At 44.0% G+C, this 64,179-nt stretch overlaps 3 protein-coding genes across 3 annotated transcripts; 2 read left to right on the top strand and 1 right to left on the bottom strand.

The window, feature by feature from the left end:
• The first annotated feature begins 14,444 nt into the window (after positions 1-14,444).
• Positions 14,445-24,294, top strand: LOC306994287 (uncharacterized protein). Its single transcript, XM_079639897.1, has 10 exons — positions 14,445-14,710; positions 19,444-19,634; positions 19,952-20,072; positions 20,195-20,301; positions 20,415-20,477; positions 20,769-20,852; positions 20,984-21,121; positions 21,328-21,548; positions 22,313-22,472; positions 24,130-24,294. The coding sequence occupies exons 2-10, from the start codon at positions 19,445-19,447 to the stop codon at positions 24,264-24,266; spliced, it is 1,221 nt and encodes a 406-aa protein (XP_079496023.1). The 5' UTR covers positions 14,445-14,710; position 19,444; the 3' UTR covers positions 24,267-24,294.
• A 14,430-nt stretch (positions 24,295-38,724) lies between these two features.
• LOC306994284 (uncharacterized protein) lies at positions 38,725-43,374 on the top strand (the record flags this gene model as incomplete). The annotated part of the gene is made up of 4 exons (XM_079639891.1): positions 38,725-38,734; positions 39,916-39,951; positions 40,029-40,367; positions 40,449-43,374. The coding sequence occupies 4 exons, from the start codon at positions 38,725-38,727 to the stop codon at positions 41,135-41,137; spliced, it is 1,074 nt and encodes a 357-aa protein (XP_079496017.1). The 3' UTR covers positions 41,138-43,374.
• A 4,391-nt stretch (positions 43,375-47,765) lies between these two features.
• On the bottom strand, positions 47,766-49,073 carry LOC306994283 (uncharacterized protein F54H12.2-like; the record flags this gene model as incomplete). The annotated part of the gene is made up of 1 exon (XM_079639890.1): positions 47,766-49,073. The coding sequence occupies one exon, from the start codon at positions 49,071-49,073 to the stop codon at positions 47,766-47,768; it is 1,308 nt and encodes a 435-aa protein (XP_079496016.1).
• Between the last annotated feature and the right edge of the window lie 15,106 nt (positions 49,074-64,179).

Here is a 64,179-nt window from a genome sequence, read left to right as displayed (position 1 = left end):
GAAACGCCTATTGTGTCCACTTCCAACCTATTTAATGCTTTTGTGTCCACGAAACGCCTATGGTGTCCACTTCCAACCTATTTAATGCTTTTGTGTCCACGAAACGCCTATTGTGTCCACTTCCAACCTATTTAATGCTTTTGTGTCCACGAAACGCCTATTGTGTCCACTTCCAACCTATTTAATGCTTTTGTGTCCACGAAACGCCTATTGTGTCCACTTCCAACCTATTTAATGCTTTTGTGTCCACGAAACGCCTATTGTGTCCACTTCCAACCTATTTAATGCTTTTGTGTCCACGAAACGCCTATTGTGTCCACTTCCAACCTATTTAATGCTTTTGTGTCACGAAACGCCTATTGTGTCCACTTCCAACCTATTTAATGCTTTTGTCCACGAAACGCCTATTGTGTCCACTTCCAACCTATTTAATGCTTTTGTGTCCACGAAACGCCTATTGTGTCCACTTCCAACCTATTTAATGCTTTGTGTCCACGAAACGCCTATTGTGTCCACTTCCAACCTATTTAATGCTTTTGTGTCCACGAAACGCCTATGTGTCCACTTCCAACCTATTTAATGCTTTTGTGTCCACGAAACGCCTATTGTGTCCACTTCCAACCTATTTAATGCTTTTGTGTCCACGAAACGCCTATGGTGTCCACTTCAAACCTATTTAATGCTTTTGTGTCCACGAAACGCCTATGGTGTCCACTTCCAACCTATTTAATGCTTTTGTCCACGAAACGCCTATTGTGTCCACTTCCAACCTATTTAATGCTTTTGTCCACGAAACGCCTATTGTGTCCACTTCCAACCTATTTAATGCTTATGTCCACGAAACGCCTATTGTGTCCACTTCCAACCTATTTAATGCTTTTGTCCACGAAACGCCTATTGTGTCCACTTCCAACCTATTTAATGCTTTTGTCCACGAAACGCCTATTGTGTCCACTTCCAACCTATTTAATGCTTATGTCCACGAAACGCCTATTGTGTCCACTTCCAACCTATTTAATGCTTTTGTCCACGAAACGCCTATTGTGTCCACTTCCAACCTATTTAATGCTTTTGTCCACTAAACGCCTATTGTGTCCACTTCCAACCTATTTAATGCTTTTGTCCACGAAACGCCTATTGTGTCCACTTCCAACCTATTTAATGCTTTTGTGTCAACGAAACGCCTATGGTGTCCACTTCCAACCTATTTAATGCTTTTGTGTCCACGAAACGCCTATTGTGTCCACTTCCAACCTATTTAATGCTTTTGTGTCCACGAAACGCCTATTGTGTCCACTTCCAACCTATTTAATGCTTTTGTGTCCACGAAACGCCTATTGTGTCCACTTCCAACCTATTTAATGCTTTTGTCCACGAAACGCCTATTGTGTCCACTTCCAACCTATTTAATGCTTTTGTGTCCACGAAACGCCTATGGTGTCCACTTCCAACCTATTTAATGCTTTTGTGTCCACGAAACGCCTATTGTGTCCACTTCCAACCTATTTAATGCTTTTGTGTCCACCAAACGCCTATTGTGTCCACTTCCAACCTATTTAATGCTTTTGTCCACGAAACGCCTATTGTGTCCACTTCCAACCTATTTAATGCTTTTGTCCACGAAACGCCTATGGTGTCCACTTCCAACCTATTTAATGCTTTTGTGTCCACGAAACGCCTATGGTGTCCACTTCCAACCTATTTAATGCTTTTGTCCACGAAACGCCTATGGTGTCCACTTCCAACCTATTTAATGCTTTTGTGTCCACGAAACGCCTATTGTGTCCACTTCCAACCTATTTAATGCTTTTGTCCACGAAACGCCTATTGTGTCCACTTCCAACCTATTTAATGCTTTTGTGTCCACGAAACGCCTATTGTGTCCACTTCCAACCTATTTAATGCTTTTGTCCACGAAACGCCTATTGTGTCCACTTCCAACCTATTTAATGCTTTTGTGTCCACGAAACGCCTATGGTGTCCACTTCCAACCTATTTAATGCTTTTGTGTCCACCAAACGCCTATGGTGTCCACTTCCAACCTATTTAATGCTTTTGTGTCCACGAAACGCCTATTGTGTCCACTTCCAACCTATTTAATGCTTTTGTCCACGAAACGCCTATGGTGTCCACTTCCAACCTATTTAATGCTTTTGTGTCAACGAAACGCCTATTGTGTCCACTTCCAACCTATTTAATGCTTTTGTGTGAACGAAACGCCTATTGTGTCCACTTCCAACCTATTTAATGCTTTTGTGTCCACGAAACGCCTATTGTGTCTACTTCCAACCTATTTAATGCTTTTGTCCACGAAACGCCTATTGTGTCTACTTCCAACCTATTTAATGCTTTTGTGTCCACGAAACGCCTATTGTGTCCACTTCCAATCTATTTAATGCTTTTGTGTCCACGAAACGCCTATTGTGTCCACTTCCAACCTATTTAATGCTTTTGTCCACGAAACGCCTATTGTGTCCACTTCCAACCTATTTAATGCTTTTGTGTCCACGAAACGCCTATTGTGTCCACTTCCAACCTATTTAATGCTTTTGTGTAAACGAAACGCCTATTGTGTCCACTTCCAACCTATTTAATGCTTTTGTGTCCACGAAACGCCTATTGTGTCCACTTCCAACCTATTTAATGCTTTTGTGTGAACGAAACGCCTATTGTGTCCACTTCCAACCTATTTAATGCTTTTGTCCACGAAACGCCTATTGTGTCCACTTCCAACCTATTTAATGCTTTTGTGTCCACGAAACGCCTATTGTGTCCACTTCCAACCTATTTAATGCTTTTGTGTCCACGAAACGCATATTGTGTCCACTTCCAACCTATTTAATGCTTTTGTGTCCACGAAACGCATATTGTGTCCACTTCCAACCTATTTAATGCTTTTGTGTCCACGAAACGCCTATTGTGTCCACTTCCAACCTATTTAATGCTTTTGTGTCCACGAAACGCCTATTGTGTCCACTTCCAACCTATTTAATGCTTTTGTGTCCACGAAACGCCTATTGTGTCCACTTCCAACCTATTTAATGCTTTTGTGTCCACGAAACGCCTATTGTGTCCACTTCCAACCTATTTAATGCTTTTGTGTCCACGAAACGCCTATTGTGTCCACTTCCAACCTATTTATTGCTTTTGTGTCCACGAAACGCCTATTGTGTCCACTTCCAACCTATTTAATGCTTTTGTGTCCACGAAACGCCTATTGTGTCCACTTCCAACCTATTTAATGCTTTTGTGTCCACGAAACGCCTATGGTGTCCACTTCCAACCTATTTAATGCTTTTGTGTCCACGAAACGCCTATTGTGTCCACTTCCAACCTATTTAATGCTTTTGTGTAAACGAAACGCCTATTGTGTCCACTTCCAACCTATTTAATGCATTTGTGTCCACGAAACGCATATTGTGTCCACTTCCAACCTATTTAATGCTTTTGTGTCCACGAAACGCCTATTGTGTCCACTTCCAACCTATTTAATGCTTTTGTCCACGAAACGCCTATGGTGTCCACTTCCAACCTATTTAATGCTTTTGTGTCCACGAAACGCCTATGGTGTCCACTTCCAACCTATTTAATGCTTTTGTGTCCACGAAACGCCTATTGTGTCCACTTCCAACCTATTTAATGCTTTTGTGTCCACGAAACGCCTATTGTGTCCACTTCCAACCTATTTATTGCTTTTGTGTCCACGAAACGCCTATTGTGTCCACTTCCAACCTATTTAATGCTTTTGTGTCCACGAAACGCCTATTGTGTCCACTTCCAACCTATTTAATGCTTTTGTGTCCACGAAACGCCTATGGTGTCCACTTCCAACCTATTTAATGCTTTTGTGTCCACGAAACGCCTATGGTGTCCACTTACAACCTATTTAATGCTTTTGTGTAAACGAAACGCCTATTGTGTCCACTTCCAACCTAGGCTATTTAATGCTTTTGTGTCCACGAAACGCCTATTGTGTCCACTTCCAACCTATTTAATGCTTTTGTGTAAACGAAACGCCTATTGTGTCCACTTCCAACCTAGGCTATTTAATGCATTTGTGTCCACGAAACGCATATTGTGTCCACTTCCAACCTATTTAATGCTTTTGTGTCCACGAAACGCCTATTGTGTCCACTTCCACCCTATTTAATGCTTTTGTGTCCACGAAACGCCTATGGTGTCCACTTCCAACCTATTTAATGCTTTTGTGTCCACGAAACGCCTATGGTGTCCACTTCCAACCTATTTAATGCTTTTGTGTCCACGAAACGCCTATTGTGTCCACTTCCAACCTATTTAATGCTTTTGTGTCCACGAAACGCCTATTGTGTCCACTTCCAACCTATTTATTGCTTTTGTGTCCACGAAACGCCTATTGTGTCCACTTCCAACCTATTTAATGCTTTTGTGTCCACGAAACGCCTATTGTGTCCACTTCCAACCTATTTAATGCTTTTGTGTCCACGAAACGCCTATGGTGTCCACTTCCAACCTATTTAATGCTTTTGTGTCCACGAAACGCCTATTGTGTCCACTTACAACCTATTTAATGCTTTTGTGTCCACGAAACGCCTATGGTGTCCACTTACAACCTATTTAATGCTTTTGTGTCAACGAAACGCATATTGTGTCCACTTCCAACCTATTTATTGCTTTTGTGTCCACGAAACGCCTATGGTGTCCACTTCCAACCTATTTAATGCTTTTGTGTCCACGAAACGCCTATTGTGTCCACTTCCAACCTATTTAATGCTTTTGTGTCCACGAAACGCCTATGGTGTCCACTTCCAACCTATTTAATGCTTTTGTGTCCACCAAACGCCTATTGTGTCCACTTCCACCCTATTTAATGCTTTTGTGTCCACGAAACGCCTATTGTGTCCACTTCCAACCTATTTAATGCTTTTGTGTCCACGAAACGCCTATGGTGTCCACTTACAACCTATTTAATGCTTTTGTGTCCACGAAACGCCTATGGTGTCCACTTACAACCTATTTAATGCTTTTGTGTCAACGAAACGCATATTGTGTCCACTTCCAACCTATTTATTGCTTTTGTGTCCACGAAACGCCTATTGTGTCCACTTCCAACCTATTTAATGCTTTTGTGTCAACGAAACGCCTATGGTGTCCACTTCCAACCTATTTAATGCTTTTGTGTCAACGAAACGCCTATGGTGTCCACTTCCAACCTATTTAATGCTTTTGTGTCCACGAAACGCCTATTGTGTCCACTTCCAACCTATTTAATGCTTTTGTGTCCACGAAACGCCTATGGTGTCCACTTCCAACCTATTTAATGCTTTTGTCCACGAAACGCCTATTGTGTCCACTTCCACCCTATTTAATGCTTTTGTGTCCACGAAACGCCTATTGTGTCCACTTCCAACCTATTTAATGCTTTTGTGTCCACGAAACGCCTATGGTGTCCACTTCCAACCTATTTAATGCTTTTGTCCACGAAACGCCTATTGTGTCCACTTCCACCCTATTTAATGCTTTTGTCCACGAAACGCCTATTGTGTCCACTTCCAACCTATTTAATGCTTTTGTGTCCACGAAACGCCTATTGTGTCCACTTCCAACCTATTTAATGCTTTTGTGTCCACGAAACGCCTATTGTGTCCACTTCCAACCTATTTAATGCTTTTGTGTCCACGAAACGCCTATGGTGTCCACTTCCAACCTATTTAATGCTTTTGTGTCAACGAAACGCCTATTGTGTCCACTTCCAACCTATTTAATGCTTTTGTGTCCACGAAACGCCTATGGTGTCCACTTACAACCTATTTAATGCTTTTGTGTCCACGAAACGCCTATTGTGTCCACTTCCACCCTATTTAATGCTTTTGTGTCCACGAAACGCCTATTGTGTCCACTTCCACCCTATTTAATGCTTTTGTGTCCACGAAACGCCTATTGTGTCCACTTCCAACCTATTTAATGCTTTTGTGTCAACGAAACGCCTATGGTGTCCACTTCCAACCTATTTAATGCTTTTGTGTCCACGAAACGCCTATTGTGTCCACTTCCAACCTATTTAATGCTTTTGTGTCAACGAAACGCCTATGGTGTCCACTTCCAACCTATTTAATGCTTTTGTGTCCACGAAACGCCTATTGTGTCCACTTCCAACCTATTTAATGCTTTTGTGTCCACGAAACGCCTATTGTGTCCACTTCCAACCTATTTAATGCTTTTGTGTCCACGAAACGCCTATTGTGTCCACTTCCAACCTATTTAATGCTTTTGTCCACGAAACGCCTATGGTGTCCACTTCCAACCTATTTAATGCTTTTGTGTCCACGAAACGCCTATTGTGTCCACTTCCAACCTATTTAATGCTTTTGTGTCAACGAAACGCCTATTGTGTCCACTTGCAACCTATTTAATGCTTTTGTGTCCACGAAACGCCTATTGTGTCCACTTCCAACCTATTTAATGCTTTTGTGTCCACGAAACGCCTATTGTGTCCACTTCCAACCTATTTAATGCTTTTGTGTCCACGAAACGCCTATTGTGTTCACTTACAACCTATTTAATGCTTTTGTCCACGAAACGCCTATTACCCCTTTTCCACCAAGGCAGAGCTGGTGCTGGTTCGGAGCCAGAGCCTAGTTTCAAATCGGTTCTTTGTTCACCGCCAAAGCACCAGCTCCGAACCAGTAAAACTGGTTCTTAAGTAGCTCCAAATCATTGCAGGGTCTAGAACGGAGCCAAGTAAGAACCGCTTGCGTCAGGGGCTGGGGGCGGGGTTACCGTGACCAACAAGACGAATAGAAACTTGTGACCGCCATTTTTAAATAGCAGCTAGTTGAGCTAATAGCAGCTCGATTATAATATCCGTCTATGTAAGTTACGGCGAGCTGCACGAACGCGTTGGATTCCGATGTATTTTTGCAATCCCATGAGCATCCATAGTATTGCAACGTCCGTTATTGTTGATGGCTTGTTCGAGATGCATCGGAGCGCGAGGACCGATCGGAGCTGCGGTAGTGTTTGGAGAGCATACGACTCCTTGTGCTTTTAGATCGCTATCGCAGTGCTTTGATGTCATCTGCAAGAACCCGATGCATCTCGAACAAGCCTGGCGTGTTTGTGTTTGGCGCTACCGCACTAGCGTTGCTGGGCAACATGAGACGTATACAGTGACGTAAGATCTGGCTCTGTTGTGGCTCTCTAGCCGGTGGAAAGGCAAACCGGTTCTTAGTAAGCTCGTCAGTCGAACCAGCTCTGAACCAGCTCTGGCTCTGGCTCTGAACCAGCACCCGGTTCTTGTTGGTGGAAAAGGGGTATATGGTGTCCACTTCCAACCTATTTAATGCTTTTGTGTCCACGAAACGCCTATTGTGTCCACTTCCAACCTATTTAACGCTTTTGTGTCCACCAAACGCCTATGGTGTCCACTTCCAACCTATTTAACGCTTTTGTGTCCACCAAACGCCTATGGTGTCCACTTCCAACCCAGTGTTTCCTCTAGGATTTTTTCCAGCTGTGGTGGCAGGCCCATTTCCCCAGAGGGAGGGGGCGTCGCCCATGCGTGATATTCCCATGGGCCACGCCCCCTTGCCCCAGGTGTTTAAACCTCCCCTAAGTATTATAATTAGGGATGGGTATCGATTCAGATGTTCCGATTCGATTTCAATTCGCAAGCTCTCAATTCGATTCAATTTCGATTCTCGATTCCACTCAATGAATATACTGTAGATTTAACACAAAACCTATATTTATAAAAAAGAACAGTGAACATAAGTTTACGAGTGGTTAATTAATAAAAAGAAATTAAGAGCCAGTATATTAAACTCTTATTATTTTAGGTACACTTGGGTACATTAAAACAGCATATATCAAATGCATACAATGAATAGACAGGATTTTGATGCAAGATGAAAAATTGATTATTGAAAAAGTCAGAACAGTCTCATGCCTTGATCAAACAGGATCAGGTTATTTTATGTTTAAGATAAAACAAACATAAAATCTCACTGCATTATAATAACATGGAGGCTGCAAGCCTATGAAGTGTAGGAAAACTAATACTGGCTTTTGGGTGATATATAAATAAATATAGGGGGGAAAAAATCGATTCATAGCCTTTGAGAATCGATATTGAATTAACCACAATTTAAAAAACGATTAATCGAAAAATAGTTTTTCTAGTTATAATATGAAAGGTTCCAATTTACAGCGGCAAAGCGATTATGCGCATCCCGTGCGCCGAATGATGCACTTGAAGCAACTCGAAGTCACAGCGTGCAGCGCTTCGCATTGAAAAGTGTTAGCAGAGTACACAGACAACACACGAAATACTGTTTCACAACTACCAGTCTCTCTGACTGGCACACTTTATTTAAAAGCACAAAGCGAAGAGATATTTGATGCTTACTGTATTATATCTATGCAACAGTTTATTTAGCCTTTTCTTTTAACAGTTTTACATTTCAGTTACAGTGCGCATGAAGAACAATTCGAATTCAGAGTGCTCAGTGCTGTAATCTAACAGAACTAACGCAATAAACTCCAGTAACAGTAAGATAAAGTAATTTTATGCAAACCATAGACCAGACCTTTATCTACAAATAAAGTATAATAATGTGAACATTGATCTTGGAGAGTGTCATCGTGTTACTCGTAACCGAACGCGACGCGCTGTTTGAGTTCTGAATGGAGAATGACTGAGGAGAGATGAGTTTTCATTAACTTTAACTTAACGACTTCAATATTATTTTTTACCTCACATTATGCTATCGAATGACTTTAGAAGTCTTGGAATATAGTGCACGAAAACTTTATGGTGCTTTACAATGTTTTTTATGCCTTTAGTGGGGCTTAACAATAACACAATAGTAGGCTATGCACAATATCGGACGGACCTCACTGAGAAGCTGCAGCCGTGGCGGGAGGATTTTTGGTGTGGCGGCCCACCACGGCTGAATGAATGTAGCGGAAACACTGCAACCTATTTACTCACTGACTGGTCAGCATGAAGTGCTCTTCAGCGTGGGCTAGTGCAGCGGACTGGTTCTGTCGTGATGGTGCTTGGACCCGTCAGCATGAAGTGCTCTTCAGAGTGGGCTAGTGCAGTGGACTGGTTCTGTCGTGATGGTGCTGGGACCCGTCACCATGAAGTGCTCTTCAGCGTGGGCTGGTGCAGTGGACTGGTTCTGTCGTGATGGTGCTGGGACCCGTCAGCATGAAGTGCTCTTCAGCATGGGCTAGTGCAGTGGACTGGTTCTGTGGTGATGGTGCTGGGACCCGTCAGCATGAAGTGCTCTTCAGCATGGGCTAGTGCAGTGGACTGGTTCTGTCGTGATGGTGCCGGGACCCGTCAGCATGAAGTGCTCTTCAGCGTGGGCTAGTGCAGTGGACTGGTTCTGTGGTGATGGTGCTGGGACCCGTCAGCATGAAGTGCTCTTCAGCGTGGGCTAGTGCAGCGGACTGGTTCTGTCGTGATGGTGCTGGGACCCGTCAGCATGAAGTGCTCTTCAGCGTGGGCTAGTGCAGTGGACTGGTTCTGTTGTGATGGTGCTGGGACCCGTCAGCATGAAGTGCTCTTCAGCGTGGGCTAGTGCAGCGGACTGGTTCTGTGGTGATGGTGCTGGTACCCGTCAGCATGAAGTGCTCTTCAGCGTGGGCTAGTGCAGTGGACTGGTTCTGTCGTGATGGTGCTGGGACCCGTCAGCATGAAGTGCTCTTCAGCGTGGGCTAGTGCAGTGGACTGGTTCTGTCGTGATGGTGCTGGGACCCGTCAGCATGAAGTGCTCTTCAGCGTGGGCTAGTGCAGCGGACTGGTTCTGTCGTGATGGTGCTGGGACCCGTCAGCATGAAGTGCTCTTCAGCGTGGGCTAGTGCAGTGGACTGGTTCTGTTGTGATGGTGCTGGGACCCGTCAGCATGAAGTGCTCTTCAGCGTGGGCTAGTGCAGCGGACTGGTTCTGTCGTGATGGTGCTGGGACCCGTCAGCATGAAGTGCTCTTCAGCGTGGGCTAGTGCAGCGGACTGGTTCTGTCGTGATGGTGCTGGGACCCGTCAGCATGAAGTGCTCTTCAGCGTGGGCTAGTGCAGTGGACTGGTTCTGTTGTGATGGTGCTGGGACCCGTCAGCATGAAGTGCTCTTCAGCGTGGGCTAGTGCAGCGGACTGGTTCTGTCGTGATGGTGCTGGGACCCGTCAGCATGAAGTGCTCTTCAGCGTGGGCTAGTGCAGTGGACTGGTTCTGTCGTGATGGTGCTGGGACCCGTCAGCATGAAGTGCTCTTCAGCGTGGGCTGGTGCAGCGGACTGGTTCTGTCGTGATGGTGCTGGTACCCGTCAGCATGAAGTGCTCTTCAGCGTGGGCTAGTGCAGTGGACTGGTTCTGTCGTGATGGTGCTGGGACCCGTCAGCATGAAGTGCTCTTCAGCGTGGGCTAGTGCAGTGGACTGGTTCTGTCGTGATGGTGCTGGGACCCGTCAGCATGAAGTGCTCTTCAGCGTGGGCTAGTGCAGTGGACTGGTTCTGTGGTGATGGTGCCGGGACCCGTCAGCATGAAGTGCTCTTCAGCGTGGGCTAGTGCAGTGGACTGGTTCTGTCGTGATGGTGCTGGGACTCGTCAGCATGAAGTGCTCTTCAGCGTGGGCTAGTGCAGTGGACTGGTTCTGTCGTGATGGTGCCGGGACCCGTCAGCATGAAGTGCTCTTCAGCGTGGGCTGGTGCAGCGGACTGGTTCTGTCGTGATGGTGCTGGGACCCGTCAGCATGAAGTGCTCTTCAGCGTGGGCTAGTGCAGCGGACTGGTTCTGTTGTGATGGTGCTGGGACCCGTCAGCATGAAGTGCTCTTCAGCGTGGGCTAGTGCAGTGGACTGGTTCTGTCGTGATGGTGCTGGGACCCGTCAGCATGAAGTGCTCTTCAGCGTGGGCTAGTGCAGCGGACTGGTTCTGTTGTGATGGTGCTGGGACCCGTCAGCATGATGTGCTCTTCAGCGTGGGCTAGTGCAGTGGACTGGTTCTGTCGTGATGGTGCTGGGACCCGTCAGCATGAAGTGCTCTTCAGCGTGGGCTAGTGCAGTGGACTGGTTCTGTCGTGATGGTGCTTGGACCCGTCAGCATGAAGTGCTCTTCAGAGTGGGCTAGTGCAGTGGACTGGTTCTGTCGTGATGGTGCTGGGACCCGTCAGCATGAAGTGCTCTTCAGCGTGGGCTAGTGCAGCGGACTGGTTCTGTCGTGATGGTGCTGGGACCCGTCAGCATGAAGTGCTCTTCAGCGTGGGCTAGTGCAGTGGACTGGTTCTGTCGTGATGGTGCTGGGACCCGTCAGCATGAAGTGCTCTTCAGCGTGGGCTAGTGCAGTGGACTGGTTCTGTCGTGATGGTGCTGGGACCCGTCAGTATGAAGTGCTCTTCAGCGTGGGCTAGTGCAGTGGACTGGTTCTGTCGTGATGGTGCTGGGACCCGTCAGCATGAAGTGCTCTTCAGCGTGGGCTAGTGCAGTGGACTGGTTCTGTCGTGATGGTGCTGGGACCCGTCAGCATGAAGTGCTCTTCAGCGTGGGCTAGTGCAGCGGACTGGTTCTGTCGTGATGGTGCTGGGACCCGTCAGCATGATGTGCTCTTCAGCGTGGGCTAGTGCAGTGGACTGGTTCTGTCGTGATGGTGCTTGGACCCGTCAGCATGAAGTGCTCTTCAGCGTGGGCTAGTGCAGTGGACTGGTTCTGTCGTGATGGTGCTGGGACCCGTCAGAGGAAATCATCACCAATGCGGACTGCTGATCGGTGTCGACATATCAAAGTACACGGAAATAAAAACACCACATTAAAGTCGACATGAAATCAAAAATGACCCTATTTACTTTGTTAGCTCATACTAGTCTTGTGGTGAACAATTAATCCTTGCAAGTTAATAAACAGATTTTTTTTTTTTTTGCTGTGGTAATCTTTAATCAAAGTCTGCAAAGTTACTTCCGGTCTGGAATGGCGTTCCTTCTCTGCTGACGTAGGTTTGACGGCTTGGGTTGGAAACGCGTAACCACTCACACCGTCAGTGTGCTGAGCAGAGATGGAGAGCAGGAGCGCTAAACTGAGCCTGCCCTCTGTCCAATATTCACTTTCACTCGGAAATACGTCACAACACTAGAGAAAGGTCATTTGCATCTTCCGGTTCACGCGGACTTTAAAATTACTATGGTACTCATGATAGGAAGATTTCTATATTCACCAGCTAATAAATAAACATTACAAACATCAATATTACTAATAAATGACAGGTATTTAATGTGCAGGTCATGAAAGCATGAAATCTTTATATTTAAATATTCCTAAACTACTGAAGTGTGCTTTATTAAACATGTAATAGTTGGCAATAGTTTAACTTCACATGTCAGAGAAGGTGTATAATGTTAAATCAAGTATATTTTGTTTTTGAATTCTGTAATATGAATTCAGCTTATGTACACTGTCCTATTGTAGTATTGTCGTTACAGTAAAAACCTAAACTTTGACTGTGTCCTTAAATCTTTATTTAGAAGCACAATATAATAGCATTAGTAGTACTATCACAGTACTAATATTAATAGTACACGATGTGATATTATTTCAAATATCTCCCCTTTTTCATTTCACATTAAACATGGACAGCAAACCTAGCATGCACTGTAACTGTCACCGTCAGCACTTTACTAGCCAGAAGTGATGTGGACATTTAACAGAAGTTGCCTTACCTTTTTCTCACTTTAGAGTTGAATGTCTTTTCACAATAGATTTTCCCGACTGTAGAGGCAGAAACAAAGAATTACGACCCAACTTTAACTTGTTTTGATATGCTTGCGCTAGTGACTGATAGATGCCAATCACATCAGAATTAGCAGTTGCAGCGGTTGTGGCCTGTGATTGGTAGACTCTCGGCCAATCAGAAGGCCAAACTGACTACATTAGACAGCCCAGAGCCATCTGAGACAGCCCAGAATCTCTGGTCTCTGATTGGTAGTGTACAGTCAACATCGACCGTGTGATTGGTTGTCTCCAGTCGGAGTCTACGGTGACTGTATACTCTTGGCCAATCAGAAGGCGTGAAAGTCGACGGTCACTGTAGACTTTGCAGGACCGTAGAAACAACACATGATGTGCTAGCAGCATACAGTCTTTTAATTATGTAATTACCATGATTTGTTTAAAGTAAATAGCAGTAATAGAATGTGCTTATATTTGTTCAGTATATTGCAGCATTGACCATGTATGTCTAATACATATAACATATTTAAATGAAGACAAAAATACCATTACATGTATTATTCACAAAGGTTTATCCTTTATTGTGTAAAGATATTGCACATGTTCCCATATGAATGCGAAAATTTAGTGACACACACACACACACATTCACGGAATTAGTTACAACCGATTTCTAGTTCCCAGCATGCTTTGCTTCTGACTGTTAAATGAGAGCAAATGTTAAAATGAAGTGTTATTCAATGTGTTTTCCTCGATATTAATATAGGGAGAGATCTGTTAGTGTTTAATGTTCTATTATTTTGGAATTTAAAAGGTTTTCTGGTATGTGTGAGTTTTGGGGTTACCATTGTGCTGAAGAGTAGAGCCTGTGGTTGGGTTGACGATTGGCCAAAAGTTCTGTGAACAATATTAATATATTTAGGGCCCGAGCACCGATGGTGCGAGCACACTATTGGAATTGCTCTGTTTATTATTATTATTATTATTATTTTCCACATTTAATCGCATTTTTGAGGGCCTAAACATGCACGAAAACTCACGAAATTTGCACACGCGTCATAACTGGCGAAAATTGACATCTGATATGCGTTTCACGGGCGGGTAAAATGGTTAGATAGCGCCACCTATAAAGGTTCAACGGAGTGCGCCTCCCGCTACGTTTCACGTACGTGTACGAAATTCGGTACATACATGTAATGACCCAATACCTACAAAAAAGTCTCTTGGCGCATAGCCTTAAACACAACAGGAAGTCAGCCATTTTGAACTTCCTCTCTGATTTTTGTGCAGTTTTTGCCATTTTCAGGCCTCGTACTTTAACGAACTCCTCCTACAGTTTTAATCTGATCATCTTCAAATTTAGTGAGTGTAATCTTAAGGCCTTTGCGACGTTAAATTGCGAAGATCTAGAGTTTTCGTCGAAGGGCGTGTCCTCGGCGGCCTGACAAATTTTGATGTTTCGCCATGAAACAGGAAGTTGCTGTAACTCAGGCAAACAATGTCCAATCTGCCCCAAACTTCACACGTTTGATAAGAGTCCTGTCCTGAACACATGACCATGCTCAAATTCAGTTACAGTCATAGCGCCACCTGCTGGCAACAGGAAGTGACATGTTTAACACCGTTTTGGACTCCTAACAACATAAAAAATTGCCAGCAAGTGCTTAACATGTTAACAACATACTAGAAACATGCTAAAACATGCTAGCAAACATTAGCTAAGTGCTAAAGCATCCCACACAGCAGGAGACTCCTATGCGGATCCGCGTTCAAGTCGCCAAACCCGCGCGACTGTCAAATTCGTTTTGGCGCCGCCCAGAGGATCAGCTCCGCCTCCGGGAGGCTCCGTAAATTCTACTGTCAAACAGCGGGTCCTGAGCGGACCCATATCGGATGCTCGGACGCGGACGCGCCTTTTACTGCAACGGTTGGACTACAGTACGTCACCAAGAGCCGATATATCAGTCGAGAATATTTTTGCTGTGACAAGGTTGTGTTGAACCCTCTTTTGAGTAAGTATATTGATTTATTGATATATTGCGACATTCACAGTTAAACATTGGTTTTTAAATCACATAGCCTACTAATGATTGTAATGACGTTGTTTGATATTGGGACAACTTAATGTTCAGCTAGCTGTGCATTATTAAGTTTGCATTTTGCCAATTTTGGTCTCATGTGTGTGTCTGCCATCCTCTTATATAGGCTAATGAAAATTAAGTTACAGCATTTTAATCACTTGAGTCGGTTCAGACAACTATGCCGCCTATTGAACGTCAAACTCAAAAGTGCGGGCTTCTGCTAATGTTAGTTATACCGTCTAAGTTACATTGAAACCATACCTTGTGAACATTTAAACATTTCTTGTGTCGCCTGGGGTCTGATAAACAGTAACGTTAAGTTAAATTAATCAAATTCAGTGTCCACACGGGACCCGTGAGTGGGGATTTCATGTCACGGCTTTCGTCGCTGTTTGTCACTTTCCCTATAGGCAAATGTTTATATTATAATATATTATATACAATATACTGTTGTTATTTGGTTGCCATAACTTCGCGAGTGACGACGTCTTGTCACTGTTCTAGTTGCTCGAGGGAGCGGATGACATTTCGCTTGAGTTCAGTAACGTTAGAGCAGACAGCTCTGCAGAGTCGTGTAATTACGACTTTATGACTTTTCATAAACAGCGGAAGGACACCTAATGAGTTTTATATTAATTACATTTATTCATATAGCGCTTTTATTCAAAGCTACTTACAAATGAGAACAATAAAATCAGTTAAACTAACAGTAACAATATACAAGTGTTATGACCTTTCTCAATTAAATTTGTGTTCCGAGAGGTCTCGTATTACGGGAAAACTCCTTTTCTCGAGAATATTGAAGCCAATTTTTTTGTGACGCAGTAAAGTTGCATAGCAGACACACGAGCGTCTAGAGCGGTCACTGGCTGTGCTGCAGCAAATGCTGCACGAACCTATGGCGAGGCGGCTCAGACGCTTGAGCCAATCAGGGCACTTCCCGCCCTGGCACGTCAGAGACCGCCTAAATAGAGAGCCTAAGTTCCTCCCCTTCCGGTCAACAGCCATGGGAACTCAATGGCGAGTGACAACAAATATTTTAATCTTGTTTGAATTGTGCCCTAAATTACACATATGATGTTTTTCAATTTAAAAGATACATTTTAAAGTCAAGAAAGTCGCAGTAATAGAACGTAACAGCACCGCTGCTGGAAAAATTTCTAGGGGAAACACTGTATGTATATATATATAATTATTTAACAAACATTTACACTCATTCATAAATTATATCTGGGTACAAATTTATAATTTCAAATGTAGCTTAATGTTTGCTTTTTTGTATCATGTCTATGATCTTCGTTACTTGATTTATATTTGATAAACCTTTTTTAATAAAATAATTACTGATAGAAGTAGGCCTTGTTTATTTAAATAAGTAAAAGAAAATTATATAAATTGATATAATAACTTATTTGCCTGGCTAAAAGCGGTATCCACCTCCGACTTCTGGTTATTAACAGGTTTTATTGGTAGGTATGGTCAGCTCAGCTGCTGATTTTTCGCAGAACCCCCTCTCATGACATAATATTGTTACAAATCAAATCCAACGTTTCAAATCACAAGGCCTGTTATACATCAAACAAATATTAGGTCTTCCTATGAAATTAATACCTATTTTTTAATTGTTAAATAAATACCAACTTAATATAATTATTTTTAAACAAACAAAGGAAATGTCAAAGCCAAGCAGATAGTCCACGAAGGACACGAATAAAACGTCCCACCTGGATTGAGATTTTTTTAAACATTAATTTTCAATGTAAATCTAGACCTATTCATGGGGCCGAATCAAGAAGTGCATCCCAAATTTTAATGTTGCTCTATTTCTCTGTTCTTGTCTAGTTTGTAGCAATGAAACAGAAAACACTGCAATTCAACAATGTATTTATTTAAATACAACATTAGAAACAATGATCAATTTTGCACACCTGATTGCAACCTGTCTTTCTTGAAAAAAAAAACCTGCAACCTGTCTTTCTTGAAATTTCTCTTTTAGAACAAAAATGAATAGAAAGACTGTACCTGTCTCCTTATCAACCGTAAGGCGAAGAACACGTGTAGACGTTCGAAAAAGGCTTAATCAAATTAGGACAGGCATGACTGACATGACTGATATGGACATGACAGGAATAGTGGCAGATGACAGAGTTCTTTCTGAGAACACTGCCCCACCCTCTTCAGCTGCACATGCAATGCCAGAGGTGCAAGTGTTAACTGAAGAGGACATGGAATTGGAGGCAGATTTTGATGATGTGTATTGTGATGGGGATGGGACATCAGGTTCGAATTCTGAAAATGATGATGACCTAACATCACTTTCCGATAAAATTGCCAACTGGGCAGTGAGTTTTGGCATTTCCCTTGTTGCGCTGACTGCACTGTTGAGTATACTCCATATAACCCATCCCAATCTGCCAAAGGATGGTAGGACCCTTCTCAAGACAAAAACACATTATGCTATTCAGGAGAAGGCTGGGGGGAACTACCATCACTTTGGCATCCTTCCCTCTTTGAAGGCCACTATAAGCAAATATGCCAAAACACTGACAGAGGGCATGACATTGGGGCTGCAGATTAATATAGATGGTCTACCTTTATTTAAAAGTTCCACTGTACAGCTGTGGCCCATCCTTGGCTTACTGGTTACCGTCCCCATGAAGGAACCTGTTGTCATTGGGGCCTACTGTGGACCGAAAAAACCTAGTTCGGCCACAGAGTTCCTATCTGATTTTGTCAATGAACTACAGGAGCTAGAGGCTGGGTTTTGCATTGGAGATAAGAACCTGAAAATGAAGCTTCACACGGTAATCTGTGATGCCCCTGCACGGTCCTTTGTAAAAAAAACAAAGGCCCATAATGCTTACCATGGGTGCGATAAGTGCCTACACCCAGGGCAATACCAGAACCGGCGTATGACGTTCCCTGGATCAGAGCACCCCCAGAGAACTGACATCTCATTCAATATGAAGGTTGATGAACTACACCACCACGAGGGGCCACATCCATTTAAAAATGTGAAGGTTGGCATGGTATCGCAGTTTCCCTTGGATTATATGCATCTAGTGTGTTTGGGCATTGTAAGGAAACTGCTCCAGACCTGGCTCCGGGGTCCGTTAACAGTAAGACTGCCGGCATTAATAGTAGACAGGATGTCAGACAAACTCCAGTCAATGAGGCCCTACGTGCCAATTGAGTTTGCCAGGAGACCACGGTCGCTTAGGGAGTTGGACCGTTGGAAGGCGACTGAATTCCGACAGTTCTTACTGTACACTGGCCCTGTGGTGCTGGCAGGATTCCTGGACCGGAACATGTACCACAATTTCATGCTCCTGTCAACCGCTATATCAATTTTGGTAAGCCCTGAACATCTCAACCTTGCTGACTATGCTGGACAAATGCTAAAATCTTTTGTAAACCATTTTGGTGAGCTGTATGGGACAGACCAGATTGTATACAATGTCCACTGTCTGGTCCACCTGGCAGACGAGGTGAAGAGGCATGGCTGTCTAGATTCTTTTTCAGCATTCCCATATGAGAACCACCTTGGGAAAATAAAAAAACTCATTAGAAAACCTGAGTTCCCTTTAGCTCAACTCATTCGGCGCCTTTCGGAAGTTACAGCTACCAAATTGGATGCTGATGCAGACATTAGACTGAAAAGGGAGCATTTTGTGGGCCCAATTGTTGTTGGCATGGGAGTTAATGCGCAATATGGGGAAATGCGAGTTGAAAGGTGGACCATCAAATTAACAACAGGGGACAACATGTTTCTGGTGGGGGATAAAGTGTGCCTTATCAAAAACATTATCCAAAATGATAATGGTGTGTACGCTATTTACACTGAATTTTCCCGGCAGTCTCCATTCTATACATATCCCTTTAACTCCGACAGAATGAACATATTTGTCGTAAATGATCAATCTGACGAGCTGAAGTCAGTTGAAGTGTCAGCGCTGCAACAGAAATGTGTAGCCTTGCCGTACAGGGATGGTTTCGTGGCCATACCCCTCCTCCACTAAATGAAAAAAAAAAAAACACAAATCAGTTCAATCAATCAATCAGTTTAAACAATCAGATAAAGTTAAAAACTCTAATAATATAGTTGACTACTGACTATGACTTCCATTACTCTGTCTGAATGAATATTTGCTGTAAGTATTTCACAAAGTTGGTATTTTTCCATACACTGACTACACCCATAGGTTCACATTTTCAAAATATGAGATGACATATTATCCTGTAAAAGGCAGAGTAAGGAATAATCTCTTAACATCGAAATAAAATGCCAGGGGAAATTATATTTTATGCTGAATTCAACATGCAATTTGATACATGTCCCACCTTTCTCAATACAATGGACTGTACATAGTCCACTAAATTATTAGCATTATGCAATGATTTTTTTTATGAAACAACACCCCAACACATTCTGCCAAAAATTGCAATAGTACCCTACTTTACAGTTGTGCTTAAGTTCTACCTAACTATTATGACCTGTACATTTTCCTTCCTTATACTTCTTACCACCCTGGGACACTATTCTAGTTAACTTTCAGGCTATCTTACTTGCTTATTTGTATACACTGTACACTTGTGCATGCTTTAGTCATGTTATTCCTTTTTGATGATTAATAAATACCCCTTTTCTTTCTTTCTACATTAAGGATGCCTTTTCACCTAATTGAGTTCCAAGCAAGCAAGGACATTGCTGTTGTTCCAGTTGATTGGCATGATGATGGGATGGTGTACTGGACCAGCTTTAAGAGCACTGAACGGGTGAAAAGGGCAGCCGCTAACAATGAGAAGCATGAGCCAAACTGGCCAAAATATGACGTTAAGGTCGTCAGAACTTGTGGTAAGCCAATTCATAAAACTCTTGTTTAAAAATAATTTCATGGTTGTTTCTCCTTCTGCTTGAAATAACGTATTATTTCTATGTTCTGAAAATGCCCATGAAATTGTCTTTGCCTTGCATTGTTTAAAATATTCCATATATATCTACTGATGCTATTCTTGGTCAGGTCTCTTTTGTAAGAGATATTTTTGTGTTTTCAATGAGACCAACCTGGTTAAATAATATATTATTATAATCATCATCATCAATAATAATAATACTCTGTGCAACTCTACTGCTAATTTGAAACTCATGTTCATTTTAACATTAAATTTTAGACAACTACAAAGACGCCATTAGGCTAATGAATCAGTATCAGACCGGCTGCAACACCTCTGAGCTACAGTCTGACGCAGAGCAGGAGGGGGAGCTGCCGGAAAAAAGATTCAGGAAGCCAGTGTAAGTGTGTTCTGTTCTGTTTTTGTTATGTTTATGCAGTAATAGGAAGGTTATTTCCCGTAACATTCAAAAATAGACCAGAGATGCTTGTACTATGTATATTTGGCAATTTTTTTTAACAGCCATCATTTTGGAGACTCTGATGAGAGTGAGGAAGAAAATGGTGACTTTACATCTCTGAGGATGCCTGGTGTATCAGCTGAAGCCTCAAGCCAATTGCACTGGCCGAGTAAGGAATAATCTCTTAACATCGAAATAACATATCATAATATTAATATTAGAGATATGGTTAACATTCTTAGTGCTTAAGATATTCCCCTCTCCTTGTATCCATTCCTTCAGCTCCACCATCTCGCCGAGTGCCAGGCAGCAGAGTAAATTCTCAACCTGGAGAAAACTGTCTAGGTAAACACTGTTCTCCGAAATAATATTGAATACAGTGGCCCCATCAATATTAACACAGCAATGGTCACTCTGTTTCAAATTAATAGATTTAATCTGCATTACCATCTCAGATTTTCAATGTCAATCCATTCATGGGGTTGAAATAGGTAGAATACCAAAATGTTGAAACATAAATTCATGTTCAGCATGACCAGAGATTTTTTGTTTGCCATTGTTTGGCCCTGTAGCTTGCAGCCTTGCAGCCTACCATGGTTAACAGATCACAGCCATTTACCAATTTCTCTCCCTTAGCACCTGACTATGGGGCAGGACAGCAAAACCCTTTACCACCTCAAATCCTTGCACCTGCATTTAACATGCGCAGAGTTACTCAAGGTAGGGACTGATTTCTGAAATATTAGTGAATAGAAAGGCCCCATGTGTATTATCAGTCATGGTTAACAGATTACTACCATTTAATAAAAAATGTCCCCCTCTCACACACCGCTCACCTCACTATGGATCAGGAACGGCAGTCCCTCCACAACTCCCTCCACCCCCCGCACCAGCCCTCAACATGCGGCCAACAGAGGAAGCCTGTCCAAGCCTGACATATAGACCAACATGGCGAGGGGGAAGAATGGCTGATACCATTCCCTGCTCTGGTGAGCAATAACAGACAAATACTAGAGGGTCATTCTGTGCCAAAGATTTTGGAAAAAACTCCCACAGCAATCACATATTTTCTTCAAACTTTGACAATAACTTTTGTCATTAACTAATATCAGTATTATGAGTAATGAGGATAAACACTGAAACATGATATATTTTAATATACTACATTTTAGCTATATTTCATGTTTGTCAACAGCGGCTGAGGTCCACATCCTTAGCCTGCTGGAAACCATCAAACAACAACAGGACCAGCTTGTGGCAAAGGTGAACTACCTCACCAGCAGGCTGAACAGCACCCCGGGGCCAGATGTCGAGATGCCTGAAAATATCCAGTTTCCCCTGGAACAATTGGAGGCAGTGGAGGCATTCGAAATCTTTTTAAAAGAACCATCAAATGGCCCAGCTCGACAGAGAGTGGTGAGTTTTCTTATTTAATATGAATGGTGCCATTAGGTTTATTGATTGTCCATGATTATTGCAAATATTCTATTGAAGCAGTGGTAAGATTCTGTCTGTGAGCGACAATCTCACTGGTTTGACATTAGCCGCGTTTCCACTGTCGGGCCAGGGCTTTAAATGGGTCGTGCCGGGCTAATAGCCTCGGAAGTGACAGTGGAAACGCGACTGGCCCTGGCACGCACTAGCCTGGCTCAACCCTGGCCCGACAGTGGAAACGTGGCTAATGTGTTTAAAGGTGACACATGAGGGTGTGATCCAAGTACATGTTTCATGTTTCACGAGTTCACACTTACAATTAGAGGGGGTAAAGATTAATGTGTATATGGCGTGCTGTCCGGGGGGAGGGCTCCGAGCTCAGAGTTCGGCCCAAACACAGAGTACTCCCTCCGTATGTAAGTAGTTAGGACTATAAGTGTGGAGAAGGGGGGGCAGAGGGATGCTGCTAAACTGGCAATGGATTGAGGTGAGACTGCTGAATCTATACACCTCTCCACCCATGTTAATTATCTGAACGTGCTCCTCCCGAACTTTAATAAAACATTATTTATAAGATTTTTTTTCTTTAGAGAAAAAACTAGAAACATAGAAGTTTTCTATCTTTTTCTACATTTCTGGACGCTTTCAAAAGGAACACAAATATTTTAAATGCACCTTTAAATTCAACTTGAGCTTAGAAATGTTTACCTTGCTGTCTATTTAAAAAAGATGTCTTTGCCTTTTAGATTTCTTCTTTGGCCACCATTGGAGGCCAGGATGTGAAGAGGGTGACCTGGAACATCCTGGGCAGGATCTTCACAGATGAGGTGTCTCATCAAATTAATTGGAAGGGGGCTAATAACAAAAAGTCCTTCAATAGGATGACAACAAAGACCTTGCTTTTCAGTAAGTATATAATTCAAAGTAATATTAAATATGTTGGAAGTCAATAGTTTGTAAATGTTAGGGCAGCCTTAAAAATCACAGCAACTATCTTCCCAATATGACAGTGTAGCCTTTTTTTTAGACTGGATCCTATACCATAGACTTTTTGGACGTTTGATGTTCTCTTTTGAACTTTATAATAACGTTCAGTTGTATGTCATTTATAAGTGGTTAGTTATTGATGAACTAATCATTTAGAGAAAGGAGAAGTTCTGCTCTGTGTGTCGTTGTGAAGATCTGTATTCCGCTGTTGCTGTCCTGTGGTAAGAGAAGACTCAGTTATTAACTGCTGGATTCTGTACTCACCATTGTTGTTCTATGAACAGAGAGACCCCATTGTTCCTGATAAAAGGAGCTAACGTTTGATGTGTAGAAACTGGGACGATACAGCTTTTAACACGCTGCAGCGCTCCCTTTGCGTGCTGGCTTTCGGCTCATTCAAACCAGCAAATTTGAGACGAAACGCGCTTCAGGTGTCTTTCACTTATAACGAAGTTATAGTAATACATAGCTTATACATTTTAGCAAGCTAAACTGTTTTTAGAGATAAAACTATTTACATTCGATAATCATGAAAACAAATCTCAGATAACGGTTGACTAGGTAACAATGTGTAATTAGACCAAAGGTTCATTTTGCGCCGGAGTTCTCCTTTAATGGCAGTATATCGCAATATATATTTATTTGACATTTCTAATTTAAAGTAAAAAAAAATTTGTTTCATCAGTCATCTCCATCTTCAACTGCTGTGGCTTGGTTACGTGGCCAAAATGATCTCGTCGCCACGATTTATCACGTTCCCACGAAGTGTCTCATGGCCACGACAAAACTAAGTGAACCAAACGTCCCCTCCCGGTTACCATCTATCTACAACAAGCTAACTTACCTGATTTAAAACACACATGACATGCCAACTTGAATTGAGATGTCTTCATGACACAGCTTTCCTGACGATGTCCCTATCCAACCTCAAACTTGTTTTGTACAGCTTAGGAAATTCCGACACACACAGTAGAGTACTAGTCGTTCATCCATTTTGATTTCCGTGCTTGTTTGGATTCCCCAATTCTATTGGCCGCGTTGGCAATCGTCACAATTCGCAGCGGCAAAAGTTGAACTTATGGCTTTCGCTTGCGCTTTTCGACGCAGCAACAAAACGTCCTTACGCGGCGCAAACAATTGAAATTATTGGGTTTTATAGCACAGCGCGGCGCGCATTCCGCATCCTGTGTGAAAGGCCCATGACACATAGCTGTGGTGCACGAGCTGATGAGAGAAAAACGCGCAGTGGATTGAGCGCGCAGTGGCACAGACGCACGAGCTGATAAAGCCACATGCCTTTAAACAGACATCAGTGGAAAGTTTGTTGTTTCAGTCGGATGTCAATGGCAAAGAAAATAAAACGAGGCATGTAGCTTATTATTAACGTTACCTGACGAGAGAGAGCGCGCGTGCAAGGATGCGCTCGGCCAGTTCGCGCGTCTGTCCCGCTGCGTGCTCAATCCACGGGGCGTTTTTCTCATATCAGCTCGCGCACCAAAGCTATGTGTTACTATATTTCGTTTAATATTCCACCTATACATACCATAAACTTAAACATATCTGTCTGTTTTATTAGGTGCTGTGAGGAAAAACACAGTGACACGCTCAGCCACGGATGCGGAGGTCATCAAGCACGCCATCAGGTGGTTCAACCTGGCGGCAGATCGGGCAACGAGGAGACGTGTCCCGCCTCCATCCACACAAACTGAGTGATAGAAGTGATTCAACAATAAAACATTTTTATTGAACCTCTTGTTGTTCACTCCCTTTCTGATAGTTTAGCTGTGCATCGTGCAGAATTTCATTGAAGTTGTAGCCTAATAGATAAAATATTTTATGTTTGCACCGACCTTGGCCTATAAAGCATTAAATTAGGTTGACTGCAAAATGAATGTAGATAAGCCAAGCCAACATATACTTAACAAAAATGGCATAGCCTTTAATCTACAACTTTTAATAAATGTAAATGTCAATTTTATATTTCCATTGAGTAGCCTAGTGATTACTTTTGTACAGTAAATTTATGTCTTGTATTGGAACTTTTCTGTTAGGCCTATAAATATTGTTAGGTTAAAAATACAAGGCAATTCAATGCAGATTTTAAGCTTAAGGTCTATATGCTGTAGTAACCTAGGTTACTTAGGCCATAGTGATAGTTTTGGTTTTATCCTATAGTTTAGTTAACCATGTTTTATCCTAGCCTACAGTAAGAACAGAAGGGATTTTAAAAATTAGATAAACGGGTCCAAAATGGACCCGGGCCAAATGAGCCACTATTTTTTGAGTCCGTTGCGGGTCCGCGGCGGATGTGTATCAATAATCGCGGATGCAGAGCGGAGGCCGTACGGAGCCACGGCGGGTCCACGATCCGCCTTCGTTGCGGATCCGTCACTGCGCGCAAGTGGACGCCGATACGGGTCCGTTTCGCGGGTCCGTTCCGGAAGCCGCGATACCTCCGCGGCCGATCCGCCGCGGAGTCCTTTTGCTGTGTGGGATGCTATTACTGCAATTAAATAGGAATTTGCTGTAACTCAGGCATTGAATGTCCAATCTGCCCCAAACTTCACACGTTTGATAAGCGTTCTGTCCTGAACACATGACCATGCTCAAATTCAGTTACAGTCATAGCGCCACCTGCTGGCAACAGGAAGTGACATGTTTAACACTGTTTTGGACTCCAAATAACATATAAAAAACTGCCAGCAAGTGCTAACCATGCTAACAACACACTAGAAACATGCTAAAACATGCTAGCAAACATTAGCTAAGTGCTAAATCATGCTATTACTGCAATTAAATAGGAATTTGCTGTAACTCAGGCATTGGATGTTTAATCTGCCCCAAACTTCACACGGTTGAATATTCTCATGTTTAACACATTTACATGAGAATATTCAGTTATAGTAACAGCGCCACCTACTGGCAACAGGAAGTGACATGTTTAACAGTGTGATGCAGTACTAGCAACATATTAAATATGCCATTGAGTTATAAACATGTTAGAAACCTGTTAAAACATGCTAGCAATTCTTAGCTAAGTGCTAAAGCATGCTAATGCAATGAAACAGGAATTTGTTGTTACTCAAGAAGGCAATGTCCAATCTACCCCAAACTTCACACGTTTGATAAGAGTCCTGCCCTGAACACATCTACATGACACTTTTCAGTTATAGTAAGAGCGCCACCTACTGGCAACAGGAAGTGACATGTTTAGCACTGTGATGCAGTACTAGCAACATATTAAATATCCCATTGAGTTATATACTTGTTAGAAACATGTTAAAACATGCTAGCAATTCTTAGCTAAGTGCTAAAGAACGCTAATGCAATGAAACAGGAAGTTGGTGTTACTTAATGTCCAATCTGCCCCAAACTTCACAAGTTTGATAAGAGTCCTGCCCTGAACACATCTACATGACAATTTTAAGTTAAAGTAATAGCGCCACCTACTGTCGACAGGAAGTGACACGTTTTACACTGTGATGCATTACTAGCGACATATTTAATATGCCATTGAGTTCTAAACATGCTAGAAACATGCTAAAACATGCTAGCAACACTTATCTGAGTGATAACGCATGATATTATCCCCATTATAAAGGACATTTTTGTAACTGACTTTGACATACTCCTCCTATTTTTACCTATTTAAATGCACATTGCCCACCGTGCTCTGTCTTCCTAAAGCCACCAGGTGGCGGTGGCACGGGTGCGAGGGCCCTTTCATCGCTGCTTGCAGCTTTAATTAAGAGATATAGCTGTGCACTCTTCAGCTCAGTGATCATACTCTATTGACTAAATACTTTACTATATGTGGAAGTGCTTGAGCTTTATTCACAAGTTTGAGATGTGGTTGTAATTATATAATATAGGAAATATAATACATAAAATACTTCTCTATTGATGTTTGTTTATAATGTATTAGTAAATACAACTGCAATATATTACACATGCAGTACCATATATGATAATATATGCATCTATATATTATGAAGTGTATTACTGAATATAAAATTACATACATTATGATATGTTAGTATTGTCACATATTTTTCAATATATGAAAAGCGTCAATTTCTTATCTTTATTCAATATATTGTAATATATTAACACAATATATTATTCTGTATATTTTCAAATATGCTGTTATTTCATTGAATATAATGATCATTCATATATTGGGAAATATATCTTATTTCCGTAAGGGCAGTCCTCTGCCGTAACCCAGTGGGCAATGATGAGAGATGTGAAAAAGGATATTTTATCCATTCAAATGTGGTGCAGGACTGCAACTTGATTTTAAGTTGTACTCTCCAGGTGCGTGACTCTCACTTCCTGGCATATTTTCTCACATATTTGGAAATTGCTCACTGAGATTGGAAATGACCCATTGGTACACATACAAAATCACAACAGTGAAATAAATGTGAAGCGGGCGGCTAAATATGAGCCTTAGCGCATAAGATATTCATATTTGTGAGATTTTTAAAATTTTGTTCATTGCTGACATCTGTGACCCCAAACAAGCTGGCAGTTGTACGGTACCTATGGGGACACACTGACATAGGAGGAAAGTGAAGAGGGAATTAAAGAAAACAGCGACATATGATGTCGGGTCGTAACAGTCGTAACCGCACCGGAATGCGGGACAAGTTGCGTTCGAAAGGGCTTGTCTAAAGCGATCTGAGTTTCTTTTGACTTTGAGTTTTTTGCTTGTTGCTGAAAACAAGCTACATTTTCTGCCAGTGGGGTGAGAAAAATAATCTTGTGTTCGTTTTTCAAAAAAAAAAACAAGATATAATATCTTATCTGGCAAATGCATCTTGATCTAAGAATGTTTTGATATTTGGACTGGAATCAACACAAAAATACTGATAAAGAAAAGCATGTTTTCCTTTCTTTTGCAGTGTAGACAGTGTCCTGGAGCCCTGGAAATTGATATTTTGTTAATAGGGGTCCAAGCACCAAACTTGAATTGGCTCTCTAATGAATTGCTAACAGCAAACGCTAAACTTTCAGCCATTTGAAATGAAAGATAAAGGCTGCACTGCAAAAAATACTTTCTTAGTTAGTATTTTTTTTTTGTTTCCAGTCCAAATATCTAAAAATTCTTAAACCAAGAAGCGTTTACTAGAGAAGTAAAATGACATAAGAAATTCTATTTTGTTTTAAGATAAAAAGAAAGTAATTTAAGTAATTTTTGCTTAAAACAAGCAAAATTATCTGCCAATGGGGTAAGAAAAAAATTCTTGGTTTCCATTTGAATTAATATTTTTTTTCTTGTTTTCCATTCTAATTCAGATTTTTTTTCTTACCCCATTGGCAGATAATTTTGCTTGTTTTAAGCAAAAATTACTTAAATTACTTTCTTTTTATCTTAAAACAAAATAGAATTTCTTATGTCATTTTACTTCTCTAGTAAATGCTTCTTGATTTAATAATTTTTAGATATTTGGACTGGAAACAAAACAAAAATACTAAGTAAGAAAAGCATTTTTTGCAGTGTGTGATTTTAAGGTTGCCCACTAGAGGGAGCCACAGGATAAGGAACCTTTCAAGCCTGATGTTTTTCTGATGTTTCTGTGTTGATCGGATCACTTTGAATGGAAATAAAGGCATTGATCTAGTTCATTTGTACAACTATGGTGTACTGACAGTATTGTTTAATATAATTAGTGTACATAGAATATGTGAAATGCTTAGATTATTAAATGTTTAACTTTTGCAGACCCAAATAACACACTTTTTTCAAGTTTTGTTTTTTCAGGTAGCCAGACATGATTAAATATATTGCTGTCCATTTAAAAGGAATAGACAATTTTATTTTTATATACTATATATACCATTTCTATAAAGAGACTTGTTTACTTGTTTGTGGTATAATAAAACAAACACTTAAACTGCAAGCATAGGTTAGTCAAGTCACCTTTATTTATAAATCATTCAGATGAGATCAGTTCAGTGACGATTCAGTGGAGTTGTAAAGAAGATCAATTGTTAAATTAGTTAGCAGTTCTGCAGAACAGTGATGTTGTAATAATCCAACTCAGTTCAGTTCTCATCCAATAGTATCAGTGCAGTCAAATTATTTATTTTGAAAGTCATTTACCTTTTTTCAGCAGTGCAAAATATGAAAAGACAATGCAGAAAAGCAGAGCGCATGTGGAGGAAGACAAAACTTGTAGTCCATTAAAACATCTACAAAGACACCATCCATGCTTTCAATATGGAATTAGGCAAAGCTAGACAGACTTTCTTCTCAAATATTATAAACAGCAACTTAAACAACACACGCACTCTTTTTGCTACTGTAGAGAGACTGACAAACCCCCCGAGTCAGATTCCCAGTGAAATGCTCTCAGACAGCAAGTGCAGTGAGTTCGCTTCTTTCTTCTCTGAGAAAATCAATAATATCAGAAAGGTGATCAGCACATCCTTGAGTTGCACTGGGGTCAGACAGATCAGACCACAACCTGAGAAAGTAGTTACTATGTCTGATTTCAAAGAAATTGATGGCAAAATTTTGGAAGAAACCGTACAGCACCTTAAAACATCAACCTGCGCCCTTGACGCTCTTCCCACATCTTTCTTCAAAAGTGTGTTAAACAGCTTAGAAGCAGATCTCCTAGAAGTGGTAAATGCCTCACTTCTCTCTGGAAGTTTTCCAAACTCCCTGAAAACTGCAGTTGTCAAACCCCTCCTGAAAAAGAGCAATCTGGATAAGACTATATTAAGCAATTATAGACCGATCTCAAATCTTCCTTTCATTGGCAAGATCATTGAAAAAGTTGTTTTCAATCAGCTGAACAAATTCTTAAGCTCAAACGGATACTTTGACAATTTTCAATCTGGTTTCCGATCGCATCACAGCACAGAGACAGCGCTCATAAAGATAATTAACGATATTCGCTTAAATACTGATACAGGCAAATTATCAGTGCTGGTACTACTCGACCTCAGTGCTGCTTTTGACACTGTCGATCACAACATACTTCTTGACAGGCTGGAAAACTGGGTGGAGCTTTCTGGGATAGTCCTAAAATGGTTCAGGTCATACTTAGAAGCGAGAGGTTATTATGTGAGTATAGGAGACCATAAGTCTGAGTGGACATCCATGACATGCGGAGTTCCTCAAGGCTCAATTCTTGGGCCACTCCTATTCAACCTGTACATGCTCACAATGAGCCAAATAATGAGAAAGAACCAAATCTCTTACCACAGCTATGCAGACGACACACAGATCTACTTAGCCCTATCGCCTAACGATTACAGCCCCATTGACTCCCTGTTCCAATGCATTGATGAAGTAAACAGTTGGATGTGCCAAAACTTTCTTCAGTTAAACAAAGACAAAACTGAAGTCATTGCGTTTGGAAACAAAGATGAAGTTCTCAAGGTGAATGCATACCTCCACTCTAGAGGTCAAACAACTAAAAATCAAGTCAGGAATCTTGGTGTGGCTCTAGAGTCAGACCTTAGCTTTAGTAGTCATGTCAAAGCAATAACTAAATCAGCATACTATCATCTGAAAAATATTGCAAGAATTAGATGCTTTGTTTCCAGTCAGGACTTAGAAAAACTTGTGCATGCTTTCATCACCAGCAGGGTGGATTATTGTAATGGACTCCTCACTGGCCTTCCCAAAAAGACCATAAGACAGTTGCAGCTCGTACAGAACGCTGCCGCCAGGATCCTGAGCAGAACCAGAAAATATGAACATATCACACCAGTCCTCAGGTCTTTACACTGGCTCCCAGTCACATTTAGGATTGATTTTGAAGTATTATTACTGGTATATAAATCATTTAATGGTCTAGGAGCTCAATACATTGCAGATATGCTCACTGAATATAAACCCAACAGATCACTCAGATCATTAGGATCACATCAACTAGAAATACCAAGGGTTCACTCAAAGCAAGGAGAGTCCGCTTTTAGCTATTATGCCAGCCGCAGCTGGAACCAGCTTCCAGAAGAGATCAGGTGTGCTCCTACAGTAGCCACATTCAAATCCAGACTCAAAACACTTCTGTTTAGCTTTGCATTCACTGAATGAGCACTGTGCCACTGTTCGTCCGACTGTTTGCACTGTATTTTATTTTATTTTTTATTCTAAACTGTTTTAATTATTCTCATTTCTTTTGATTATTTTAATTTCTTCTATGTAAAGCACTTTGAATTACCATTGTGTATGAAATGTGCTATATAAATAAACTTGCCTTGCCTTGCCTTTTTTGACACCTGTGTGTTGCTGTAACCTGTTTCATCAAACACTTTATTTTGAAGGACTTTTATTTTGATATGGCCTTGACGTGCACCAACTCTGTTTTATGGACTGCATTTATGGACTGCATTTATATAGCGCTTTCACAGACCCAATGGCCACCAAAGCGTTTTACATATTGCCTCACATTCACCCATTCACACACCGACGGCGGTGTCAGCCATACAAGGCGCCATCCAGCTCGTCGGGAGCAGCTGGGGTTAGATGTCTTGCTCATGGACACCTCGACACTTGGTCAGGTGGAACCGGGGATTGAACCACCAACCTTCCGGTTTGTAGACAACCTACATGAACCACTGAGCCACTGCCGCCCCATTATGGCCCCATTTATGGTTCTGCGTCGGGTTGTGTTGCATCGTGTATAATCTGACCAATCACAGCCATCACTCCACCGGCCCTTACGAGTCCCTCCATCACTCCCCCGGCCCTTACGGGTCCCTCCATCACTCCACCGGCCCTTACGAGACCCTCCATCACTCCACCGGCCCTTACGAGTCCCTCCATCACTCCACCGCCCTTACGAGTCCCTCCATCACTCCACCGGCCCTTATGTGTCCCTCCATCACTCCACCGGCCCTTATGTGTCCCTCCATCACTCCACCGGCCCTTATGAGTCCCTCCATCACTCCACCGGCCCTTACGAGTCCCTCCATCACTCCACCGGCCCTTATGTGTCCCTCCATCACTCCACCGGCCCTTATGTGTCCCTCCATCACTCCACCGGCCCTTACGAGACCCTCCATCACTCCACCGGCCCTTACGAGTCCCTCCATCACTCCACCGGCCCTTACGAGTCCCTCCATCACTCCACCGGCCCTTATGTGTCCCCCCATCACTCCACCGGCCCTTATGTGTCCCTCCATCACTCCACCGGCCCTTATGTGTCCCTCCATCACTCCACCGGCCCTTATGTGTCCCTCCATCACTCCACCGGCCCTTATGAGTCCCTCCATCACTCCACCGGCCCTTACGAGTCCCTCCATCACTCCACCGGCCCTTATGTGTCCCTCCATCACTCCACCGGCCCTTATGTGTCCCTCCATCACTCCACCGGCCCTTACGAGTCCCTCCATCACTCCACCGGCCCTTATGTGTCCCTCCATCACTCCACCGGCCCTTATGTGTCCCTCCATCACTCCACCGGCCCTTATGTGTCCCTCCATCACTCCACCGGCCCTTATGTGTCCCTCCATCACTCCACCGGCCCTTACGAGACCCTCCATCACTCCACCGGCCCTTACGAGTCCCTCCATCACTCCACCGGCCCTTATGTGTCCCTCCATCACTCCACCGGCCCTTACGAGTCCCTCCATCACTCCTCCGGCCCTTATGTGTCCCTCCATCACTCCACCGGCCCTTACGAGTCCCTCCATCACTCCACCGGCCCTTACGAGTCCCTCCATCACTCCACCGGCCCTTATGTGTCCCTCCATCACTCCACCGGCCCTTACGAGACCCTCCATCACTCCACCGGCCCTTACGAGTCCCTCCATCACTCCACCGGCCCTTACGAGACCCTCCATCACTCCACCGGCCCTTACGAGTCCCTCCATCACTCCTCCGGCCCTTACGAGTCCCTCCATCACTCCACCGGCCCTTACGAGTCCCTCCATCACTCCTCCGGCCCTTACGAGTCCCTCCATCACTCCACCGGCCCTTACGAGACCCTCCATCACTCCACCGGCCCTTATGTGTCCCTCCATCACTCCACCGGCCCTTACGAGTCCCTCCATCACTCCACCGGCCCTTACGAGACCCTCCATCACTCCACCGGCCCTTATGTGTCCCTCCATCACTCCACCGGCCCTTACGAGTCCCTCCATCACTCCTCCGGCCCTTACGAGTCCCTCCATCACTCCACCGGCCCTTACGAGACCCTCAATCACTCCACCGGCCCTTATGTGTCCCTCCATCACTCCTCCGGCCCTTACGAGTCCCTCCATCACTCCACCGGCCCTTACGAGACCCTCAATCACTCCACCGGCCCTTATGTGTCCCTCCATCACTCCACCGGCCCTTACGAGACCCTCCATCACTCCACCGGCCCTTATGTGTCCCTCCATCACTCCACCGGCCCTTATGTGTCCCTCCATCACTCCACCGGCCCTTACGAGACCCTCCATCACTCCACCGGCCCTTATGTGTCCCTCCATCACTCCACCGGCCCTTACGAGTCCCTCCATCACTCCACCGGCCCTTACGAGACCCTCCATCACTCCACCGGCCCTTATGTGTCCCTCCATCACTCCACCGGCCCTTACGAGACCCTCCATCACTCCACCGGCCCTTATGTGTCCCTCCATCACTCCACCGGCCCTTACGAGTCCCTCCATCACTCCACCGGCCCTTACGAGTCCCTCCATCACTCCACCGGCCCTTACGAGTCCCTCCATCACTCCACCGGCCCTTACGAGACCCTCCATCACTCCACCGGCCCTTATGTGTCCCTCCATCACTCCACCGGCCCTTACGAGTCCCTCCATCACTCCACCGGCCCTTATGTGTCCCTCCATCACTCCACCGGCCCTTATGTGTCCCTCCATCACTCCACCGGCCCTTACGAGACCCTCCATCACTCCACCGGCCCTTACGAGTCCCGGCACTTATTGCCAACACATCACGCAACAACCTCAGGCACTCCGGCACGGCTCACCTCTGGCGGTCGGCTGGTTCATCAGAATAAAGCCGCAGAAGGGGAACCGCTGTGTTGAGATGGCAGTAGATGTGGTTCAGCGCCTGTAGTCTACATGCATGATTGTAGTTTGAATAAAGCTTTTTGTTTCATGTGTTGACTTTTATATGCATTTGTTTATTGTGTGATGGTGACTTTCATTCATTCATTTACTCATTTATTAATATTTATCATTGTTGTCAGTAAATAAAATATAATTATTTAATTAATTAATGCTTTAATTAATTGTTTAAATGAAAATGTAGATATGTTCACAATATACACATCTAGAGTGTATTCATGCATAGCTATGTCATATGACATACATTACATTTTGTTTGTTTTGTTGAATTATATCATTTTCAGTAAAAAGTAATATAAGTAAGTATTGGTCAGTATTTCTCGTTGTTATTATTGTATGGTTTTGGGTGGGATAGCAATGCAATTCATTCTGGGGTAATATTGATTTTTAGTATTAATGATACGTATAAAATCAACAGTTTTCTCCAAAGGCGAATCTTCACACAGCTGCCCACGTCTCCTTTGTGTTTGTGCGGACATTACAGACGCTGAGGAAAACAGTTCTGTAGGGCTGTCGAGTTACTGATGTTATGAGGTGTGTGTATATATATATATATATATATCATGGGTTTGCAATTACATAATATGAGATTTTATACACAGGAAAAAGGTTGAATATCTTCATATATCTTTTCTTAAATAATTAATTATAATACATTTAAATAATGCATTTTTTGTTATTTATAGGCCTAGGCCTGAGGGATGAAACGACAGAAAAAGAGGAAAACAGCAGTAAGCCACTTTTGCCTGTGGATGAAAATGTTTGGGTATAAAATAAAGAAATTAACAACATATTCAAGAGATGACAATTTTGGGATTTCGTAATAAAAATAAATAATATCGTACAGGATAAAACGGTGGGTCACATAAGTAGGGTTAAATATAAGAACTTAAATCAACCCTAAATGTATTCACAAAATAAATGGGCAGCAGTTTCTTCAAAAAGACCATAAAATGAGCAAGTTTAATCAATATCAAGATATTTACAGATAGATGAATTAAACGAGTCGTTAAAATCTTTTAAGTTGTTGCACTTGTGATAACGCGGCGTAGGTCACATGATAACGTCAACATGGCAGATTTCCGGTTCGCATTCATACTTAACGAGATTTGGCTATAAAGTACCTACTCTTTTAGCGCTCGTTAAGTAAGTACATATTGAAATTAAGTACCTACTCATTGAGTATGCGGTTTCGAACGCAGTCCAAGGCTTTGGCTACGTTTACACGTGGCCGGTTATTTTCATAAACGGACATTTCACCCTCTCCGTTTTCAGAAAAGTGTTCGTTTACACGAACCCGTGTATATGCCGTCAAGAGCATGCCAAACCTATAGGTGGCAGTGTAACGAGAAGCTCAAGCCCACGTTAGCCAATCAGAATCCCGAAAATATAGGTTGCACTTTTGACGCAGTGCAAGTTCTGTCGCATACTGTGACGTCGACTGCCTAAAACTCCGTTTAGGATGTTTACATGCAAACGTGCAAACGGAGTTTTCCAAAATCTCCTCTCTGAACTGAGTTTTTAGAAAGAATCGTTTTCAGAGGAGAATTCTCCGTTTGCGTGTAAACGAGGGGCACAACCGAAGGGAAATGTCTCCGTTTTTCAAAAGAACCATGTACGTGTAAACGGGGCCTTAAATCAGAGAAGCTAACAAGCATAATAAAAAAACAGGTGAAAGACATAAAGTATAATCAGTCCAGGTAAAGCATAAGATGGAAGGATAATAGAGAAGGAGTGCCCCCCAGTGGCTCACGCGGGCACTCCAGTCGCTGACTGTCACAATGTAGAACACACACTGTGTAGATCAAATCGCACCATAATGACCAAAAATGGCCCATTGAAACCCATTAAAACGTCGTTTAAAGCCGGGGCCGTCATTAATACATGAATCATGACTTATGTTGAAACATCCTTTAATTTTGAAGCAAAAGCATTATATTTGCATTATATAGTGTATTCCACCAGATGACGTCACTACATACACTCTTAGAAGAAAAGCTTCTATCAGGCGCTACGTATTTGGAACCCCTAAAAGGTTCTATACAGAACCCTTTTTAAGGCTTCAATCAAAAGAACCCTTTAGGGTTCGTTGTAACCAGGAAAAAGGTACTATATGGAACCTTTTAGGGGTTCATTCATTACCATTTGTTTTGTCTTTTCCGGATTAAATATTTCATATTATTGACAAACATCAAAACCTTAAAACGTAAAAATGTAATTCACTTAAAAAAAGTCACCCATGCAACGAATTACAACTACAAAATGTTGCAGAATAATGTAATATAGCCTATGAATTAATAATAGCCTAAAGGACCTTTGTGCCAAAAGGGTTCTTTCTTGTAATTATAGAACCTTTTTTAGCATAAAAGGTTCTTTGGAGTTGAGTAAAGAACCCTATGGTTCTATATAGAACCCCAATGAACCCTTTTTTCTAAGAGGTATTCCCTATGGGGGGAAATGCACGTTATTTTCCTGGTTTCCCCTAGGGGCACTATTGAAGGTGTTATGAAGCATTTTAATGGCTCAATGATCTAAAATCATGTTTCTGAGTATGTGTGGATGTCTGAGAGCAATGTGTGTCTGCGTTGACAAAAGTGTGTGTGTGTGTGTGTGTGTGTGTGTGTGTGTGTAGGGCCTAAATATAATACATGGTGTTAAGGCGAGTGACAAAAATCATAATATCCTGAAGGTCATATTTTACCCTTTCTGTCTATACTCTCTCTCTCCCTCGTGTGTGTGTGTGTGTGTGTGTGTGTGTGTGTGTGTGTGTGTGTGTGTGTGTGTGTGTGTGTGTGTGTGTGTGTGTGTGTGTGTAGGGCCTAAATATAATACATGGTGTTAAGGTGAGTGACAAAAATCATAATATCCTGAGGGTCATATTTTACCCTTTCTGTCTATACTCTCTCTCTCCCTCGTGTGTGTGTGTGTGTGTGTGTGTGTGTGTGTGTGTGTGTGTGTAGGGCCTAAATATAATACATGGTGTTAAGGTGAGTGACAAAAATCATAATATCCTGAGGGTCATATTTTACTCTTTCTGTCTATACTCTCTCTCTCCCTCGTGTGTGTGTGTGTGTGTGTGTGTGTGTGTGTGTGCAATAGTATTTAGAAGAAAAAAAATGTTCATGGTGATCTTGTAGTTTTGCTTTCTTTCTAGAGCAAATTTTGATGTGTAGGGAGACAGGCACAGGTTATAGTCACCTAGTAGAAATCAGCAATGTTTGCAATACTGCAGATGTTTGCATTATGCCAATTATATGAAAAATGGTACCAACTGGTAGCCTTTTATTCACGCTGCTAGGCAGCCTGGATACCATGGACTAGATTTTGGCCTCAGAGAGGGGACCAATCACAGATCGGGGAGGGAGCAGCGAGGGGACCAATCACAGAACGGGGAGGGAGCAGCGAGGGGACCAGTAGTAATACCCGGGACCTTATGTCAAAGTGATTAATGGCTTTGACCTCTGACCTTAGGCGGGGGTTTCCCACCCCGCCCCCTTCCGGTATGTGGGATCAAAGGCTAACCTTTGACCTTGGGGGGTTTCCGCTTGCTCCGGAATAGGAGATCAAAGGGTTGACCTCTGCCCTGCTATCAATCCATCATGTAAATAGGACAGTTGGTTTGACCCGGCGACCTGGCTAGCCATCGATCAAGTGATATGTAGTTTGACCTTGTGGCCCTGTCTAATATAGATCATGGTTTTTGACAGAAGTTCTTTTAATTATTTGTGACGAATGGTTTGGAGATAAGGTTTTGAGATAAGGTGTTTTAATTATTTGTGACGAATGGTTTTGAGATAAGGTCTTTTAATTATTTGTGACGAATGGTTTTGAGATAAGGTCTTTTAATTATTTGTGACGAATGGTTTTGATCGTTTGAAGAATCGGCTATGATTTGGCATAAGCTTTTTTTTTTTAATCGGGCTATGTCATAGTTTTGAAGATGGGTTTAATATATGTGTTTTTTGGTTTTGAAGTCGGTCTCTTAATTATTTTTGATGAATGGTTTTGATCGTTTGAAGAATCTGGTATATCAGTCTGTGCGCCCCTCCCACACTGTAAGTGAGTGTATGTGTTGTACTGTGATGTGAAACTGTAAACGATATCTCTCACACAAAACTGGAACAACTATTGTTTAAAAAGAATATAAATACCTATAAAATAAATAATATACATATCTTACTAAATCCTCACACAAAAAGTTGAAATGATTATAAAATAACTTGCCTAAAGTTTTAAATGAGATGCTTATAATATAAAATAACTAAAGTTGAAAAGCATTCATGCAGATGAAATATAAAATAAACATCTACTGAATCAGTCTAGATAAGAAATAAAATCATCTTACCTTTTTTCTTTAGAGAGAGTTGAACAAGCTGCGAATGCTTTAACTAAAGTTTAGACAGCTTGTTTTTACGGGATCCAGTCATTCCTGAAGGCCTCCTCACACAGTTTTAAATCATAGGGGAGCACCTCTCTCTCTCTGTCTGCCTGTCAAAAACATTATAGCAGCCGCGCGCGTCTCTCTCTCTGTGTTTGTGTGTGTGTGTGTGTGTGTGTGTGTGTGTGTGTGTGTGTGTGTTTCAAAACACTAAATGGGGCTGCGCGTGACCGGCCGCTGTGCGCGCCCACCTCTTCTGCACATGATCATGGTGAAAGCGAGGAAAAGAGTTTCTACATTCTATGTATAATATAAATATAAACATCTTATTGATTTTCAGTTTTAAACAAAGAACCCTGTTTCCTTTCTCACAGTCTCCGGCATAATTACCAGCCATATTATCGGTTTAACAGGCTCTCGCTAATAAAAATGCCAGCCTAAACATTCTTTAGCTATCTGCTAATTTATTTCCCAATTATAATGGTTTTGGCCGTTTAGGAGTATCGGCACGCGTGTCACCTCTATCTGAAATACTGGTCTGAAAGCCTTTCATAGCGGTAGAGAGGGCATAGTTCAAGGAAACTTGAATGCAATGTGGAGAAAATTGAATAGACCAATGGCGCCATCTATTGGACAGACAACAGTGTTTTTCACCATATATCATCCAAAAAGCTATTTAAGTCGAGGTAACATGTCAAAAAACTATCACTCCAAACTAAGTCTTCCTCCAGCCTCGTCTCTCTCCTGCTCGACATCATGGCAAAACGTAAGTTTTCCTCTCTATATTCCTAATAATGATTTTAAAAATGCTGTTCCCTCATCTTCATTATGCAATACTGTTTTTACACAGTATTATAACATTACCAGCCCTGAACCATTGGACCCACAAAACGTCACTGGTCTATGTTTCGTGTACTGTACTGACTTAATTAAAAAGTCGCTATAATCCATCATGCTATCTGTTTATCTGCTGATGTGGTTTTTTTATCATAAACTATGATTTTTAAAAATCTGCTCTGCTATTTTAAACATTCATTGAACTACGATGTTTTATCTGATATATTCATACGTTGCTATATCAATATGATTTTGAAACTTATATGTTCAGAAAAACGATAATACTGCGTTCTTACACGGGGCTTTTATTATGAAAAAATTTTAGACCTTAGGAAATGGCCGCCGGATGCTTAGCATGCTATGCTACGATTCTGTTTGCTATCTGTCTGAATTAAATCGCCCCCCGCTATCCATATACCGTTATTAATACAGCGCGGTGTTTCTGTTAGCGCTCCGGTTATTAATCATGGTCTAGCTTATCATAGCTTGTGCTAATACATGCGGTTTAGCTTAGCAGCGCGTGCTACGTTGCTAACTGCTCTTAAATATGTTTGACATCGTTTAACAAAGCCAGTTTTGATACGTATCTTTGTCATAACCCCGATCGATCCGTTTCGATATATTGATAGAGTATTTTAACCCCTAAAATCGTGTTTTAAACGTTGCCTTAAAACACTATGAAAACCATGTTATTGATTCTGGGCCCGACCAGCTCTCTAGCGCCATCTGGTGCCCCGGAGTTAAAACTACATCCTGTTATGGTGAAATTGCGCCCCTGGCGTATTGGGGGTGATATAACCGGCTGTTATGGTGAAATTGCGCCCCCCAGCGTCTTGGTGGTGATATGACATGATTTTTTTTTTTTTTTTTTTTTTTTTTTTTTTAACTAGGTCGTCAAATAGCCATGCATACATATAAAAGACTCACAACTGTTACCATTCATAATAGGATTTTTTTATCCCGACAGGTCCTACCATTGAAAGTCTGGCTGTCTTAGACACGTGTGAGTAGGCTACTGATCTTTTTCTATTCTTTTATAAATGATTAAAATGAACCTTTTATAATTCTCTTGTTTAATTACTCTCTTTTATTTTATTTTATTCACATTAGCTAGTCTGCTGACCGTCGCCGATTGCGAAGCCGAAGGTAAAACAATCCCTAACGCCGACGTAATGTTTTTTTTTTCTTTCTTATGAGAAATTAAATATATTTATTTATTTTAGATTTTATACAATTCGTCACACAACCGGGATTCGCGGCGGTGGTCGATTTGACTAAAGACGACGACGATGATGACGAGGAACACCCCACCCTGCTCGTAACAGACCCCACACCGACTCAAACTGAGGATCAAAAACTCCCTACCGGTTCAGCTTTAGACCAGACCCCCGGACCAAGCGGGGAGCCGTCGAGAAAGAAGAGTAGAAAAACAAATCACTCTACCTCCCTCGAGAGTCCTGAGAGAAAAATAGCTCGTGTCACACCTGCGATCAGTTCTGATAGGAAAACTCTTTGCCCACCGAACAGTCCGACAACCAGTCTTGACAGCGTATTTCTGTATGGTGAGACAAAACTAAATAATTTTTTATTTAAACTCAAATTGAGTTATACCATTAATATACTTTTTATATTTCTACACACAGCAGCGGGTTCGGATAGAAGCCATGACGACGATGTGACTACCTGGGACACGCCTCAACACGCCGCTTGGGAACAGAGTTCTTGGACGAACGAGGTGACAACCACCACCAGCCGCGCCGGGCAGACCCCATATCCTTTTCCCTCACCTCCGGAAGACGACGACGACGAAGAAGAAATCGATGTTGAAGAAGAAGTACCAGCTGTGTCGCAACCGGTTGATGAATCACGCAATGATGTTGGTCTAATGCATAGGGTCCTAAATTCAATACAGACATTAGCTCAACAGTTTCGTGACTCGCAAGCTAGCACTGACGCGAAATTAGAGACGTTAGCTCAAGAGTTTAGTGACTCGCAAACTAGCATTGACGCGAAATATATAGAACTTCGCGATGTCCAGGATAATCAGATCACTCAGTTTCGTGACGCACACATTGATACCCGTAGCAGACTAGAAGCACTCCTTGGGGGGTTTCGCGCCGCACAACTTGAGACCCATAGCAGATTCGATGTTCAGGACCGATTTAATCAGAACGTGTTCAATGAAATATTCAGACGCATTCATGCTTTGAAATCAAGCGTGGATCAGGGTTTTGAAAGAAGCGATCGCTTGTTAACCGAATTCCGAAGCGAATTAATGCTGATGTTCCACCATCTGATTCTCACCATTATAGACGAGATGAATATAGATTGAATATAGATCTATTCCATTAAACTTTTATGGTTCTAGTCATTTTTCTTTAACCATCATGTATTGATTTTTTATACTCCACGCATGTATTGATTTTTATACTCTATGATATTGTAATATTCCATGTATGCTTTTTGATATATGCTTTGATTTCATATACTCTTATATTCCATGTTTATCACCTTTTGATCTGAAACTTTAAAAATGGATGGTTCCAAATGCTTTTGTACACACGGTTGTCAATCAGATCAATGCTCCACAGAACTGTCACCGGACGAGATCGAATTGCTGAGTCTACTACCCGACGAGCTTGTAACGCTTCCGGATGATTTAGAACAGTATTTTTTTAATCTAGAATATTCACAACCCGATCCTAATTTGGATCTTTTTGAATTAGCCGTTAATCAGTACGACCCCGTTGTACAATACGGCGGTGTTTTAAATAGCCATTCCCCAGACCATCCTCCCGGTAATGACGATAATACTTCACAACCATCGACCAGCAACGCGCCAGTCCCATCAGGTAATGCTAACGCTTTACGCGAGACTGAGCCTCCTACAGAGGCTCAATTGAGTCGTCCGGACATTGATGCGCTGATTCGCGACGGTGGGTTCGTTAACGGTTATCACGTTTTACCACGACCTCATTTCAATAGTGTGTCGTTGAGAAGAACCATGAATCTGAGAGAGATCAACTCTACAGATCTGGCCTCTTATCACACATGCTTACACGATATGCTGAACGAGATTGTCACCTTTGCTAGAGATATAGGCGGCCACGCTCCTGTGATCAATATAACCTTGTCAGCCCCGACTCTGCAAACACCCATCAGCGGGGTTTTAACCCCCGCCGGTAATTACGAAATCGATTCGCTTTACGACCAAATTGAGCGTGTTTTACAGAGCAACGAGCAGTTATTATCCGATGAAACGATTCACGTGGAGGCATCTTTAGCGCGGAACCGTCACGGGGGAGGGCGTCGTAAACTCGCAGATCTGGCCGTTGATCAGGTAATCAAAAGAAAAAAGACGAGTTTATTTTGCCCCGCAAATATTTCAAATAATTTGTGTTTCTCTATCTGTCTTGCGCGTTTTCTTTACCCTCAATTAGCCGAGAGTGATCTAGAAAAACTGGCCGCCGCTATCCAAAACAGCGCAGGCTTTTCAATCCAACATCCAATCGCTCTTAGCGACATAGCGGCGTTTGAACGGGCTCTAGGCATTAAAATTGTCGTATTTCACAGATCTAATGCGATGATCTTACAAACGTACAAAAATAGCGATGATCTCCATCCAAAAACGGTATGCTTGTATCTACACGAAAACGTTCATTATTTTCTGATAATGAGTCTGACGGGGTTCATGGGTTCGGACTACGTGTGCCAATTTTGCTATAAGGGGTACTCAAAGCCCAGAGACCATCAATGTAAGCACGCCTGCAATGTGTGTTTCGACGCTGATTGTCACAGGTTCCCTAAAAGAACCATACATTGCCCCGACTGTTTGCGTTACTGTAAATCGAGCTATTGCTTCGAAATGCATAAAAAAACAGGTCCTGGCCAGGAATACTCGTTTTGCGATCTTATTAAATTTTGCAAACTATGTAACAAGCGTTACAACGTAAAACCGGGTGACAAGAAAACCCCACACATCTGCGCCCCAGACAAATGCGTTCATTGTCGCGAACTTCTCCACGATGACGGCGAGCACCAATGTTTCATACAGCCCCTAGCGCCTAAGGAAATGTGCGAGAAATACATTTTCTACGATTTTGAAACGCGTTACCAAAACGGTAGGCACGTGGCCAATTTTGTTTGCGCAATCACGTTCAAAGGGGAGAAGTTTACGGCGGAGGGTACCGACTGCATAGCTAAGCTAATCACCCGCTTCAGACAACCGCGATATAAAGGCTACTGCTTTATAGCGCACTTTTCTTCACGGTTTGATTCCTTCTTGCTTCTTGAGCACTTTTGCAAAGCCGGGATTGCGATCGAGGTCATAATGCAGGGATGTAAATTAATCCACATGTACGACGCACCGTTTGCACAGCGCTATATCGATAGCTACTCATTTTTTCCATTCGCTCTCGCCAAAATGCCCGCGGCCTTAGACTTGGACACGTCCGGAAAAGGGTACTTTCCGCATCTCTTCAATTCGTTGGAAAATGAGAAATATTTTGGCCCGTACCCCGACAAAACATTCTACGGGTACGATAACATGAGCGCTAAAGCCCAACAAGACTTTGATCTTTGGTACAGCACGGTTCAGGGTAAGTGGTTTGACTTCAGGAAAGAACTCTACGCGTACGGGGTTAACGACGTGGTCTTATTACGAGAAGGATGCATGAAATTCCGACAATCATTCATCGAATGCACGCAATTAGATCCTTTCGCGTTCACGACGCTCGCTAGCTGTTCAATGGGGATCTTCAAAACACATTATCTCGACAGAAACACAATCGCACTGACCCATAACAAGGCGTATGTGCAACAGAGCAAAACTTACTCAAATGGTTCGATCGAATGGCTCGAGTATGTAAAAAAGACTCGAAACGTGGACCTTCACCATGCCTTAAATCACGGTGAAGTTTCGATCGGCAAGTACTTTCTAGATGGTTTCTATGTGCAAAATGGTGTCCAGCACGGTTTAGAATACAATGGATGCTTTTTCCATGGACACTGCTGTCGCTTCGAACCTCATCAGACACATCCCTTGTCGGGAGTGTCCTATGGGGTCCTCAGGAGACAGTTTGACGATAAGGTTGAAATTCTGCAGAACGCGTACGGTTTGCAAATCGAGGTTCTTTGGGAATGCGAATGGAACAACATGAAAAAGACCGATCCCTCTGTGATAGAATTTATGTCCGATTATTCTGCCCCAGAGAGACTGAAACCCCGATTGGCTTTGTACGGAGGGAGAACAAACGCCTATAAACTCTATCATAAAGTTTGCGAAGGTGAGAAAATACGCTATCTCGATTTCACCAGTCTCTACCCCTTTTGTCAGGCTAGGAAAAGCTATCCGATCGAACATCCAGAAATCATTTTCAAAGATTTTGAACCGATTGAAAATTATTACGGGCTTATCAAAGCGACGGTCTACCCTCCGCGCAAATTACTGCACCCGGTTCTCCCTTACAGATGCGAAGGCAAACTCATGTTTCCTCTTTGCTCGTCTTGCTGTCACGAGCAAAACCAGACCTCGAGCTGTACCCACACGGACGAGCAAAGAGCGCTTTCAGGCTGTTGGGTCAGTATAGAGCTTTTAAAAGCCATCGAGAAAGGTTATGTGGTGGCCAAGATAGACGAGGTTTGGCATTTTCCGCAGCGATCAGACACGTTGTTTGCCGGTTACGTCAAAACGTTTTTGCGGCTGAAACAACAAGCGTCCGGGTACCCTTCCAACGTCGTCACGGACGCCGAGAAAGAGACTTACATCCGCGATTACTTTGAAAAAGAGGGGATTCAACTCGATCCTGAAAAGATCAAATACAACGCCGCACAAAGGGCGATCACAAAATTAGCTATGAACTCGCTTTGGGGAAGATTCTGTCTTCGCGAACGGCTTCCTCAAACGACTCTCGTGAACGACCCCGAAGAATTCACCAGAATCGTTTTTGGCAATACCGACACGCTGTCCTATTTCACATTCGTCTCAGACCAAGTGGCTCTCGTTCAGCATAAACCCAACGACGACGATGTTTGTAAGACGCGCGACGTTAACGTGTTTATAGGAGCGTTTACAACGGCGCACGCCCGACTGGAATTGTACGAATTGATGGACAAACTCGGCGATCGACTGCTATACTCGGACACAGACAGCGTCGTATTCGTGTCTAGCGGCACGCAGTGGGAGCCCCCTCTCGGGTCTCATCTGGGGGAGCTGACGAGCGAAATAGACGACGGGGACTTTATTACGGAATTTTGTTCCAGCGGGCCAAAATCGTACGGTTTTCGGACGGCCAAAGGTAAAGTGTGTATGAAAGCCAAGGGAATAACGCTGAATGCAAAAAATTCCGAAGCTATCTGTCTCGAATCCCTGATTGGTCTGGTTGACAGCTATGTGACGTCTCACGATAGAGACAAATACATCCTGGCTCAGACGGAAAACATTGTGAGGAATAAAAAGACTCTCACGTTGCACAACAAATCAGTCGTTAAAAAGTTTAAGGTGGTGTATAATAAGCGCAGACTTTTGCCCGATTTCACCACCCTTCCTTATGGGTACTGATCAGATGATGCACCGGGGGTCGCTGGATGTTTCCGATTTTGATTTCAGACTCCAACATCCATTTAGTTGTGTTATAAGCGGACCGTCCAATTCTGGAAAGTCTTATTTTGTAAAACTTTTGTTGGAAAAGGGTTTGAATTTAATTTCCAAGAAAATTGAAAACATTGTATGGCTGTATGATTGTTGGCAACCTTTGTACGATGATGTGCTTAAATTGTACGACATTAAATTTGTCCAAGGAATACCCGAGAGTCTGAATGATGATGATTTACTCCCTGTTACTAAACCAAATCTTTTAATCGTGGACGATTTGATGGAGCAGGCTAGCGCCAACATGGAACTTCAGCGTGTTTTCACCCAATACTGTCACCATCGCAATCTGAGCGCTATCTACATTGTGCAAAATTTATTTGTACAGGGTAAGTCCAGTCGAACCATCAGCTTAAACGCCAATTACATGATTCTGTTTAAAAATCCTCGGGACGTGAATCAAGTAGCGATGCTGGGCCGTCAAATGTACCCCGGAAACACAAAATACTTTATGGAGTGTTATCACGATGCGGTCAACCAGCCTCATGGTTACCTAATGGTAGACTATAAAGCGAAAACTCCTGAGCAGTACCGTCTCAGAACAGGATTGCTTTCCGACCGTCAAGTGGTTTATATTCCGAAAAAAAGAAGAGCGTGATCCATCACCATGTCCGCCAGACTTTGTAAGCATCTGCCGGTGTTAAAACTGCTACATAAAGCGTCTCCTAAACAACGACGTCTTATTTTACAATCGGCGTCCGACGATTTCATTTTATCGCTGTGCGAACTGGCTCTTAACATCCTCTACGGCACGATTCCTGTCAATCGGCAGCAGTATCAAAAACTGAAAAAGAAAAAAGCCGAAATTAAATTTGTAGCCAATAAAAAAATTGGCATAGCGGCCAAGAAACGAGTCTTCAACCAAAAGGGCGGATTCCTTTTACCACTCCTGAGCGTAGCCGTACCCTTTCTTTCGAGCTTGATAGCCAATCGATAGGATGGAGTACGCAGAGAAGATGTATTTAGTCCCTCGCCATCAACTGGATAAGGTGAAAACTGAAAATGTTCGCGAGACCATTCGCGAGACCGTGGAAAACGATTTGGACGAAGCCATGAGAAAAATTTTACTCCGCGCTGATTTGAGCCCGTACGAAAAAGCCAAACTTTACACAAATACCCTGAACAGGTTTTTGAACATCGTTAAACAAGGCGAACGTGAGACCAGTGTTTTAACGCTTTCGTTACCCGACCCCGCTCATAAAAACGAACCAGAGACCGTGGCCGGCGTCGAAGACAGCAGAGCGGGGGAGGCTGTGGTGGACGAAGTTCTGAAGAATGTACCTTCGAGAAGTGTGAAAAACAGCAGATACATACTAGACAAGATGTCTAAAGCTAAAGGACTAGCCTCGTGGAACGAATCGGGCGAGTTTGTGTTCAGGGGTAAAGCCGTACCAGGTTCACACATGGTCGATTTGTTAAAAAATGTCACGGCCCCTCATAAGGTTCGGGATGACCGGAGACCTGTAGGATGGGCAGAGTTTCTGCACGCCTTTGCCGAATTAAACATCCCTTTTTCTACGGTGCCGAATCAACAGGTCAGGAGCACGATTAACTCTCTAAAGGGTAGGCCCGTCTCCCAAACCCCAACCCGTGTTAGACATTCTAAAAAAGCACGAAGATATTCGCGCCCCCTGGATCCAGAGCCCGAAGACTCTGTGTTTAAATCACCGACTATCGATCGAAGACAGTGGTTGGAATTTTAATGATTGCTTATATTTTTGTCTGTATGTATCTTATGATTCAATAAAAGACGATAAAATGTAATAGTTTTAAGATTTTTATTTATTTATAGGTCAAACACGTCTGTACACAGTGAACGCAGGATAACATTTTAGCATTACAAACATAAGGTCTTAATCGTCTCACAAACAGGGACACCATTTTATCATTTTTAATATAATCATCGGTGTATAGTCCCATCACATGGTCATAGTCGTAACCTATAGCTAAATGATAGAGAAAAAACAGACAGTGCTGTCCGCAGGTGTCCGATGAATAATCCTGGACTCGTCTGTCGGAATATAATACATCGGCGTCGTTGGCTGCTAGAAAGTTATTGATGCTGCTTGGAAAGCGAGGGCTGGTGGGCGGATTGCCGAAGCTGTCGAAAAAACAAGCCGGGCCGTCTTCGGTTAAATAAACAGCGATCCAATGCTCGCCGGGTAGACGCGCAGGGTGGGTGTTAATGATCCCCATAGACGGTAAGATCCTTAGGGGTTTTTTGGGCAGTTGATCGCTCGGTAGAACGCCGAGAAAATGAGTCCTGCATGTAATTTTATCCATGATGGCGGTGAGTTGTAGGGTGTTCATCTCAATAGTAATCGATCAGTACCTGTCGACGGTTAGAAACTTCCAGAACGGAGTCAAAAGTTGAGTAAATTAAAATATTCACCGTATTCGGCAACGGTTCTCTGAAACGGGCTTCGACTCTGATATTCCCAGACTTGACCAGGGAAACGTGCTGACCGCAGTCTTCGTCGGGTGTCAGGTTAAATGCGTAAAGCGTGTATCCGTTCAGGAAATCATTCCTGTCGATAGAGAGCGGTTGGTCTTTAAGGTGTCTCCCGGTCGTCATCACCAGCTGATAATATTCGCGTACTGCCAAACCGGCTTCGAAATTAGGCTGTAGCGGCTTGGCCGGATATTGCTGAGAGTCGACGTAGACGGCTAAGAATTCAAGATTATAGTGTTTGAATGCAAATGGATTTTTTTCGTATGAACCGGTGAACGCGTCATTGTCGACCATACCGATGATGATAGACTTTGGCAACGTTCCTAAAAACAGATTTTCTTGATTCGAGATCCTAGCCCCCACCGGAATGGAGAACGATTTTAGACAGACCCTATCGATCGGGTACTTTGCCGTTGTCGACAGTAAGGCTTGAGCGTGAGCCAGTCTCACCGGCGGCGATACAGAAACTTTCTTGACAAATAGGGATGCCGTGATTATTTTTATTTTGTAGGCCACGTCGTCGGCCCTCATCAGACAGAATTCATCTTTTGCTCGAATAAATCGTAGCTTAAGATCAACGCCATTAATTAAAAGTTTCTCCTGGAAGAATATATCGCTGTGTATGGGGCTGAGTAGTTCCACCTCCTTGCTTTCGGTGGTGAAGGTCGATCTCTTTGTCAATCCTGTGTTACGGCCTAAAGGATCATTGACATCCATATGCCCGGGCGAATCACGGTAAAACAGCCCGGCGGAGAACATAGATTCCAGCGAAGCTTTACCGTAGTTGATCAGGCTCTCCAAAATACAGCGATAGGGATAGGTCCCGGAACTTTGAGATATCAGACGGTCGCCGAGGGTCACGTCGACTTGTGAAAAAATTGTAGCTCCGGGGTAGTTTATTAGAGCTACCTTGGCAGGGTGCGCGATGGCGTCCCCGTTAGGTCTCGTGATTTTCAGCCGCAGATAGAGCATTGTGTTATTGAGATCCAAATAATCATCGCCGTTACCCGCGATAAAGAACTCCAGAGGGGCCGAGTCCGAAATGGCCGACAGCGGAGCCACTTCGAGGTAGCTATTCTTTTCAATCACCGTTTGGGTCATCGGAACCGTAAACAGGTCCAACTCGGACTTGATGCACTCTCCCGACATACGATGCAGTAACGCCATGTTAGAATATGGTTTTCGTGGTTCTCTTGACCGGCTTCTTACGCTTTCTACGGACGAGTGAGCGCTTAGTTGACCCCCGTGTTGTTTTCTTCTTCTTCTTCTGAGCCACCCATTGACCACGCCTCCTCACACCCGGTGGTTTAGACATCCTCTTGCGGGCCATGACCATGAGTCCGGATCCTTCTTGAGCCTTATCGTTATGCGAACGCGTCAGTACGTTTGAGACGACGTCGGATACTATATTTTTAGCAGCCGATTTTAGGTGAGGTTTCGCTATGCTAAATCCTCTTTTTAACAGAGGTATGGCCATCCTGAACAGCCCGCGGAACAGTCCCCCTAACCCATTACCATACATTACCGGCGATCCCGCATAGCCCGGTAAACCAGAGCCGGCTTGATTTTGGTAATAGCTCACATAGTCCGCAGTATTGAGCTCTCTAGGACTATAATAACTCATTTTTCAAAGAATAGAGTTATTTTTTGGTTTAAAGTGTAGTTTTACGGTGACTTTCCCGTAAGAAAAGGGGACTTCGCGGTTTGTATCGTCCTTAAGCTCTATGGTAATGTCGGTGATGTGCTCTTTATTAATCGATGCGTAGTGCGGGTTATCATACCTAGCAATGACCGTGTCGTTGCCTTTACCCGATATATGTACGCATCTCAAAAGAGGGACGTTAGAATCGCCGACCGGTTGATATTGGATGATGTCAGTGTACACGTACATTGTGTAGAACCCCGCGGCGATATCGGCTTGATGAGGAGCGTACGTGGTGACTTTCTTGGAAAAATCAGCTCCCCTATGCTGGTCTACACCTCCGAGAGGTTTTCGTTTCATTCCTAAAATGGTGGCCAGTCTCCCCCGGAAGCTCACCGAAACGTTTGGCGTCGACACCAGAAACAGTTTGTTTTTTAATTCATCGTGATGCAAAACACCCGCCGGTGTGATAAGTTGATTTATAGCACGGAGGATCGCTCGAATGTTTGCGTAGTAACCGCCGGGTATGTTTAATTTCGTAATTGTAGAAAAACGAACATCTGAGTTGTTGTTGGGGGAACCGGGATCCGGGGGTTCCGGGGCTTTATGTAGGATGAAATGGCCGTCTTCGTCATTAAAGCTGTACCAAGTTCTAGGATATTCGATTTCAGCGAGCCCCACTTCCCATTGTCCTTTCAAGTTTATTGCTTTTGCTAGCCTGGTTGTATAGCTGGATATGCGATTTTCAGGGTAAACCGAAGCCGACGCGTTGCACGGTAACGTGACGTAGAAATCGTGGTCATCCATGGCTGTCCTTCGCTCGTATGATCTCATCCGTTTAACGTCGCTGCGTTTTAAGGAGATTGTAAGTCCAGCAGAGTTTTTTTATCTATATAACTATTAAATTTTGAAGGCCATCCTAACCATTTCACTAAAACGAGCGTAGATTTCCCCTGTTTTTTCTCACCTAAAATCTTTTCCACCTTAAAAGATTTGTTTTTACTGACAATTATTTTTTGCAACTCTTTTTCATAAAAAACCCCCTGGATGACATCACCGTCATAATCCGTGAGTCTGTAGACTGGGGGGCGACGCGGAATACACGAGGACACGGTGAAAAATTCTTCCGTGTAGTTCTGCTCATAACCTTTGGCAAATGGGCCTCTCACTTTAGAAATCCTGACGACGTCGCCGACTTTGAAACGAAACACGGGTTTCTCTGTCTTCTTTATATCGCCGTACAAGTTTTGAAACACTTGGCCCTCATTTACAGCGTTGACGTCCACAGGTCTCATTTTGATACTTCGGTGATAACTGGTGTTGTACCCCTGCATAATGTCTTGTAAAACATCTATGTATCTTCGGGAATTTGTCGCCGTTAAAAATCTCCACATGCGACTTTTTAACGTTCTATTAAATCGTTCCACCACACTGGCTTTCAAATCGGTGGCGGTGGCAAAGTGGTTAATGTCGTGCTTTTTCATCACATCTTGAAAATGTTTGTTGAAAAATTCCTTGCCCTGATCCGTCTGTAATTTCTGCGGCACACGACCCTCTTCGAGTATAGACTCGAACGCTTTAGTAACCTCAATACCGCTCTTATTCTTCAAAACTCTACACCAGGCGAATTTTGAAAATATATCGACGCACGTCAAGAGATACTTATGACCGTCGTTATCCTTGGCATAGGCGGTCATGTCGACGAGATCGGCCTGGAACTGCGTATCAATCCCGTACACAACCACTCTATTTCTTTTGTATTTTATAGGCGCTGTTTTGTGTAATGTGTAAGCATCCTCACCGGCCAACCATTCTGAAACCTCTTTATCGCTTAGACGGACGCCGCTATCTTTTAAGACGGCGTCTTTTAATCGTTTTTTACCGCCTAGAGAGCCGGGGTTGGAAGGTGTATAATATGCCTTTTTCATGAGCTCCGACATGCTGTCGTCTCAACCTTTGTAAAAGAATAACGCGTACAAGTGGTTTGAATCAATCTTTTATTAAAAAATGGACATAATGACTTTACATACACAGTCTAAGTAAAAAAATGAGTATAATACAATCTAAGTAAAATGAATATACATACACAGTCTAAGTAAAAAATGAGTATAATACAATCTAAGTAAAATGAATATAATGACTTTACATACACAGTCTAAGTATAATAGAAACCAAGTAAAATGAATATAATAACTTTTACATACAAAGTCTAAGTAAAAAATGAGTATAATAGAATATAATGACTTTACATAAAGAGTCTAAGTATAATGACTCTACGTACATAATCTAAGTAAAAAAAAAGATGTATTACATTAAAGTAAATTGGATAGTAATAATGACCTCACTGGGAATCTAGCCAAAAAAGAAAGTCGCGACACGTCACGATGTCTTTGTCTTTGTCTATGACATAATTGACAAATGTTTCGCCAATTTTCGCAATCTCATCATCATCTTCATCAGAATTTGAAAGCGTTGCCAACTCCTTACATACATCAACTACATAGGTAAACATACAGAGAACGTCTGCGAACCCGATCGCGCCTTGTAATTCGTACATCATTTCTAGAACACCTTTCATAGTTTCACATCGTGGTTTGGGCCCATTGACGCATTTGGCTATCAAATCATCCCATGAATCAGACACACCTCTCATATGCACCATGTGTTTCTTGAGATTTGTTACACGTTTGTTATCATCATCATCATCTGAATAGCGCTCGAGCGCATCATTGAACAATTCGGTCATCTGGTCTCTGTAATGATTTTTAAACATGGATTGGATACAGCTGATTAGACTACAGGCGGCACCCATGGTGGAGCTGACTTGGTCACTCTCCATTCAGGATTGAAAGACCTTCCCAGAGATCAACGACGTCGCTGACTATCTCGTCGCAGGGTTTGTCCAGAAGTCTCGCGCTGATTTCTTCTAGCTTTGCCGCGATGAATTTTTCGTCTTTTAATTCATACAGAATAGTCCCGACTGTTCCTTCGATCCGGTGGGGATGAGATTTTAACCCACACCGGTTCAGGAGGATACCGATGACGGAATGAAAAAAGGGCTTAAACAGCTTGCCTGAAAGTTCATCAAAGTGTGTGTCGAAGAAGTAGTTTGGAGGGTCAAACAGGCAGGAATGTTGCAGCTGGCTGGGGTGGTCAATCTCACACCCCTCGCAGTCGTCCTTGAGCTTCTTGCCGATGAGATGCTGCAGCAACACCACGGTCGCTGCTTTTATGATTTTGAATCCAACGTCGCTGAAACATCCATCTGTAGCGTCGAAACCTGGTTTAGCAAGAGGGAGGTAAGTCAGGTCGTGAGATCCAAGCTTTTCGTCGGATGGGGATGGCGGTGGTGCTGGTGGTGGCGATGCAGGTGGTGAAGGTCTAGTACAATCGCAGTCGCACTCGATCCCCAAATCCCAGTCTAAGCTGCGTCTGATAGTTTTAACCGGACCAGTGACGTTTTGTGGGTCCAATGGTTCAGGGCTGGTAATGTTACCCCGATTGTTGTTAAAACGCGATGCCAAGGCTATGCGGCGTTTGATCGTTTTAGCCGGAGCCCTGTCTTTGTGAAGGTTCGATGGTTCAGGCTTGATGATGTTATAGGGTCCCCAGTCGTTTTGGAGGTCCGATTCCCAGTCTTTGTGGAGGTCCGATGGTCCGCGGGCGTTGTCGTCGGGAGGATCGAGAATGCTGCCGAAAGAGATACCGCAGCTGCACACATGCTGGGGTTCTGAACCGTTGTCTTCAGCCATGGTTTATAAACTGCTGGTTGGGAGGGTCTGATCGCAGGAATTTATGGTAACTGTAGCAAAGGGGGCGGATGTCGTAACGGTTCAGTCATGATTTATAATCGACGTTGTCTGGTAGGGTCTGGTAGCCGAGGGTCAGGATGGGCGTAGTGAATGGGGGCGGACCGCATACTGTATTTGCTGCTGCGCCCACATCTCTCAGGATGGAACAGCTGCACTTTGATTTTGTCGTATCCGTCGTGCAAGTCGCACCATTTGAACATTTTGTTTATGGTTGAAAAAACAGTCTTCATCAGATTCAGATCGCACCAGTTGAACAAAAATTGCATTTCATAGAGCTCGTGATGCTCTTTAGGTAGGATGACCGCTGACTGCCTGTTGTCCTTGAGCTTTGTCTTGTCTTTACAGCAGAAGATGTAAACAGAATCATGCGGGTTCATTTTAGTATGGTCACCTACCACACGGTACCGGATATTCGGGGTTACGCCGTCCCATTCCGCAACGTACAAAGGCTCTACGCAGCCGTCATTCAGATCCTTCCAGACAAATTTGTAAAACAGACCCCAGTCTTTTTCAGGAAATACAACACACACGTCTTCGCCGGGCTGAAACTCGCCTACAGCATCAGCGGTGTAGAGCACAACAAGGCGAGCTGATTTGTGAAATATGTATCCGAATACACGCTTATCAGACATCATAAATTCAGCTTTAGTCCATTCCGAGATTTCATGGAGAAAATTGGTCAAACGGACGTGTCCAAAAGGCTTTCTCGGTGCCATAGGCAGACTTTCCAGTATCTTGCTGGTCAGCCCATGCTCTGGGGTTTTACAGGGACTCAAACCATCCATGGTCATGTAGCTCATATTTCTCTTTCTGGTTTTTGTAGAACACACAAGACCCATTTATATACGTTCACTTACAGTGTGGGAGGGAGGGGGGCCTGTGACATACATATACCGCATTCTTCAAACGATCAAAACCATTCGTCACAAATAATTAAAAGACCTTATCTCAAAACCATTCGTCACAAATAGTTGGAATCTCTTATCTCAAAAGACCTTATCTCCAAACCATTCGTCACAAATAATTAAAAGAACTTCTGTCAAAAACCATGATCTATATTAGACAGGGCCACAAGGTCAAACTACATATCACTTGATCGATGGCTAGCCAGGTCGCCGGGTCAAACCAACTGTCCTATTTACATGATGGATTGATAGCAGGGCAGAGGTCAACCCTTTGATCTCCTATACCGGAGGAAGCGGAAACCCCCCAAGGTCAAAGGTTAGCCTTTGATCCCACATACCGGAAGGGGGCGGGGTGGGAAACCCCCGCCTAAGGTCAAAGGTCAAAGCCATTAATCACTTTGACATAAGGTCCCGGGTATTACTACTGGGACCAATCACAGAACGGGGAGGGAGCAGCGAGGGGACCAATCACAGAACGGGGAGGGAGCAGCGAGGGGACCAATCACAGAACGGGGAGGGAGCAGCGAGGGGACCAATCACAGAAAGGGGAGGGAGCAGCGAGGGGACCAATCACAGAACGGGGAGGGAGCAGCGAGGGGACCAATCACAGAACGGGGAGGGAGCAGCGAGGGGACCAATCACAGAACGGGGAGGGAGCAGCGAGGGGACCAATCACAGAACGGGGAGGGAGCAGCGAGGGGACCAATCACAGAACGGGGAGGGAGCAGCGAGGGGACCAATCACAGAAAGGGGAGGGAGCAGCGAGGGGACCAATCACAGAACGGGGAGGGAGCAGCGAGGGGACCAATCACAGAACGGGGAGGGAGCAGCGAGGGGACCAATCACAGAACGGGGAGGGAGCAGCGAGGGGACCAATCACAGAACGGGGAGGGAGCAGCGAGGGGACCAATCACAGAAAGGGGAGGGAGCAGCGAGGGGACCAATCACAGAACGGGGAGGGAGCAGCGAGGGGACCAATCACAGAACGGGGAGGGAGCAGCGAGGGGACCAATCACAGAACGGGGAGGGAGCAGCGAGGGGACCAATCACAGAAAGGGGAGGGAGTAGCAAGGCGATTACGACGTCTATGCGACACAGAAGCAGTTTGTCTATATCAACATGTGCACTGCAGATTTACCTTCTACCCTCATGTTTGTCTTGCACAAACGGCAATAGTCGCTGAACACCATTGTGTACACATAAATCTACGACTATGACGGCTCTGGGCATTTGTAAACCACGTCTCAAATACGAGAAAAGGAACATGTGGTTCCCAGACCACATCTCAATGAGACGAGGTCTGACGTTAGCCAGGCTAACCAACTGGTGGAAAACAGTAAAAAGTTAATATTTTACCCCAAGGCTTGGTAATGACAGGGTATTTGAATAGAAAGTATGATTTTATGATATTATGACAGTGGGTTCAATTTTTTTTATTTTAATGGGTTTAAAATACGATCAAATTTGTCCTTAACGCGCTATGTGTGATTTTGAAAAAAAAAATGTAATGCACCAAAAATAATTTTGCTGTTAATCTTTGACATATTCAAGACTGTGATAATCCAAAGCCAAGGTTTTCACTTTAAATTTAGTATATGGAAAATAATTACATTTTTGTGTTTTGTCCTCTTATACAAATTGATGGTATCGTCACCAAACCTGGAATTTAAAGAGTTAAAATCCTGAAATTAAATAAATATTTTGTAGTTATGGTGAGGACTGATGCTGGTTAAAAGATTTAACTTAGTAAAAGTGGAAAATAATAATAATATATAATATTTTAGGCAGTGTTTAATATGTGACCATTTTTTGGTCCGTAATGCGCTAAGTGTGATTTTTTTTTTTCAATCTGACATAACACAAAAAATTAAAATGCGTAAAAATCAATGTTCCTGCTAATCATGGACATATACTAGGCTGTGATAATTCCCACCCAAGAAATCCACCTAGCATGTAGTACACAATTTATTTATTTATTTTATTTTTTTGTATTTTTTGTCAATTTTTTTTGTCATGTATCCAAAAAAGTAAGCCGAGTTGGGGCTCCATACTCGGGGCGTGGGGGGGGGGGGGCACTAGGAGACCACCACGTTCCCAGAGTACACTGTAAAAAATAAAACATAGATTTCATTTATATTTAATTAATTAAAATGAGGCAACAGATTACAAGCAATATTATTAATTAAATTTTACAAATTAGAATTGAGTAATAATTAATCAAATTAATTCCTTAAATGTTACACTGTAAAAAATAAAACATAGATGTTATTTATATTTAATTAATAAAAATGAGGCAACAGATTACAAGCAATATTATTAATTAAATTTAACAAATTAGAATTGAGTAATAATTAATCAAATTAATTCCTTAAATGTTACACTGTAAAAAATAAAACATAGATTTAATTTAAATTTAATTAATTAAAATGAGGCAACAGATTACAAGCAATATTATTAATTAAATTTTACAAATTAGAATTGAGTAATAATTAATCAAATTAATTCCTTAAATGTTAACCATTTAAAATGAGTAAATTTTACAAAATATATGTTATTGCCAACATTGAAGACACCTGATGTTAACAAGCAGAACCACTGAAGGAGAAAACCATAATTAAAGTCACCATTATGGAGATCAGTGTGTGTTTTAGTTGGGCTCTTCACCCTTAAATTATTAACTTTAAGTTTTTGTTTGGCTGCTGTACGTGAGTTATAACAGCCAGATGAACAAACGGTGATCTGATGATGTTGGTTGTGTTTTAACATAATCATTATTTCACAATCATTTGACCTGAATCACTGAACTCAAATGGAGTACAATTTGTGACTTAAGTTAACTTTATTAACTATAGAAGTACTGGCCTTGTACACCATAATATTTTTTATCTTTTACAATGTAATTCAAATAATTTCTAAAAAGTTTCTCTTGTACAAAAAACAAAAAAACAGACATTATGAATTAGACTGTGCATCTCAACAATGGTGACATTTATAAAGCATGTTGCAGTGCATTCTGGTTTGTACCAATCACAACTCATTCATGGCTCCCATCATGTATTGTTGCATGAATAAATAATGAGCTCAGAGGTTGTCACCATTGCTGAGATTCATAAGCTAAATCTTGATGTCTGTGTGCGCCTAAAAAAAAACAGATATATTTTTTATTATTATTAATTTGATCATTTGGATTCCATTGAAAAGGATAATAATATTATGGAGCTAGAATTAATAAAATAAATTTAACTCATAAATTGGACTCTACATGAGATCAGTGATTCAAGTCAAATGATTGTGAAATTATGAAACACAACCAACACCATCAGATCAACATTTCTTTTTGTTCATCTGGCTGTTATAACTCATGTACAGCAGCCACACAAAAACTTAAAGTTATTATTTAAAGGGTCAAGAGCCCAACTAAAACACACACTGATCTCCATAATGGAGACTTTAATTATGGTTTTCTCCTTCAGTGATTCTGCTTGTTAACATCAGGTGTCTTCAATGTTGGCAATAACATATATTTTGTAAATTTTACTCATTTTAAATGGTTAACATTTAAGGAATTAATTTGATTAATTATTACTCAATTCTAATTTGTAAAATTTAATTAATAATATTGCTTGTAATCTGTTGCCTCATTTTAATTAATTAAATTTAAATGAAATCTATGTTTTATTTTTTACAGTGTATGGAGCCCCAACTCGGCTTGGTTACAGAGATACGCCCGTTCGCTCTGGTCCACCCTACCTTATGAGAGTTCAGGTTACTCCCGGGACTCAGGGAACGGGCCGAGTTTGGGCTCCATACTCGGGGCGGGGGGGACCACTAGGAGATCCCCTTGCGCCCAGAGTATGGAACCCCAACTCGGCTTCATCACTGAGATACACAGGTTAAAACTCACACTTAGACTCTTAAGAGAGTCCAGGTTACTCCCGCCGTTTACCCGCTTCGGGGAATCGCGACTTTGGGCATGGGGCAGCACCACCGCCCACCCTCCTACCGCGTCAGGGGACCAGGGGACCCCCACCACGCCACCCGACTAGGAGCTCTGGGCAGGGACCCCCACCCAGGTCCACCCTCTGCCCGACTCGGAGGACCAGAGCTCCTGCACAACTTGGGCCTCCACCATCACCTGTGCACCGGCCGGACCCGGGGTCCCACACTTAAGCCCGGGCATTACTGTCCCAGCCAACCCGGGCCTTCAAAAATCCGCGCCACTGGTACCCCGTAATCGACTTTGGTTTTGGTTCTCGGGGGAACCAGGGCTATGGGCAGGCACCCTCACCACGGACCGCCCTATGCCTGCCTCAGGGAACCAGGGGCCAGGCCCGTGGACCCCCACCACGCCCCCTCCTCCGCCCGACTCGGAGAACCAGAGCTCCAGCGCAGCTCTGTCCTCCGCCCTCACCCACACACCGGCCGAACCCAGGGGCCCCACACTTAAGCCCGGGTACTATTTCCCAGCCAACTCTGGCCTCCAAAAAAAAAAAAACCCGCGTCACTGGTACCCCAAAATCGACTTAGGTTTTGGCTGGGGTTCCCTGGTTCCCTCCGGCCGGCCAAGCTTCTCCTGCCTCAGCCCGCCTCTGGGAACCAGGGCTTTGGGCAGTGGGGGACCACCGAATCACCCCCCTCAGCCTCTGCCCCTGCCTCTCCCTCTCTCTGCCCCCTGCTTTTGTCTTCGCCTCCCCTCCACTGGTTCACCCCACGGCCTCCGCCCCCCACACCCCCAACCCCGGGGGGGGGCCGGCCCGGAGGCCGACAAAAACTTGGATCGAGGGCTTACTTTCAATGGATCGCAGCGATGGAGCTGCTCTGCCACGCACGAAACCCCGACCCAGAATCAGGTCATCTACGAGTCATTTAGCACCGGGTTCTCCACAAACTTGAGGTGCGATAAGGGGGAGAGGGGGCGACGCTCTTTCGGCCACCCCCTTGTTCCGGTCACGGACGGCCTTCCTCGCCGGCCCGGAGGCCGGCTATCCGGGGCCAATCAAAGTCCCGCGGCGCTGCGGTATCGTTCCTTCTAGGTGGGATTCTGACTTAGAGGCGTTCAGTCATAATCCAGCAGATGGTAGCTTCGCAACCGGCAAAAGGCAAACTGGAAGCGCCGGTTTTCTAGTCCATTACCTTGTCAGAGCGGGGTGTTTATCCCCTCAACTAAACCTATAAAGTCCATTTTTAGGACCGTCTTTGTTCCGACAGGAGCTACATTCAACCGTGCCCGAGTCTGAGGCACTCTCCCTGTGTGCCAGCCAGGGAAACTGGTTGTTGTGGGAATCTCGTTCGACAGCACATTTCCTGGACACTGTCCTTTTTTTTTCTTTTCAGAGGGGGACTTTCCTCCAGACTACCTCGACACTGCTTAACACCCCAGAAAAAACATCCTCCCCAGGATGTCAGAAACCGAACCAAAGCTGCGCAAGACAGGTAGGTGCAAGTACTCATGGCGGTCTCTCAACCATTTTCCCATCACCATGTCTGAGAAGAGCACTTGTCCACTCTCGACAAAAACCCAAAGGTCCGTCATTGCTCCGACTTTGCCCGACATTCGAGGCACTCTCCCTGGTCGTCAGCCAGGGAGTAGAGTATTAGTGGGAACCTGGCCGGACCACACCATTTCAGTATCTGTCCCTTTTTTGTTTTGTTTGATTTTTAAGGAGCACCTTCCTCCAGCACGCCTGCTTTCCTTCACCTTGTCCGAGCGGAGCACTTGTGTACTCCTCGACAAAACCCCCCAGGTCCGTTTTAGGGAAGTGATCACTCTGACAAGGCCTGTCGCTGCTGACGGATTGAAACATGCCTAACACCAAGGCACTTTTTCCTGGATGTCAAATAGGAAGTTGCATGTTCTTGGGAATCTTATTAATGCACCGTTTTTCAGAGGTCCACCTTCCTCAAAGGGCGCCTGATTTCCTTTCACCTTGTCCGAGCAGAGGACCTTCCTCCACCACTTTTTCTCCAGGGGTGTCTCAAGCCCCTGGAGTCTTTTCGCCGTTTACCCAGACCAATTGTTTAACAAGCATATGGTATATTACTTTGGGACCATCTGAGGAGCCCCAGACAGAGAACCGCCACGCAATTGCTTCCTACACACGGGTCTCGCTCCGCTCAGGCCAGGGCCCAAGGCCAGGGACGGAACGGCCGCTCATAGGGCGCGTGAGGAACCCTCTGCCAAAGGGAGGGTGTGAGGTGGCCTCTGGACCGAGGCCGTAACCAGGAAGGGTGCTTTCAAAGCCAGGGATGCGCAGGGCGAAGTTCGGCTCTAAGACATGCTGGAGGTACCCCACTGAAACCCCACCAACCGCCAAGCCCCCCTACGCGCCCGCAGCCACCACTGCCTCTGCGGACATTCATTTCAGACAGGCCATCTGAGTCTCCCGAAGGTCGATGCGCCCCGCGTTCCCCGGAGGGAGGCCACATCTCTTGTCGACACGCAAATCGGGGAGGAGCAAGCTGCCCAGAGCGGTCTCTCGACCGGGCAGGGGCCTTCCCCAGGCGCGTCCAAAGTTCCAATCGATCAGGCACCCAGACGGTACGGCCCAAAGGAGAGGGTGCGCTCCTACGGGCCCCAGGCAACCCGGAGGCGCCTGCTTACCATTACCTTGTCCGAGAAGAATCATGGCCAACGGATACAAACGTGCACGATACCGGGGTAATGGGCAATTTCCCTGGTTGTCAAATAGGAAGTTGCATGTTCTTGGGAATCTTGTTTGATTGCACCGTTTTTCAGAGGTCCACCTTCCTCAAAGGGCGCCTGATTTGCTTTCACCTTGTCCGAGCAGAGGACCTTCCTCCACTACTTTTTCTCCAGGGGTGTCTCAAGCCCCTGGAGTCTTTTCGCCGTTTACCCAGACCAATTGTTTGACAAGCATATGGTATATTACTTTGGGATCATCTGAGGAGCCCCAGACAGAGAACCGCCACGCAATTGCTTCCTACACACGGGTCTCGCTCCGCTCAGGCCAGGGCCCAAGGCCCGGGACGGAACGGCCGCTCATAGGGCGCGTGAGGAACCCTCTGCCAAAGGGAGGGTGTGAGGTGGCCTCTGGACCGAGGCCGTAACCAGGAAGGGTGCTTTCAAAGCCAGGGATGCGCAGGGCGAAGTTCGGCGCTAAGACATGCTGGAGGTACCCCACTGAAACCCCACCAACCGCCAAGCCACCCTACGCGCCCGCAGCCACCACTGCCTCTGCAGACATTCATTTCAGACAGGCCATCTGAGTCTCCCGAAGGTCGATGCGCCCCGCGTTCCCTGGAGGGAGGCCACATCTCTTGTCGACACGCAAATCGGGGAGGAGCAAGCTGCCCAGAGCGGTCTCTCGACCGGGCAGGGGCCTTCCCCAGGCGCGTCCAAAGTTCCAATCGATCAGGCACCCAGACAGTACGGCCCAAAGGAGAGGGTGTGCTCCTACGGGCCCCAGGCAACCCGGAGGCGCCTGCTTACCATTACCTTGTCCGAGAAGAATGTCGTCGACATCCACTCCTCTACAACACCCCGAGCTTCCATGTTTGGACCACTGTCCCTTCAGCAGGAGAGCCACATGGCATACAGATCTGACTTTTACCAGAGACGACCCACCCTCTTTGGGTCTGCGAGCATGAAAATCTTGTTCGCATACAAGATCTTGGGTATGGTTCATTTTAATGAGGAATTCCCTCCACTGTGTCTTTCACCCTTAGCAGGCTCAGGACGGTGCACCATCACTGGGATGCACGCCTGGGCAACGAGGGACTGGTTGTCCAAACCAGACCCCTATTTAGTAATAATAGTCTCACCCACACAAAATGCATTTTCTCTTGGCCGAATCTGGTGTTTCCCCACCCAGTCTGACAAGCACGGTGCCCCGGTCCGGGTTCCTTTTCCGAGCAGAGTCCCCTCCTTAACAAACGCCCCAAGGCCTGTTTTAGGGACGTCTCAGCTCCAAAAGGAGCTTCAGGGTGGTGGTGGCCAACTCTGACTCTGCAATTTCCTCAGCCGGTCTGACTAGCACAGTTCTCCTGTCAGTCTTCCTGGTCCGAGCGGAGCATTGTTCCCTCTTCTATATAGCCCCGAAGGTCCGTTTTAGGACCGTCTTTGCTCCAAAAGGAGCTCCAGGGGTGGTGGGCAACTCTTGACTCTGACCCAGGATGGGCCAACCTCCTCGGGCTGGCAAAGGGTGGTCTGTGAGTCTGGAGGTTGTAGCCCACAGCACCTTTTTGGACTTTGTCATTTCTAAGTGCTTGGCTTCTGATTCAATTTCTCCATGGGCTTCGGGCTTTATTCTTGCCCAGGAGAGCAGCGCCCTGCTCGGATGCACTTTTCTGAAAAATCAGCCGTCTTATCCTGGAGATTTCATGTTTGTTTTGTTTTTTTTCAGTCCGCCACCACAGTGGAGATTGTACTCTCTCTCCCCAGCCAAAGTGCACCCTCTCTGGCTTGGGGCACTGCCTTGAATGCCCTGGAGCTTTGAGACCACTTCAATATTTTGGAGTTTTTCATTTTTATAGTTTGGCTCCAGGGGAAAATTTCACCACGTGGTTTGGGCTTCATTCATGCCCAGGAGAGGTGCGCCATTGCTGGGATGCACTTTTTCAGATAATCAGCCGTCTTTTCCTGGAGGTTTCATGTTTTACCAGAGCTCCACCACCACCACTGCGGAGATTGAACTCGCTGCCCAGCCAGAGTGGCTTTGATTGTTCCTGGAGGCCCTCTCCCTCCTGGACTTCCAGAGCTCCACCGTAATGTTTAATTTTCATTTTATACCCACCCAGAGTGACTCTGAGTGGGGCTCACGACGGTCTGATGAAGAATTGTGCCTACACCGGCGTTCCCTCCTCAATATAGCCCCGAAGGCCCGTTTTAGGACCGTCTTTGCTCCAAGCTCCAGGGGTGGTGGGCAACTCTTGACTCTGACCCAGGATGGGCCAACCTCCCCGGGCTGGCCAAGGGTGGTCTGTGAGCCTGGAGGTTTTAGCCCACAGCACCTTTTTGGACTTTGTCATTTCTAAGTGCTTGGCTTCTGATTCAATTTCTCCATGGGCTTCGGGCTTTATTCTTGCCCAGGAGAGCAGCGCAATGCTCGGATGCACTTTTCAGAAAAATCAGCCGTCTAATCCTGGAGATTTCATGTTTTTCAGTCCGCCACCACAGTGGAGATTGTACTCTCTCCCCAGCCAGAGTGCACCCTCTCTGGCTTGGGGCACTGCCTTGAAGGCCCTGGAGCTTTGAGACCACTTCAACATTTTGGACTTTTTCATTTTTATAGTTTGGCTCCAGGGGAAAATTTCACCACGTGGTTTGGGCTTCATTCATGCCCAGGAGAGGTGCGCCATTGCTGGGATGCACTTTTCAGATAATCAGCCGTCTTTTCCTGGAGGTTTCATGTTTTTCCAGAGCTCCACCACCACCACTGCGGAGATTGAACTCGCTGCCCAGCCAGAGTGGCTTTGATTGTTCCTGGAGGAACTCTCCCTCCTGGATTTCCAGAGCTCCACCGTAATGTATAATCTTGCATTTCATACCCACCCAGAGTGACTCTGAGTGGGGCTCACGACGGTCTGATGAAGAATTGTGCCTACACCGGCGTTCCCTCCTCAATATAGCCCCGAAGGCCCGTTTTAGGACCGTCTTTGCTCCAAAAGGAGCTCCAGGGGTGGTGGGCAACTCTTGACTCTGACCCAGGATGGGCCAACCTCCCCGGGCTGGCCAAGGGTGGTCTGTGAGCCTGGAGGTTTTAGCCCACAGCACCTTTTTGGACTATGTCATTTCTAAGTGCTTGGCTTCTGATTCAATTTCTCCATTGGCTTCGGGCTTTATTCTTGCCCAGGAGAGCAGCGCCCTGCTCGGATGCACTTTTCAGAAAAATCAGCCGTCTTATCCTGGAGATTTCATGTTTTTCAGTCCGCCACCACAGTGGAGATTGTACTCT

Source organism: Phoxinus phoxinus (assembly GCF_949152265.1).
Source record: "Phoxinus phoxinus genome assembly, contig: scaffold_55, whole genome shotgun sequence".
Lineage (NCBI taxonomy): Eukaryota > Metazoa > Chordata > Actinopteri > Cypriniformes > Leuciscidae > Phoxinus > Phoxinus phoxinus.
This window is presented reverse-complemented; position numbering and strand designations above follow the sequence as displayed.

Coding starts and splice junctions, on each gene's coding strand:
- LOC306994287 (XM_079639897.1), top strand. CDS start 19,445: ATGCCTTTTCACCTAATTGAGTTCCAAGCAAGCAAGGACATTGCTGTT. Junction 20,302..20,414: donor AAGCCAATTGCACTGGCCGA/GTAAGGAATAAT, acceptor CCATTCCTTCAG/CTCCACCATCTCGCCGAGTG. Junction 20,478..20,768: donor ACCTGGAGAAAACTGTCTAG/GTAAACACTGTT, acceptor TCTCTCCCTTAG/CACCTGACTATGGGGCAGGA.